The 71,597-nt window shown below is 46.9% G+C and overlaps 1 protein-coding gene across 2 annotated transcripts; it reads left to right on the top strand.

The window, feature by feature from the left end:
• The first annotated feature begins 47,602 nt into the window (after positions 1–47,602).
• On the top strand, positions 47,603–68,072 carry COMMD9 (COMM domain containing 9). Of its 2 annotated transcripts, XR_007189648.2 has the most exons (7): positions 47,603–47,683; positions 55,674–55,799; positions 57,522–57,661; positions 58,734–58,768; positions 59,159–59,262; positions 60,335–65,076; positions 65,188–68,072. XR_007189648.2 is itself a non-coding variant. In XM_026512103.4 (6 exons), exons 1-6 carry the CDS (start codon positions 47,633–47,635, stop codon positions 60,473–60,475), a joined length of 597 nt encoding a protein of 198 aa, XP_026367888.2. In that variant the 5' UTR covers positions 47,603–47,632; the 3' UTR covers positions 60,476–68,072. The 2 variants fall into 2 exon arrangements, 1 of the variants encoding a protein (XP_026367888.2); XM_026512103.4 differs by having other exon boundaries at positions 60,335–68,072.
• Positions 68,073–71,597: the final 3,525 nt, after the last annotated feature.

Raw genomic sequence — 71,597 nt, 5'->3', positions numbered from 1 at the left:
TGTAGATGCCTGAAAGGTAAAGATCTTCTCCCCCACCCCACCCCAGAAAAGCCTGTGTATTTTTTCTGTATGGATTCAGCATAAATTCAGAGCCCGCCCGGAATTCCTGAAGATGCTGTCCGTGGTGTATGACCCTTAGGCTAACCACCCCTGCCCCACGTACGTTGCAGCCACGTTCCTTATGAGGCGTACCCTCCCCTTGTCATCACTTTGACACAGCAAAGTTCTCCGTGATTCATTAACTCTTCCTTCCTTGCCTCACTGACCTTGTGCCTGCTGTTCCGAAGGCTGGCTGTCACGTGGCTCCTCCTTCCTCTGGCCGTCCTGTTGGGCAAGATAAACTCACTTCCCAGCCCTCAGGCACCTCCTGCCTGGCTCGAAATGCCCACTGACCAGCTCTACTGACAAGCACCATTCTTCCTGCTTCTCTCACCCTGACCTGCTTTCCTAGCCTCTGGTGCGAGCCTACGTTGTAGAGCCTTTTTTCCCTCCAGCCCTTTGCCATCTGGATCAGTCTTCCGGAACGTTCCTGAGAGCCGTAAATCTTTCAAGTAAACTAGATTTTCCTTTCTGGCTCTTGCCTGTAGATGTGGTGGGTTTGTTGTTCCTAATTTTAACAAAGGAAGTTTGTCAAAAAATACTACAAAAATGTCAAATTCAGTGGCCGTGGGGGCTCTCCACTGGTATTTGTTTGTGCTGCCCCCTACTGGTTAGAAAAGTAGCACCAAATAAACCTGCCGACTTGGTCCTTTTGTTCACCAGGTTATCTTGGTTTTTAAACGGAGTCTTAGAAAGTAATGCTTAGAAAGTAATGCTGATCTTCCTTATTTACAAAGGCGGAATGCCCTGTGGTCTATTTTAATGGCTCGTAATGTCCATGAACCATTTTTGCCCTTTGACCTAGAAATTTCCTTCCCAGGAATCTGCCTTAAAGACATAGTAAGGAGTGCAAGCAAGAGATTACCTCCAAAGAGGGCCATCTTGTTATTGGTGGTGTAAAGACTCAGAAGGAAGTTATATGTCTGGCAACAGGTGACATGACACAGGCATAGGATGGAATATTAGGTTTGCCCGAAAAATGATGTTAATGAATAATTGTCAATGATATGGAGAAATCTTTATGTTAAATAAGCAGGACACAAAACCATGAGCCCGTGTACAATCTCAACTAAATGTGCCCAAGTAGTGCAATTAGATTGCCTTACACACTCGTATGTTTCCCTGTGTTCCTGTGAGCATGTGATATTTGCAAAGTCAAGAAAAATACATAAATCTTATTTTTGCATGGTGGAAGGTACACAGAGAATCATTGAGTGCATTGAGAATCAAATGACCCCGATTTATAGCCTGACTCTGTGTTCTTGGATGAGTGACTCAACCTCTACAGACCTGTTTTCTCAGCAGTAAGTCGACGTCTTAATAGCGCCTGCACCACAGAACAGGGTAAGATTTGAATACGCATTGCGAACGTTCCCGAACAATCCTTGTCTTCCATTCGTTTCCCCCCATATATTTACCTTTGCACAATTTGCCGCCTCAAGAAGCTCAAGCCTTCCTCCCCTTGTCTTATTTTCCCACAGTTCATCCCCCACCTTTTTTTTTTTTTTTAAAGATTTTATTTATTTGTCAGAGAGGGAGAGAGAGAGAAAGAGCACAAGCAGGGGGAGGGACAGAGGGAGAAGCAGGCTCCCTGTCGAGCAAGGAGCCCAAAGCGGGATTCCATCCCAGGATGCTGGGATCATCACCTGAGCCAAAGGCAGATGCTTAACCGACTGAGCCACCCAGGTGCCCCTAGATCATCACCCTTTTTAAAAATGGTGTATAAACTCCCAGGCTTAACCACTTTGGGGGGGTTTCACTTCTTTTCTTTGAGCACCCCCCCAGTATAAAATAAACCTTTTTTTTCCTGTTCACCTGTCTTTTGTCAGTTTAATTCACAGTCCCCAGACACTAAACCTAATAAGGTAGAAGAAAATGTTTTCCTCCCCTACACTACCCACATTTGCTAAACTCTTAGTAGGGAGGAATAATGTAGCTCCTCCAACCTGGACTGTATGCTCAGATGAAGTCCCTTCTTGCTGTCTTTTTTGGCTGTTCAGACCAACCATCTTGCATGTGTTAAAAGATAAAGTGAACGTTAAGTTTATTTGAGCAAAATCAAGTCAAATCAGGCAGCATCTAATCTAGCAGAAAGATAAGGGTTCCAAGGAACTCTACGAAATGACAACTTTTATAGGCAGAAGGAAGCAGGAATAAGGAAATTATACTAGGGAATAAAAACGTGGATTGGCTATTGCAAGGTTATTTTCCTTGAGGGGATGGCAGGCGCCTGCCAGGCAGAGCACCAGTGCCGACCAGGAGATTTCTGATTGGCTTGTTTAGGATTCCATTTCTGGGAGAGCTGAAACTGTAATTAAGTCAAGTCTTGGTTTGGGGAAGGGGGTAGCATAAGGAACTCCATTTTGGGAAAGGGGCTTCAGGATTTCAGACGCAGGATTATAGTCAATCTCAGGCAACCAAGAAATTTCGAAATAGATAGAGGGCCATTAAGGGGTCAAGACTTGAATTCTTACATACTTTTCGCACGAAGCTTGGGGGTGTCAGTAATAAAATATTCTAGCCGATCTACAGACCTTGAGTAAACACGCCCTGATAATAACTGAGACCCCCTTTCTGACCTCCATTATTCCCAGCAACGTATTGCTAATTTCACCAAGGCAAATCCATTTCCGACACTTAGCTGGCTAATTGGCAAAACATTTGGTTTTTCTCAGAGGTATAGACAGCCGATGCACTTCAAGTGGTCCCTCCTGGAATTAGACTTTTCTTTTTTCTTTTTTTTTTTTTAAAGATTTTATTTATTTATTCAACAGAGATAGAGACAGCCAGCGAGAGAGGGAACACAAGCAGGGGGAGTGGGAGAGGAAGAAGCAGGCTCATAGCGGAAGAGCCTGATGTGGGGCTCTTCCCAGAACGCCGGGATCCCAGAACGCCGGGATCACGCCCTGAGCCGAAGGCAGACGCTTAACCGCTGTGCCACCCAGGCGCCCCATGGAATTAGACTTTTCTGACATAATGCCAGCTGACTGCTTGGGAGCATGGGCACCTGATCGGAGAGGTAGCTGCCCCAGATGTCACTTTAGATAATATTCATAAATAGCACGCGCTCTATGCTGACATGATGCGGAGTGAATTACAGCCATCGCACCTGTAAACAATATCGCTAGTCCCTGACACGTGTCCGCACACAACAGTGATTATTAAATCTGCTGCAAAAATTCTAGGTAACACCATCTTCTGAATTTTGCATTTCCTACATGAACTCCCTTACAGATTATGAACTAGGGATTCTTTTCTTCTTCCCTCCCTCCTTCTCTCCCACTTCCCACCCTCCCCCCTTTCTCTCTTTCACTCTTCCTTCTTTTCCTCCTTTCTTTTAATGAATTCTTTTATCCCCATTTCTTTCTGAAGTGTGGCCACATTTAACGGGGAGGTAGGCTGTACGGGAAGGGTCCCCAGTCAGAATACTGAACAGGTCAATGCTGAATCCAAGGTTCCCAGGGCAGAAAGGCGATCCCCACTCCACCCCCACCTCTTCCAGGTCTCACTGCACCTCAGGAATCCCATAAAAAGGCCTCCTTTGGTATTCCGAGAGCTCTCCATTCAGGGTGGTTTTATCGGAGAAATTAAACCAGAAAGCATTCAGCTCAGATAACAGGATTAATTAACATTCTTCTCATTCTGCAGACAAACCCTCTGGGAGGAGTGCCACTCAGGTCTTACTGAGGTAGGACTGGGGCGGTCTTGGAGCTGCTCCCGGCTGGAGGGGGGATTTCCTGAGGTTCATTGGGCGGCACGGTAGGCTTTTCTAGGAAGGGTGTGCTGGAGCACAGCTCCCCTTTGTCCTCTTGGGGCAATTATGTCCTCCTGTCCAACCGCCTGGTTCTCGGCTTTGTATTTCCAGGTTGGTGTGGACAGATTGAACCTGGCCTTCCTAAGAGTAATCATGGTAAGAAGAGCAAGAGGTGACATTACGCTGGGGTCTACACCAGGCTGAGCACTTGGAATTTGCAAACTCCAAAGGAGAGGCCCTTCAGGAGCACGTGGTCTCCGCTCTCACCACCCACCCACCTTGAGTCTGTTGCATCCTCCCCAGAGGTCTGCCTCCTCAAGGGTTCTTGAGCAATGGCCCTTCCACTGAAGGCCTCACGTAAAGTTGGGCCCACAGGCTTGGAATTGCAGTGCACACCGCATGGCGGGAACCTAGACGGTTTTCCATTCGCTGTCTCCTCCCGCTCCCACACCCACATTTCTTTCCTCTTCCAACTGTCTCTTTATTTCTCCTCTTTCTTGTCCCCGCCCTCAGCCTCTATTAATTCCCTTGATTTTCCAGAGCCATTAAGCACAAGGGCTCACCTTGCAAAGCCCACTGGCATCTCAGCTTACAAAGCCACCTCAGTCCCCTGAGCCCAACAGCTTGGCCTCAAGCCCTTCCCTCATGGGGAGGGATCTCTCAGCACGTTCCAGCCACATTATCTGGTATAATCCTCACAACATTCTCGAGAGGTAAGAACTCAGGACAGTTATCATCCCCGTGTACACAGCAAGAAACAGGCTCGGAGATGAACTTGCCCGTATCAGTAGTCCAGAGCCGTGAGGACTCTTAAAGTCTCTGTTGGCAGTGACCACCTGTGCCAGGGAGCCCAGATCGGCCCCTGTAAGCCTGTGTGCTTCACTCTCCAGAGGGCTCTGGTCTGGGATCTTAGGATCACCCTAACTACAGCACAGGTGTCAGAGATGCTTGTCCACAGCTTCAGAGATGCTTGTCCCTGCTGGGTCTTGCGACAGCCGTCACCCACCCGAAGCAGCCATACTCCGCCTGCCTCTGCCTCAGAGCGCTGGAAGTGGGCTCAGTGTTCTGAGGCTGACAGGCAGGTGACCTAATCTAAGCCATCGCTCTCTGCACCGCGGGCTCCATTCATGCCCCTGTGGACCCACTGCCCAGCCCAGGGGGCTCAGGCAGGCTGGGGACCACGGAGGACGCTAGCATGAAGCCACGACACTTGCTCGAGCTGGCATCGCCTGCACCCACCTCCCTGGGAGCCCACAGGATTGAGATGGACTACACTTGTTTGCAGGGTAACGTTTCAAGTGACAGGTGGAGGGAGGCTTAATGGAATCAACACATTCTCTTTTCCAAGAGGGACGGAATCGGAGACGAGGGAAAGCCGTCCACCGCAGCTGGCTCTGAGATGGCCCCAAAGACGCTGCAGGGGCTCACCCGGCTTCCCTTTAGGGCCCTGATTTCCTCTGGGGCAGGTTCAACTCCATTCAGAGCCTTTCTCTGCTTGCCTGTTACTGGTATAGGACATCAGCTCTGTGGGGTTGTGTTTTTCATGTGGGGCAGGGGGACAGGTCCCCTCTTGCTTTGCTTTTCCTTCAGAGCAGGGCTCCACGGAGGGGTAACGTGCAGGGCTTAAAGGCAAAGACTGGAGCCGGGATGCCTGGGTGAGTCCCAGCCCACCCATGGCTATTAGTGTGGGCCTTCATTTCCTCATCTGTAAAGTGGGGACAGGAGCCGTACCTCTTCCAAAGCCGACTGAAGCCATGCAAAGTAGAGCACGTAACGCAGTGTCTGACGGCGAGTGTATCGTATATACACGCGCGCTTCATGCCATGAGTAGAATTCGCTGCAGACGGGTCAGGAACACGAAGGTGGCCGTAGGTGTCAGGCTAACAGGGAGGAGGCCAGTTCAGAAGGAACAGCTTCCATGGTTCCAGCTTCCCGGCCACCTGGGCCCGTGGGCAGACAGACCCACTGTTTCTGAAATCTTCCAGTTTTTCACAAGAAGCCAAAAATCCAGAGTTTTGCATGACATCTTCTAATTCATAAATACTGACAACAGATTTAAAAAGCATTATTAAACACTAGGCTGCACAAAAAGAAATGAGTCAGGGGGCCTGATCCTGTTGGAGGCAGACTAGATGGGAGCGAAGCTATGTGGGGACCACGAACTACAAAGGTGGTGAATTGTTTTCATTGCAGCCAAAGTGGGATTTGATCCTCAAAAGGGAGGAGAGGAGACATAGGCGGGGGCAGCTGAGGCTCAGAAGCGGACTGGGAGGTTACAGTGCCCTGTGTGGCGGGCACGCCTCAGGGAAAGGCCATCCCGGCTGAGGAAAGCTTCTGGTTGGGACAAGGTGACAGGAAAAGTCCCAGTTGTGGATGGGTATTTTCAATAAGGCCACTAAATCTTCAAATCATGAGATCACCCTTGCTTTCTAGCTACCATCTTGACATAGGGACTCAGAGCCTGGGCTCAGGAATCAAGCTGCCTGGATGAAATCTTAGCTCCACCCCTCACCACTGTGTGACTTTGAGTAAGTGACCTAACCTCTCTGTGCTTCTTCTTTTTTTTTTTAAAGATTTATTTATTTATTTATTCAACAGAGATAGAGAGAGCCAGCGAGAGAGGGAACACAAGCAGGGGGAGTGGGAGAGGAAGAAGCAGGCTCATAGCGGAGGAGCCTGATGTGGGGCTCGATCCCATAACGCCGGGATCACGCCCTGAGCCGAAGGCAGACGCTTAACCGCTGTGCCACCCAGGCGCCCCTCTGTGCTTCATTTTTATTTGTAAACATTAGTACTGTCTATCTCATAGCTGTTGTAATAAAGAAATGAAGTGAATGCATGTGAAAGGCCTAGCACATAGTAATTACTCGATAAATGCTATTTTGAGCATAAGTAATAGTCATTTAAATAACTGCCCACTCTTCGTGCTCAACAATGCAATGGAAATTTGTGAAGTACTTCGTGTGTGCAAATTTGTATTTTTTTTAAAGTTTCTTTTCTAATTTATTATTATTTTTTTTAGTAATCTCCACACCAGTGCGGAGCTTGAACTCATGACCCAGAGATCAAGAGTTGCATGCTCTTCCAACTGAGCTAGCCAGGGGCCCCTACATTTGCAAGTATCTTTTTTTTTTTTTTTTAAGTAGGCTCCATGCCCAACATGGAGCTTGAACTCAAGACCCTGAGATTAAGACCTGAGCTGAGATCAGGACCTCAGCTGAAATCAAGGGTCAGACGCTCAACCAACTGAGCCACCCTTGAGCCCCTACATTTGTAAGTTTTTAATAAGACTCCATGGGAAATTTAGGACTTGGAAGACAGGCCCCATGCCTTATTCGCTACTAAATCCCCCACACTGAGCACCATGCCGAATGTACGGTAGGGGGCCAATGATGTTCATTGAGCAACGAGGTGCTGTCCTCATGGAATCTAGAATGACGGATGGGGGCGGGAGACAAGACCTAAATGTATAAAAAATTAAAAATGAAAAATGTATGCTGTTCAAGTCATCAAAAGAAGAGCAGTCTGAAGTAAGCGTGTGGATATCTGAACAATTTAAATACATACTCATTGCTGGAAGAGCTCAGCTTCAAAAGAAATCATCCCAGATTCAAGCAGAAAGGGGGAGGCCTCATGGTGACAAAGGCGTGGCTTGGATATGAAACAAAAAGGCATTCCAAGAAGGCTGAGTAAACAGAGACAGGGTGATCAAGTACCAGGTGTGTTTCACAGACAGTAAGCAACGGAATCTGATGGGGACAGAATGTTCAGAAGAGCTAGTAGGTGAAGGAAATCTGGGAAATCAGGTTGAAAAAGATTTTTAATGCCAAGCAAAGGTAGAAATTACTAGATATTGCCCCTTCCTTTTTAAAAAAACATCCAATTTTTTTGCCCAGAATGCACTATACTCCTTAGCCTCACTGGTAGCACATAACCATGTGCCTAAGTTATGATTTGGTTAAGACCACATTCTTTTTCTTTTTTTTTTTTTTTGAGAGAGAGGGAACACAAGCATGGGGAGTGGGAGAGGAAGAAGCAGGCTTCCAGCAGAGGAGCCTGATGTGGGGCTCGATCCCATAACGCCGGGATCATGCCCTGAGCCGAAGGCAGACGCTTAATGACTGCACTACCCAGGCGCCCCTAAGACCACATTCTGATTTAGTTAAGACTTAAGGGAAAGTCCCACTTGCAAATTCTGGAATGTGGGCACAATGGCTGGAGCTTTAGCAGCCATCTTAGATCATGAGGCAGACTGCTAAGGTTGATGGAAGAGGAAGGAAGGAGCCAGGGTCCCTGATGACTCCACCAGTTTCAGAAATAATGGTCACACAAGAGAGAAATAAACTGTACTGTTTAAGCCACTGCTATTTGGTGCCTGGTGTCTATTTTAAAACACAGGCAAACCTAATGCTAACTGATGCACAAGCCAAAGACTTCATACTTTATCCTGGGATAGTAGGTGAACATTGGAAGTTTGAGAGCTGGCAAATAACAAGATGAATACATACATATGTATTATTCATATTTATTCATATATATAATATATTCATATATAAATATATGAATAATACATATATATATTATATATATATATATGAACCGGCTTGTGCAGTTATGGAGGTTGAGAAATCCCAATATCTGTAATCAACAAGGAGAGCCAATGGTACAGTTTTAGTGGGAGCCCAAAGTAAAAGAAGACTGAGCACCTGGGTGGCTCAGTCAGTTAAGCATTGCAGTCTTGATTTTGGCTCAGGTCATGGTTTCGGGGTGGTGAGATCAAGCCCTGCATGGGGTTCTGTGCTGGGTGTGGAGCCTGCTTAAGATTCTCTCACTCTCCTGCTGCCCCTCCCCCAGGCCCCCCCCTTTCTCTCTCTCACTCAAAAGAAAAAAAAAAGGAAGAAGAGACCAATTTCCTAGCTTGAAGACAGTCAGGTGGAGACAGTGAATTCTCTTACTCAGCCCTTTTTTCTTTTATGCAGGCCTTTGAGTGATCGGATGAGGCCTACTCACATTTGGGGGAGCAATTGGCTTTACTGAGCCTACCGATTCAAATCTTAATCTCATCCAAAAAAACGCCCTCACAGACGCACACAGAATAGCGTTTGAGCAACTGTCTGGGCACCCAGTGGCCCAGTCAAGTCGATGCATAAAGTCAACCATCACAAATGACTATGTGCTAAAAAGTGTTTAGAGGGGAAAATCACCCAAAGAATTGACATAAAAACGTTAAAAATACACATTCTTCTTGATTGGTCTAACTAAAATCGACAGGCTTGGGAGCTCAGCTGGACCAGAGAAAATCAAATAATCCAGTGTACTACTTAAAAAGAAGGGCTCCTGGGGCGCCTGGGTGGCACAGCGGTTGAGTGTCTGCCTTCGGCTCAGGGCGTGATCCCGGCGTTGCGGGATCGAGCCCCACATCAGGCTCCTCCGCTATGAGCCTGCTTCTTCCTCTCCCACTCCCCCTGCTTGTGTTCCCTCTCTCGCTGGCTGTCTCTATCTCTGTCGAATAAAAAAAAAAAAATCTTTAAAAATAAATTAAAAAAAAAAGAAGAAGAAGAAGAAGAAGAAGAAGAAGGGCTCCTGAGTTAACTGCCGGAGATCAGATCCTTGCTCCTTCAGTTAGCAGCTCTGTAACCTTGGGCGAGTTACTGAACAGCTCTGTGCCTTGGTTCTTCTTCATCTGTAGGACAGTGGGAACGACAGTTTATGTGCTAGCGGTGCTGTAAGAATCAAATCAGGTAAGCCGCTCGTTCGTTCACAGGTGTTTGTTTTATTATACATGTTATGTGCCTTATACCATGCTTGGCGCTGGGTACACGGAGGTGGACAAAACTGTTAAGGAGAAGGGGGTTGCCTAGCTCGTGAGTAAGACATTAAGCAAATGATGAAAGGAGATCACTTCTGCAGTGACAATTGCTTGGAAAAGTATGGTGCAAATATAAGAAATAGTGCAGAGGATCATGGGGGAAGGGAGGGAAAACTGAATGGGAAGAAATCAGAGAGGGAGACAAACCATGAGAGACTCTTGACTCTGGGAAACAAACTGAGGGTCATGGAAGGGGAGGTGGGCGGGGGGATTGGGTAACTGGGTGTTGGGTGTTAAAGAGGCACGTGATGTGATGAGCACTGGGGGTTATATGCAGCTGATGAATCATTGAGCACTACATGAAAAACTGGAGATGTACTAAATGTTGGCTAATTGAATTTAAATTAAAAAAAAAGAAAAAGAAAAAAAAGAAGACTATGGTGCATAGTATACACTGCTAGTAACATGCAAGAAGGTTTTACATGGGAAGCAAATGAACAGTTTTAGTTGTTTGTAATAGCCAAATACCGATAACATAGAGAAGTACTTGTCTCGCTATTGATGATGACATTTATTCATTCAACAAACACTCTTTGAGAACCTACTGGGCACTATATTTGCCAATGAGGGGATACGGTGGAGAGCAAGACAGAAAAGTCCCTGACCTGCCCGAGCTGACATTATACATTCGTTTACAATTAATTTAGTTGTCCTTTCTAAGTCCCTTTAAGTTTAGAAAATAGAATTCATCTTATTAAGTAAATAATGCCTTGTGGGTAGGCAAATAAGGCAAAAATGGTGACAGTGGTACAGAATGAACCAGGCCTGGGACACGCTGAGCCCAACATAGCTCAGTTAGCACCTGCTGGAAGGAGTTTCCAGACTGGTGCTCGTTCCAAGAAGCGCATGGCCACACCCCCAACCCCCAGCTTCCTGCTCATCCTCTCTTTATATCTCAAGTCTTCTGTTTATTCCTTTGACTACGTTCTGGGGTGTATGCAAGTCTAAATCAGTGTATTTCCACTTCGAAATTATAACAAAACCCACTAATTGGATTAACGGTGACAAAACTTTGGAAATCAAGGAAACTTTGAATAAGAAAATGTTTATAAAGAAAGGGGTTTTTCCCTTTTGCTTATTATATAGTTGGCTAACCGTGAGTTGCACCGTAAAGAACCTGTTTCTCCGACTCTATTAATATCCTGTAATTATCCTGTCAAAGCTCCCGCTTAAGCAGACCATACTGTATCTGCATTCCAAATAAATACCAGGTACTTGAGAATAATCTGTGCCTCAAGTAGAGGAACGGAGCCTCACTCCCCGGTGAAATGAACAACATAAATATGTTGCCGCCCTCCCCTGAGCCCTCAGCACCCCACTCCTGTTCCCACACTCAATAATTCCAATCCCCCCCCAGGGAGATGGGAGGTAATGAACTGTATAGTAACTTTTATTTCCACAAACTTTACTCATTTCACACACACCCCCACACATACACCCTGCCCCCCAAGCAGACAATATTTATAGAAAGATCGCCCCTCAAAACATAGGTGGTGGCTGAAATGCCCGTTTAGGGTGGAGGTAACAGAGCAAGCGACCAACTAAAATACCAGTAAGTCTTTCAAAACTGGCATCTAACAAAGGTAAGCAGGGCTCAGGGGAACTACGGAACTTCTCCTTAGGCACCTCACTTGATGAAAAGTCCTGGATAAAGTGCATTCATTCATTCATTCATTCAGACACTGGTAAACCCAGGCGAACAGAAAGGAGCTTACAGTACGGTGTGTGAGAAAGATAGTGATCTTATTGTCACACAAATATAAGATTACAAACTGTGAGAAGCACCATATAGGAAAGGTATGTGTAAAACAAACAAGGAGTTTGCCCTAAGCAGAGGAGTCAGGATGAACCGAGAGCTGAAAGATAGGGTGTTTAGGCAAAGAGTGAGGGGCAGGTGTTCCAAACGGAAGGAAGCAGTAAATGAAGCCCTGGTGATGGGCTAGAGTGGCCAAAGGCAGTAAATACTGGCGGGAGCTCCTCAACCCAAAAGAGTAAGTTACAAAGGTAGGCAGGGACCAGATTCGGCATGTTTGGGGAGCCCTGCATGCAAGGAGTTTGGCCTTGATTCTGAGACCAGTGGAAAGCCACTTGACGAGCTTTAAGCAGAGAGGGTACTATGATCACATGCACATTTTGAAGACAAGATACAAGCAGCCAAGTAAAAAACTAAATCTGCTACACGTGACCATCTGAGATAAAGACTACATTTCCCAGCCCCCTTTGCAACCAGGTATGTGCATGTGACTAAATTATGCCCAATGGCATGTTAGCAAAATGCCAGGAGGGAGGGGCTTCCAAGACCCTCTTTTAAGAGGCAAACTACATGTGTTCTTTGCCCTCCTCTTTGTCCCTTTCTCCATCTTGCAGCTTGAACACCAGATGCTGCCATCTTGGACAATGAGGAAGAAGCCACTAGGGAGAAGAAATGAGAAAAAAGATGCCGGGTTCCTGACACTGTGGAAAGCTTACCAACCTCAGACTGTTCCTTCAGCTTTTTAATTTCTTGAGGTATAACTTATATACAGTTTTTATATACAAAAAACTCCTGCATCCATCTGAAGCATGTAATTTGATATATCTGAGTGTTGTATACATCCGTGTAATGACCAAGATGGAGAATATTTCTATCATTCCCTAAAAGATTTTTTTTTTAAGTAATCTCTACACCCAACGTGGGGCTCAAACTCAAAACCCTGAGATCAAGAGTCACATGATTTACCAACTGAACCAGCTAGGCACCCCTCCCAAATTGTTCCATGCCCCTTTGCAATTCACCCATCCCTCTATTTCCAGCATGAGACAACCACTAATCTGCTTTCTGCCACTATAGACTAGTTTTCATTTTCTAGAACTTTATATAATGAAATCATATAGCATATACTCTTTTTTGTCTGACGTCTTTCATTCAGCATAATTATTTTGAGATTCATCCATGTTGTATCAATAATCCCTTCCTTTATACTGCTGAGTAGTCTTCTATCGTATAGAGGTAACAGTTTGTTTAATCCATTCATCAATTGATAGACATTTGGGTTGTTTAGTGTTTGGGGCTATTGTGAACAAAGCTGCTATGAACATCTATGTATAAATCTTTGTGTAGACATAGGATTCATTTCTCTGGGTAAATACCTAGCAGTGAAATGGCTGCATCATATGGTGGATGTCTGTTTAACAATAGAAGAAACAGCCAGTTTTTCAAAGTGGGTATAGCAGTTTACATTCTCATGAGCAGTTAATGAGAAGCCTGGTTGCTCCATGTCCTTGCCAATACTTGGTATTGTCTGTCTTTAAAATTTTAGATATTCTAATGGGTGTGTGGTGGGCTATCTAGATTTTTACATGAGAAAAGAAAACTACCATCTTAGTTGTGTTTAAGCCATGTTAGTTTGGATTTTCTGTTACTCTCAGCCAAAGTACTGTTATGGATTGCAGAAAGCAAGACTGGAAGGAGGAAAACCAGTTAGGAGACTCCCGGGGTTCAGACAAGACATGGTGGTGGATCCAAGTAGGGGAGGGCAGTGAGGATGGAGAGAAATGGATGGATTGACGAGGCAATTAGGAAATAATGGATTTAGGATCAGAAAATTAGGTATGGGTTCGGTATGGAGGGTTAAGAAAATCACTTGGGTTACACAGCAGAGGAGCTGGGTCTTAGATCCAGGCTCATTTCATGCCAGAGGATGTTCCCAACCACCGCTCTCTTTGCCTGCTAGATGTCGAAGTCATGTGGAGGAGAAACCAGCAACTGCTCCAGCTTCCACTGTGGCCAGTCTCTGGTTTTTGCTGGTTGAGTTGTTTGTATCTTTGTTCTGGTGTGGGGGACAATGTTTTGGACAGGAAGGAGGAGGATGTAAAAATGCTGATGTTGGCATTCATAAAGACTTTTGGTACTATTATTACTATTTTTGTTAATACTGATAAAATTATTAATATTGATTTCTGTGTGTATCTCCTCTTTCAACTCCAATTCCATGGTGGCAAGAAATTAAAGGAGTTAAATACGTATAATCCCACCGGAAGCCAAAAACTAAACTAAGAGCTCTGGGTGGATAATTTTTACTTCATTCTTGTAATAATCCTGTGCTTTTCTGCATTTTACAGATAAGGGAAACTAAGACTCAGAGAGATTAAGTACCTTGCCCAAGGTCACACAGCTTGTAAGAAATGATCCTTCCTGTGTTTTGGAACATCACTCCCAAAGCAGAAGGATTATAAAGAAGAGTCTGTTGGGATTCAGATGGGTGGAGAAGAGCACAAGAGATTAAACAAGAACAGCCAAATGATGATTAGTGAAGCTGGGCAATAGGACATGGGGGTTCACAGGACTCTCCTGATTTTACATATTCGAGATTTCAAAAATAAGCAAAAGTAAAATAAGACAGCATACATCATTGCTGCTAGTGTAATTTAATACAAGTTTTTTGGAAAGCAATTTGGAATTCACATCAAAAGTACTAAAGATGTTTACGTCTTAAAAGAAAGCCTTAGCATTTTTGCAGACTTTAATAATGGACTCATGGGCACACATCCTAAGGAAATAATCCGATATGTGTAAAGGTCACTGAGAGGATGTATATTCCAGTGGGGGTTATTATGTCAGAACAAGGAAAACAATCCTAATGACTGTCAATAAAAAACGAGTTAAAAAAATAAAAAATAATGAAAATTTTAAAATGAGTTAAAGAATTCATGGCGAAGGACTGTGTTGGTATATTATGCCTTCTTGAAAATGGTGCTGTTGGAGAATACTTACCAACATAAAAAATGTTCACAATAGGTTTAAAAAAAGTAACAAAACAATTGGTACCCTATGATCAGATTTTTCCTTGACTTCAAAGAGAATGGAGAGATACATCTCAAAAGTCATCAATGATATTTTGTAAGGAGTGGGTATGTGAATGACTTATTTTCTGCTTCTCTATTTTCCAAAATATGTATTTGCTTTCAGTGTAATTAAGAAATTAAGAAAAGAATAGGCTAAATAGACTTTTAATGTTAAAATAACCATATTTTATAGACTCAGCATCAGTATATTTTCCCTAGAAATTCTGGTGTGATAACACACCCTGAAGTAAAGCACATTAATTTCAAGTGCCCAACTTGATGACTCTCCTTACATATGTCCACACCTGGTAACCATTACCCAGATCAAGACATAGAACATTTCTGGCACCTCATAAGGTTCCCTCATGTGCCCTTCTCTTCTGTTGTCCCCTTCCCCTTAGAAGTAACCTTTTTTTGACTTCTATAAACACTGACAAGTTTATACTGTTCTTTTTTAATTTGGAACTTATTTTATTTAAATTCAGTTCGTTAACATATAGTGTATCATTAGTTTCAGATGTAGAGTTGAGTGATTCATCCGTTGCATAGAACACCCAGTGCTCATTCCATCACGTGCCCGTCTTAATGCCCATCCCCCAGTGATGTGCTGTTTCTATCATCGTGCAGATGGAATTATGCAGTAGATAGTCTTTTGTGTCTGGTTTCTATAACACAACACAATATATGCTATTCATCTATATTCTTATGTGCTCCAGGGGTCCAGTCTTTTCTACTGACTCAACAGAACTTTGTTATATAAATATACCATAATTTATATATTTAGTATTTGGGCATTTGGGCTGTTATTGACCACTAGGAATAATTTATTTATGGACTTTATTGTTTGAGTCTTTTTGTAGGCATCTACAATCATTTCTCTTGGGTATATACCTAAGAGTGAAATAACTGGCTAGCTTTTCTTAACTTGTAAGTTATTTAACTGGTTAACCAGTGAGATAACTGCCGAACCGTTTTCCAAAGACGTTGGACCACTTTATATCCCCACCTGCAATGGTACAAGACTTTCTGATGCTCTGTATCCTTACCACCCTGTGGTATTTTCAGCCCATTACATTTTAACCCAGTTCGTTTTAGGTAGGCATTCTCCAAGTGCTAAGCAGATTTATAGCTGATGATGCTGGACTAACCAGGACCATTTTAAGTGCACGTGATAGAAAGCCAGGGCAAACTGTGTCCACAAAAACAGTCACTTACTGGCTCATGTCCCTGGAAAGGCTATGGAGTAGGTTAATGCTTCCCAACATTTTCCTGTCATGGTATAGAGAGAAAATGACAATATGTATAGAGCGCATGGGGGTGATACTAACTTGAGTTGACTCTGGTGGCAGTTGGAGGCAGCCTGCTCATCTCATCCCAAGCAGGCCACCCGAGAGGCTGACGAGACCCATTTCTCAGGACACCTAGAACCCTGCTGCCTTTGGTACCCGAGTTGGGAAGCTCTGAGGTAGGTCTCATGTAGCACAATAAAGAATGGCTATGGGAACAGGGCCAAGAGATTGAACTCACTCCCTACTGGTCCATCTCTCATCTCTGTTTATCTCTTTCCTTTGGCCTTACTCTTTCTCCACAGGCTGGGGGTGGTAGCCACCCAGAGCCCTCAGCTTCAGCTGGCTCTTCAGAGAATGGGAGGTGTATTGTTTTCCTAAGGCTGCTGGGACAAAGTACTACAAACTAGATTGCTTCAAAGAACAGAAACTCCATTTTTCACAATTCTGCAGGCTAGAAGTCTAAAGTCAAGGTGCCACAAGGACGCGCTCTCTCTGAAGGCTCAGGGGAGAAACTGTCCCACGTGTTTCCCTTAGCTTTTGGTGCTGCTACCCATCCGTGGTGTTTCTTGGCTTGTAGACACCACTTGGCTGTAATATCGCCTCCAATCTTTGCCTCCATCCTCACATGGTGTTCTCCTCATGTGTCTCTGTGTCTCTTCTGCCCTTCTTGAGGGACAACAGTCCTACTGGATGAGGGCCCACCCTAGCTGAGTAGAACTTCATCTCAATGTGATTATATCCGCAAAGACGCTGTTTCCAAATAAGGTCCCATTCACAGGTACTCAGGATGAAGACTTCAACCTATCTTTTGAGGGGCACACAATTCAACCCACGACAGGATGGCTATTCTCCTCTCATTCCTAACATTCAGATAAATCCTGACTTAGGCCATGTTTTCAGTCCTTCAACTAATCACCATGTCCCAAGGATACAACCCTATGTTTAACCCTGTGATGAGGCCAGAGTAGTGGTAGTGGGCAATGATTTGATGGTTTAACACCTAAAGGTCACTTGGAGTAGAGAAGGAATTCTCCCAAAGAACCCAAAAGAAATGGTATGACCAAAGTGTGCTAGGCAGATGAAAATAATAGCCACCACAGTTCACTCTAAACCATGAGGTTAAATCATTCCATTTTCTAGGGTTATATGTATTACCAATTCATTTTGAGAGGTTCACCAAGTATTTATGTTGAGTATATCAGTGTGGGCATTTTACTGAGATACTTTTTAAAACGAGGTACTTGAATGACTGGTCACACCTGCCTTAAAACTTTCCTAAGATGAAACAGTTGGGTAGGTCAAAGATTTCCTGACTTTGAGAGAACTTCATGGATAAAATGGTTGCCTTAATTTCTGAGGCAATGTCAGTGTAGGTTCATTTCAAAGAACGTTTTTGGAACAATTATAAAGTATAGATATATACCAAACCATGAAGAACATTATTCTGAGGAGTAGTCTTGGAGGTGGTGAATTGTTATGGGCTGAATGGTGTCCCCCAACGCTCATATGCTGAGGTCCTAACCCCCAAGTACCTCAGAACGTGACTAAATTTGGAGACAGAGCCTCCAAAAGGTTATTAAGGTAAATGAGGTTTCTAGGGTGGGCCCTAATCCAATATGACTGGTGTCCTTCTAAGAAGAGGAGATTAGGACCAAACACACCCAGAGGGAAGAGCAGGTGAGGACGCAGCAAGAAGGCAGCCATCTGCAAGCCAAGGAGGCCTCAGAAGAAACCAACCCTGCCAACACCTTGCTCTTGGATTTTTAGCTTCTAGAACAGTGAGGAAATACATTTCTGGTGTTTAAGCCACACCCAGTCTGTGGCATTTTGTTATGACAGTCCTAGAAGATGAGTGTGGGGACTGACAAACCACACAGAGGATTAAAACAGGCGGAGGAGTGGAGTGGATGCTCTGCGCTTACCACGCGGTCACGGTCACGGTCACGGTCACGGTCACGGTCACGGTGGAGGTTCCCCCAGGCACGCCCCTCCTGCACTCTCCGGGGTGCTGCGCGGCCAGTCAGGCAGCTCCTCAGGTGCGTCTGGACTAGGTTAAGCACATTAGTGATGCCCAACCTCGATGGGCACAATTCTTTCAAGAATGAGTTCATGACCTCACCCGGGCAAATGAGGTGTGAAAGGACTTTTGTTAGAGGCTTATGGGAAAGAAACTTTCTTGCTCTTCTGAGAGCCACTTGGAGAGACCTTTCCTCTTTCTCTAGGATGTGGAAGAGGAGGCAGGGAACCCCTGGATCTATTGATACCCATCTGCGGCCATGGATTGAAACTGTTTTACCATTTCCATGATCCCCAAAGAAGGCGGAATGTAGAGAGGGGAAGAAAATAGTATTTGAGGACATTTTTAAAAAAGATTTTATTTATTTATTTGACAGAGAGACAGCCAGTGAGAGAGGGAACACAAGCAGGGGGAGTGGGAGAGTAAGAGGCAGGCTCCCAGCGGAGGAACCTGATGTGGGGCTCGATCCCAGAATGCCAGGATCACGCCCTGAGCCGAAGGCAGACACTTAACGACTGAGCCACCCAGGCGCCCCTATTTGAGGACATTTTTGAGCACTGTATTAAGCCGTAGAGGACTTTGCAATGACATGGGACAATAAATGCCCTTTCTTATATAAATCTGTTACTTTAACTGCAAGCACCCTACTCTAATGGTTAGAAAATCAAACATTTTTTTTAAATAGGCATGTTTTACCTTTACAGTTTTAGAGAAGTAACTAAAAACAACCGACAGCACTGAAATTCAAAGGATTACTTTTGAAAAATTGTATAATAAGAACAGTAAAAAAAAAAAACAACAACAAAACCAGGAGGAACTCGCTAGCAGGAACCTATTTCTAAAAACCAAATAACACCATTACAAGCAATTATAATAAACAATTATCCTTTCCAGATTATCTACTACGTACTAAGCATACTGTAAGCAGTATCTCACTGAATCTACGGGACAATCCCATGAAGAGGGTCCTATTAGTATCCCCATTTTACAGATGACAAAACAAAGTTTCCAAAAGTTTAAATAATCTGCTCAATGTTATAGCAAGAAATAGGCTAAACAAGGATTGAGTCCTACTAATCCATAATTCCGAAGCCCCGACTCTGAACCAGTACACACACGCTCCGTCTCTAAGCATGTGGCACACAGTCCTAACCCTCACACCCCTTCCTGGGTAGAGCCAGTAACAGATGAGGAAAATGCATACTCCCAGAATTCAGTAACACGAGGGAGCTCCCACAGCTAGTGATTATGCAGGCAGGTGAGCCACAGGGCAGGGAGTATTAAATCTTAGAGACCAACAGGCAAATAATTGATATATGGAAGGAACCACCAAAACCTGACACTCAAAGGGGCCTTAAAGATCCTCATTTCATTACCTTCTTTTTGTATCTGCAGAATTAAGGCCCAGAGAAGTTTCGTATCTTGCCCGAGGCAACACAGCATGTTAGTGGCAGAAGGGCAATTAGGACCTGGGTCTTCTGTCGAGGAGAGCTTTTTTCTGGCACACAGAACTGTGTTCGATGAGCTCCATGTACAGGGTGCTTGCTGAATATGCTTGATTTTGGAAACTTCTCCTGTCTTTTTTTTTTTTTTAAGATTTTTATTTATTTGAGAAAGAGAGAGAGCAGGGGGAGGGGCAGAGGGAAAACGAGAGGCAGACTCCCCGTTCGTTCAGTGGGGAGCCCAATGCGGGGCTCGATCCCAGGACCCGGAGATCATGACCTGAGTCGAAGGCAGATGCTTAACAGACTGAGCCACCCAGGAGCCCTTTTCCTGTCTTAATAGAGTAGGGTCAACCCCCAGTGCTGGCTCTTCTGAGGATAGCCCCCATATTCTCCCTACAGAAACACCCACTTCCCTGTTGCATGTGGCCTTGGAAGGACGGATAAAGGGCCTTCCTGTGATCATGTGACCTGAACTGGACAATGGGAATCTCTCTCCTGGGAATTTGAATTTTGGCTACCCTTTTTTGATAATAAATCTGTTTTTCCTTAAGGAGTTCAGAGTCAGTTTCTAGGGCCCACAACCCAAGAACCTGGATCAGTTGGGGTTTTTTCAGTTACAAGTGTTAGAAATACCAAGCCAAAAATGCTTAAGCAAAAAAAGGGGATTTAGTGCCTTAGATGAGGGATCTGCAAACTATTGTTCTTGGGCCACATTCTGCCCACCACCTGCCTTTGTAATAGTTTAATTGGGACACAGCTATGCCCATTGATCTGTTATTGCCTATGGCTTTTATGCTGCAATACCAGTGATGAATAGCTGTGACGGAAACAAAGCCCCAAAACTTTGCTGATCCCCAACTTCAAAGCAAATCAGATGCAGCTTGATGCAGGGGCTCAATGACATTTTTGAAACCCAGATCTTCCATCTCAACTTCCGGCTGCTTTCCCCACGTGTGAGTGGGATTCTCAGACTGACTCTCCCCTTGTGGTTACAGCTCACGCAGGGACAACAGCTTTATCCCTTCCACAGGCAAATAAAAGTCTTTGGTCAGACACTCATCAGCCCATATCAGCCTTTCTCTGTGTTCAGAGAGACGTGATTGGTGTAAGTCAATCAGGATTCATCCCCTGGAGCTGAAAGTGGGGTAAACCAGGATTCTGGGGGAGAATGCCCTGATCTGCTACACTTGCTGAATTCCCTGGTGTAAATACTCCCTCCTACTGAGGGTGACTTCAGGCCATCACATGTCACTGAATGCAACCCTGGGAGGAGACACACAGTAGCACATTGTTATGTGTATTTCCACCATAGATAAAATAGACAAATGGTCTCAAGGGCATAGATAATAACAAAATGTAGCAAAATAATCAGGAAGTGATAAGCTTTGAGCATTTATTACTTTTGCTCTCCCTATGCTATTTAACTGCACATTTATATAATTTAATTTTTATTAATGGCCATGTTTGACAACTGGCTTATTCTTAACAGTCAACTCTTCTTCTCCAGCTCTGACACAGCATTGGGTTAAGCTCACCCAAACCATTATGAGAACTTCTTTTACCAGAACAAAAAATAAATAGATAATAGATGGTAAACAAAACAAATGAACAAAATCCCACACAAGTGTTCACTATGGAACACTAACTGATAAACCAGGTAAGATGGGAAATAGCATGTGGTTTTAAGGAAACAAAATATTTATACCAGCAGGTGGACCCAATGGTGGTGCTAAGCAGAAGAGGCTAGAGATTTGCGTGTTTATGCAAGCTGCCCATTATCCCTCCAGGACCTCCATAAAGCATCGGTTTATGCTGACTTCAGGTGTAGGTAAAGTAGGTAAAGTAACACATTATATCTTACTGATGGCTGATTCAGAGAGCTCCATAGAAAGAAATCAGACCACTTAGGAGGGCCAGATTCTAAGGAAATTTCAAAGCACAATACCATGGAAAAATGGATAAGTATTAAATGCCGTTCCCATGGAACCCAATTCATTGATAGCACAAGTGGTCTCTGGAAGCATTATTAATAAATAATAAATGTCTTAAGTATAGTGCTTGACGCTTTCAAAGGACAGTCCTATGCACTGCCTGCTTTTGGCCCCATGCTCACTCCCTTGAGTAGACACCATCTCTACTTTATAAATGAGAAAATAAGAAATGTCAAGTGGTAATTGCTGGAAACTAATTCTAGTCTTTTAATTCCAAGCTCTTTCTATTCTACAAGCTGTAATCTCACAGATAACATACTTTTGCCTCGGGATGTGTCCACACACCCACAGGTCAAAGGTTAAGAACAAAGTCACCACAAGAAAAAATACCCAAATAGTAAATGCTTCTATTTAAGTTATACTTTCACAGGCTAATGAGTCTATTAAGGTATTTTGTATCATCTAGCTATGTTAGTGCACAGAACGGTGTTGGTAAATTCGCCTCCACTAAGTGGTAGATTTCAACACCCTTAGCTATGGAAAATATAGTGGTTCAGAATTCAGATTCCAGGAGCACGGACCTGAATCTCAGCTCTACCAGCTAGCTGGGAATGTTGGGCAAGTTGCTTCATCTCTCTGCAGCTTATTTTCCTCATCTATAAAGTGGATATAATAATGGTGCTAACTCATAAGGTCATTTGAAGATTAAATGAAACAATATATGAAACATGCTTAGGGGCCTCCGGGTGGCTCAGCCGGTTACGCGTCTGCCTTGGGCTCTGATCATGATCCCTGGGTCCTCAGATTGAACCCTGCATGGGGCTCCCTGCTCCCGGGAGAGCCTATTTCTCCCTCTCCCTCTGCTGCTCCCCCTGCTTGTGTGCTCTTTCTCCCTCTCTCTCTGCCTCTGTCAAATAAATAAATAAAATCCTAAAAAAGAAAAATGCTTGAACGGTGCCTGGCACACAGTAAGCCCTTGATAGATGCTGGTGGTTAGTACTTTTATCATAATAAAATAATCCACACAATGATCCCGAAGCTGCACTTTGCTTTTTGGCTCCTACATCGCATGGCTGTTCTTTGTTTACAAAGCTTCCCCGCTGCTCCAAGTCCCTTGCTACGTACAATGGTCCTTGTTTGATGCCTCCCCGGCATCAGCTTTCTTCCTGTTATTGGAGAATTCACTTTTCACCGCTGCTCAATCCTGCAGTTCCTGCGGGGACCGGTCCACACACAACTACAGGTTGGATCCCGTCTGATAAAGACAGCCAACCTTTTCTCTTGCCCACGTGATTGGATGAGGCGAGGGCACGTGACCCGTTGTGGGCCAATGAGAGGTTTGAATCCCCGGTCTTAGAGGAGACATAAGAGATTCCTCGTCTTTCTGTGCTCAGTATAGGGTGAGGGCTCCAACTGCTTTAGCTATTTTGCTCTTAAGAGGAGGGAATGAGAAGGTACCCAGGGGTGGGAATGACCATGCATAGAAGTGAAGGATGACGTCAGCAGTAATGAACACAGAGCGAAGTTATGGAAAAAATCCCAATCCTTGGTGATGTCATTTGAGTAAAGCCTCACCCGAGGCCCAGCACCGACTCTAGACTTTTCCGATATGAGTGTCAACATTTTCCTTTTATCGTTGAAGCCTTCAAGTTGGGTTTTCAGTCACTAAGTTGCAAACAAGAGTTCTTTCTGAAAGACTGGGCCTCCCAATACCATCTACACAGAACCCTCAAAGAAAAGGAAGGATTTATTTTGGCTGGAATATATATTCTTCACAGTGCTGGCTTCCACTTCTAAATTTCCTTTATAACTTTTATATAGCACCTGTTCAAAAGTTAATAACCCATTTTATTTCCCATCAGGAAAGAAAAAAAAAGTGGTGGGTATGAAGTGCCTCCAGTATAAAGAAAGAGAGAAAGAGAGAGAGAAAAAAAAAGAAAGAAAGAAAAGAGAAAAAAAGAAAGTCATTACTATGCGATTTGTACTTTTAGGACCTCCTAGTAAAAAAAAAAATTGGGAAAATTTAAGAAAATCACCTCCGATGAACACCTTCTTTTGTTCTATTTGGGTCTCTGACATTTGCTACCAAATTTCCGTCTTTTCCTTTCATCTCTCTTCCCTCCCATCTATCCTGTGACCCACCCCATCTCAATTCTTTTTCAGTTTTCCTGATAACCAGGACATTCCCCTGGCTACACTCCATGGATGCCCAAACTTCCATTTCACTGTATCGCTTCACCTCGCCCCTGAAATCCTGCCCTAGTGCACACTTCCCATCCCCCTTGTACATAATGATCCGCAGCTGACGGTAGCTCCACGCACCTGTATCTACCCTCTTCAGGTGTGTTGAAAATGAACCCAGATGAATACCAACTGGCTGGGTTTCAGGGATTCATCAAGTCTCAGGATTAAAAAGAAATTAGCTAATCCAATGGTTCTAACTGGTGTGTATCGATCAGCTGTGTGCAGTAATAAGCAAGGACCTACAAATAGAGCCCAGTAATTTACTTAAGTCATTGAATTTAAGTCAGCAAAACAAAGGTTGATAAATAGCACTAGATTAAGATCGGAGATTTCTGTTTGTCAGAAACCATCTGCAACAGCTGACGTTCTCCGATCCAGACTATGGAAAGAGCTGCTGCAGATCAATAAGAAAACTTGGCACTCACACAGGCACTTCCCAGAACAGGATATTCAAATGACTATATGTCAAGTGCACAAACACATTCCTTACTTGGAAGACACCAGCGAAAACTACCAGAAACCAGAATGATAAGCAATTGGAGCTCTTATAACAAGGCTCATGGGAATATAAATAGATATAGCCATTTTGGAAAATTCCTTCATGTCAGCTAAGCAGTTTGATATCTCCTAAAGCTGACGTGTACAACCTGTGATCCGACAATCCCACTCCTGGGTGTATCACGGAACGCATAAAATAACTCTGAACATAGACCCAACTCAGGGGGAGTTGTATTCTAAAGTTTGTATGAAAGGTGAGAAAAAAAATCCCCAAAAGGCAAAATTACTCTTGAAGTTTCCTTAAATTGCCCGTAAAAGACAGTATTCAGACACTCTATGTCTGCCATTTAGTGTGTGCTAACCACTTTACAAAACACGGTTTGTTTAATCCTCATAACTCCATGAGACAAGTTCTAACACCCCAATTTTACAGATGGGCTCAGAGGGGTAAAATAAGTTGCCCGAGGTCACACAGCTAAATGAGGACAGCGCTAGGGTTTAAACCAAATCCCAGTCCGTCTCCACCCTCCGACCCACTCTGCACCACCTTTCTAGGTGCTCGCCTTCACTAGGGTAGGCAGGCCCTATAAAGGAGGGGAAGAGAAAATGAGTTTTGAAGTTTCCCTGCCCCAACTACCCACACACCTATCTCATCCATCAACCCGGATGCTAGCCTGCCTCAGGAAAGTGTTGTTTTGGATTCTCTTCTCCAGTTTCCCATTGAGAGCCTTAACCTAGACCAGGAGTCCATGAACTACAGCCTATGGGCTAAATCCAACCCTTCCTCCCTCCCTCCCTTCCTCCCTTCCTTCCTTCCTTTCAAATTTTTATTTATTTATTTTACAGAGAGAGCACGAGAAGGGAGAGGAGCAGAGGGGGCAGGACAAGCAGACTCCATGCTGAATGCAGAGCCCCATGCAGGGCTCGATCTCATGACCCTGAGATCATGACCTGAGACAAAACCAAGAGTGGAGGCTTAACCGACTGAACCACCCAGGCTCCCCACCTGTTTCTTTAAAGTTTTATTGAAACATAGCCAGATCCATGAGTCTATGTGTAGACTATGGCTGTTTGGGGCCTACAATGGCAAGAGTTGAGTTGTGACAACACAGACCATACGGCCTTCAGTGCCTACAGTATTTATTATCCAGCTCTTTACAGAAAAAGTTCGCTGACCCTGGCCTAGCCTAATCAACTTTCCTTGCAGCCAAATCCCTCTAAGGACCAGAATGAGGTTGTTTTCATCATCTCTTAGTTCCAAACAACAAGCTTGCTGGTCACCCAGGGGTCCCAAAGAAGAGACATCTGGATGCTCTGAGTTCCGAAGAATTCTGAGGGCCCTTAAAGTTGATTTCTGCTCCAAAATCCCCCACCCCTCTTCCTCTGGTAGCTAATGCTGGAAGGACTTGTCTGGGAGCAAGGTAACTGCAGTCCTCCGTGTGGATCGCATTTGTGTCTAATCACCCCACAGCACGATATTGATTCTGCATACCCTTTACGGCATCACATTAAGTTTGTGGCAAGCCGTATTTGATCCCAACACTAAACTCCGCTCATGCATATTCCATCTTCATAACTAGTTGTTCGTGGAATATGGCCAATTGCTCAGTTTACACAAAATCAAAGGGAACCTGGTCACAAGTGCTGAGCTATTAGCGTGTACCCCAAATTAATTCTTAATGGGTAGCTGATGAAAGGAAACTACTACAAAGCTAACAGCCCAAAAAGAATTTAAGTTTTCCGAAATGAAATATCAAGAGAGAGCCATTAGTGAGTTTACGAATTGCGTAGTGATTTAAAATTTCTAAAGCCGAAGCTATCAGCTTAAATTAATCAATTTCTGTCTTGACTAAAGTAGTCAGTTAAATAGCATTGGGATTTCCTAAATGCATCTGAACTTTGCAAATGTGAATTTTATACCCGGAAAAGAGGCAAATACACTTCCCTATCCTAGCAGTTCAATTCAAGGCATAAGCTTTTAATAATAATAGCTACAGTTTTCTAAACTTTTACATTGGACCAGACTCTGTTTTTACATGCATTATCTCATTTAATCCTCCCCACACCCATATAAATAGGTACTATTATTATCCCCATTTTACAATGGAGAAAGCTCGTGTACGGAGTGATTAAGTAACCTGCAAAATTTCCCAGCACGATCTAGATAGACCTAAGTGTTCATTCTTTTATGTCCCATAGTGCCTTATATACATCTCATAAAAAGTTATGGATGCCCATTTTCTGCTGGGAGAAATCCCATTTATGTTTTGCGAGCGATGGGGCTATTATTTATTCAAAAAGCATAGATTATGCTGCTATGAAACACCAGGCAGTGTTCTGTGTTTTGCAGGCACGATTTCACTTTGGGTTCACAACAGCGCCTCCAGGCCTAGAATTACCGTCATTTTTCAGATGAGTAACCCAGGGGCTTGCCCACCATCACGGAGTTAGTAAATAACAGAGCAGTAGGGACTCAACATGGGTCTGGGCATTCGGACGTCTGCAACGTGCTTTGATGCACCATCTTGATACATCAACTGAGTCAAGTTGGAGATGTTGGGCCATCGTGCATTTGATAGGGTAAGTGTGTGCTGGAGTGGGGGCAGGGCCAATGAGCCCTGCTTTCTACAAAGAGTAAGGAATTTAAAGTTCCCAAGAGGCAAAAAAGGGAGAACAACATTGGGGGCTGGTGTGGGAATAGGGCACCAAGGGAAACCACCCAAGTGCCGCCAGTCGGGGACTTTAGAGGGAAGAAATCCTAAAGGAGGTGTGACTGTTGTCTGCGGTGGTGCGCGCACACATGTGAGTGCATGGGCATGCACTGCGATACCCCTCCCCTCGGCCCCTCCTCACACCTGGCCAGGATACTGTCAGGAAAGTCCACCTTGCTCACCAATGTGTACCTTCTAGGGTAACTCAGTGAGGCACCAAGATCTGATTTTTGCGAGGCCAAGACAGAGACCGCTCCTGTGGACACAAGCACCCAAGTCCAAGGGACCCACTGACTCCATCCATAAGTCGTTGACGGGGACCTTGTTTTGGTTCCTTCTGGCCTACCACATGATTCCACTGAATTAAGTACCCTGCAGCGCCAGGTACTAAACAGGAGGTGGGGGGAGGAACTCATCCCAGGGTATTTGAGATCCAACTTCTGTATCACTTACTATGAAACAGCCACTTGACCTATATTAACTCATTTGCCCTCATGAAGTGCCCCAGCCCTACGAAGGGGGCACTATTATGATTGCCATTTTCCAGAAGAGAAATTGAGGCACAGAGAAGTTAAGTGACTGGGTCAAAACCACTCAGCTGCTGTAGGCAGCACAGCTGGGACTTGAACTCAGGCAGACCAACTTCAGAGCTCAGGGTCTGGACCCCTACACTAAACTGCCCAGTGCATGCAGCCTGGAGTATGGTGCACTGAGGAGAATGGCCGCCATTGTGGGGCACTAACCTCCGACGTCTGGTTGCTGAGTTGACATGTCCGTACTCTCTCTACTATTCTTCCTCAATGCACAGTTAATGGGTATTGTACGTAAAGTCAATGGCCCTTGGCTGCTGCCGGACCCCTATGTGGACGTGTTTGGCTTTGTCATGCAGGAAAGACCCTGGGGCTGAGGTGGGACTGACACGCCAGATGTCTGGTCCCCAAGCCCCGTCCTGCCCTAAGCACCTCCCACTCTGCCTGATTACATCTGAGGGCAGGCTTGTCTGTCATCGGCTCACCTGCTCCTTCAACCAGAGACAGTACTTAGCAACACAACAAAGCAAAGCTTATCTCTGACCAGACCATGGGGACCAGGACAAAACTATCTTTGATGTATTAGACGGTTTTAAAACCTGAAACACACTTAACTCTTCGAACCTTGGACATTGCTGTGACTTAAAACTTCTTTCACAAGGCGGAGTAAAAACGTAACAGACTTAATGGAGGGAACTCTCTAATTACAAATGCTTTACTTTTTCTTCGGCGCAACTAAGATCAAATCATCACCAACAGAGCTCCAAGTAAATTTCTCACCCAGGGTGTCGTCAGGCCCACGGCTCCTTTCCATGAGACAAGAAAAAGGCTGAGAATTAAGGACCGGCTGCTGTTGGGATGTGGGAGGAGGGAGGAGGGCTCTCCTATTAGAAGAACCATTAACTTTTAGAGTCGTTTCCACAATAACATTAAGCCATTTACTTTGCAATTACGCAGGGAATAAACACTGATAGGGCGTTCTGCGAGCACAGCTGCATGCCAGCATCTGGCACTACCTCTGGAATCCTAGAGGACACATCTGCCAGCAGAGTAGCACCGGACCAGGCCCTTCGATGCCAGAAGGCACACGTGGATGCTGCATCAGCCAGCAACGCCGGCAAGGGCCAGGTTGCCCTGCCCAGGCAAGAAGCCGTGCACTCTGTTCTGCCTTCTGTGAAGAGTCGGGATCTGTGCTACTGAGCACGCCAATAAACGACGAAGCTAGCAAAACTAAGCACCAGACGCTCTTGAGCATCTGTGACGGGCCAGGTGGTGTCCCCTGCACTCTGTGTGTGACTCTTCATGACACGGAGCTGGGTGCTGGTATTTTTCTTGTTTTACATGTGGGGAGGGGATGAATTCAACACTCACACCCATGCATCTTGCTAGTGCCAGAGCCAGGAGCATAGTTTTATTTTGATGCTGGATCCCGTGCTCTTCACCATCACCCTATGCTGCTTCCCGAGTGGGTGGCAGCAAAGAGTTGTGCCAACTGGTCGTTCAGAGCCGTGGTGAGCTCAGACCTAGCAGTCGTGTTTCCGGGCACCTACTCAGTGCGAGGCACGCCCAGTGAACGGAGATGTGGGGAGCAGACCCACGGCATAGCCGACATGTGCAGACGGCGTTTCTCTGCCTTCCAAGTGTCCCGCCCGCCCAGTTCTTCACTTGCACCTTCTCATATTTCCCCACCCACCACTCTTTCTTTCTCCCTCTCCCAAAGTCATGACAAGAGATAACCAGGTGACTTATGAGAAGGGGCAACAATTGTTTTATTCTATACCATCTATGTCTCCCCCCCCCCCACCGCTAAGTCATTTTCTAGGTCTCTACCTATATACAGGTAATGATTTACATGTTTCCGCAAAATCGTATTCCGCGAAAAGTCTCCCTCCCACCCAGGCCCCTACCTACCCTGTGCCCACCCCAAAGCTCTACCTATCAGTATTTTCTTGTGATTCCCTCCAAACCTTATGTACACCTAGGACGCTATACACTTAGGTTACCCTCCCTCATTCCTTCCCATTCTTTTTAGAGCTCTTTCCATGTGAGTACCCAGAGTATCTTCATTCCCTTTTTAGCTGCATAGTATTCCATTTTATGGTTATACTATATTTGTTTACCCTTCCACCGACTAATGAACATTCAGATTGTCTCTAATACTTTGCTATTTATAAGTTGGTGCCCAAGCGCCTTGGGTCTATATCTCCATTGGTTAGAATTCAGTGAAGAAGGAGGGCAGATATTGCATGGAGCACTGACTGTAACATGCAAACAATGAATCACGGAACGCTACATCAAAAACTAACGATGTACTGTATGGTGACTAACATAACATAATAAAAAATTAAAAAAAAGAATTCAGTGAGGAGGGAGGTTGCTGGGCATCTCCAAATTCCAACACTATCTATCACTACAATCTATCAGAGCAAAGAAGCAAAACACACTCAACGAAAGCCCCACTGTAAGAAGATCTTTCTATGCCAGGAGAGACTGCCATGTCTATCTATTCCCAAATATTCCATTTCTCTTCAGCCCAGAGAAAAAGTGACATTTTGAACTAGGCAATCTATACAGAGAGCATTTTTTTAAACTATAATTTGAAGGAGTTCATGAAGATAATATACAATTCAACCCAGCCTCACCTACCAACTCAAGAGAAGGCCAAGTTGAGGACCTTTGCCTCCCTGACTGGGCCAGGAGGGGCTAAGTAATAGTCCTCTCCACTAAGACCTTTGCTTCCCCAGCCCTCCCCCATCTGAGCCAGAGATGCGTGCCTGTACTTGCGACAATGTTGTGTCAGTGCTGGTTTTGTCCCCAAGGGATGCCATGTGTTACTTCTTCTATTCCTTTAAAGTTTTTCGCCAAAAACAGCTGTGCCAAGCAGCCCCTCCTTAGAATGGGACTAGCCCGAGAAAATGACAATTAGGACAATCTGGATGCTCTTTGATTTGTCCCAACATCTTTGCCTTCCCTAAACTCAGTCACTGTGTTCTCAAACCATCTCCCCTGCCTCCCCCAGCCTGTAGTTAATGGTGTTGGTGTCCCACCCACATCCCCTTAGGTGGTAACATTTCAGGGCATGCTGGTCCGATTTTCCATGACCAGCATCTGCATCTTTTGTCTAAGGGCTCTCTCCGGCTACCAGAGTCTGTTTTATACATGCACGAGGCAGGCTGGAAGGGCTCATTAGCTAATACCAACATCACTGCCCACTGGGCAGCCTTCAACCCCTGACTTACCCAAGCTGGTATAAATAACCCAGCTCCTTTCCCATTCAGGGGGGAAAAGTTTAAGGATTGCATTCTATATTGTTTTCCAGTATCCCCCCCAGCAAGATTAAGCTCATTGTGGTAACTTGCTTGAAAATGGGCCATTCACTGGCCTTCCCTTGCCAGCCTCACTTCCTCCCTCCCTGCTGGTGCTTGCTTCATTTTCCAAATGAACAATTGGCTCTGGAATCCTTGTCTTTAGGTCTTCTTGGTACCAGAAGTCCTCTTAAGAAGCAGTGTCTCAGGATGGGACTCTGGAAGTTGGATCACAGATGGTCTGGGTGGCCTTGGTGTAGAAGCCACTTCAAGCCACAGAAGTGCTGTTAGGGGTGAGGGGGATTAAACTAGGGTTGAAGGGCAGGAGTGCGGATCTCAGTTCCCTTAGCATGGGAATTTGTTCCACAAGTTTTCTGTTTTCAGTCTTTTACTTTACTTTAAGGAAAGTTATGACTGGTCATCATCTTGAAGACTCAGTGACGGAACAGAAAGAACTTAAAAGAGGACAAGGGGAGACCTGAATGGTACAAGGGGTGGACTGTAGGGGTACTCTCAGTGTTCAAGCCTTACCATCTAGATTCATCTCTTTACCTAAGGACGTTCTCTGGCCACCAGGATTCACTCTGCTCATGCACATGTCTAGAAGAGTCAGGAAATGAGTGCACTGGGAGCAATTCTTACCCCGTGGCTAAGGCAGTTGGTGTGTGAATACCCCTGCTCCCTCTCCCGTTGGGTGGGATAATTGTAAGATGTGTGTTCCATGCTAGTTCCCAGGTTTCTTAGGATTTCTCTTCTGTCACCCACACAGTAGTTTGATTGACAACACACGCATTGTTGGTTACTCTCCCTTGCATACCTCACTTTCCTACTGTTATAATAGTGCTTCCCTTATCTTCCAAGTAAACTACTTGCATGTGAATCCTTGTCTCAGGGTCGGCTTCTGGGGGAACCCAAACTAAGACACTCCACCCCATCCTTGTCTAATGCTCCTGAGATAGATTCTGAGGAACTATTTCTTACTAAAGTGTGAATGACTGATAGGGTCCAGAGAAGTGAGTTTAAAAGAAGAATTATCCTTAAGGCAGTGATGCTGAAGCAGTAGGCTGGACACACAGGAGCCCTCTACAAGAGTGCTGACAAATTATGATCTAGGGGTAAAGTCTATTTTTGTAACAACTGATTGCATTTAGTATTACACTGTCAGACAGACTTGTAAGCTGAGAAGTCCTTGGGGACAGAGTAACATGGGGTACAATTTGCAGCACATAAGAGTAAAGAAGCCCAGTGTTATAAGGAGCCACAGAATGATCATGTGTTCCTTTGAGAGGATGCAACAGATTTCCAGGTCAGGGTGGTAAATTACTTTGCTCAAATAGTGACATAGGGTTGAAGAACAACCATGTGACTAGAAAGATAAGCACAGATGATTGCACATACACTGGATCACTGTAGCAGTGACTTTGTTGTATGGTTGACTTGTTGAATGTGGTTGAGTCTCTTCATCTCTTCAAGCTTCAAAGTGTGTCAAAACACACATACACACACATAAATCTTTACTTTTGGTTTTCAGATTCTAGTCAGTGGGAGAAATCTAGGGGGAAGAGAAGGCAGGGAAACCTTCTGGGAGGCTGGACTCATACACCACCACCGCCACGACCAGTACCACCAGCACTGTCACCAGTACCATCACCACCATCACCAGTACCTTCATCATGGACATTTGTAGGGTGGTTTTACTACCTAAGTTGCTTTCAAACTGGGTTTTAGGGAACCCTAAGGTCCCCACGAACCTGGCAGGTTCTGCCAACAGTGAAAGACTCAGTGCCAAATAAATATTTAAGCTGACTGTGGTATCCAGTTATTAGTTTTATATATTGATTTTGTTAGGAAGGAAAAAAAACCTCACCCACTAGAAGTACAGTTTGGAAACCATAAATACGCAAGATCATTTTATTCTTGTAACCACCCCCAGCTTGCACAGGAGACAAATGAGGTTCATAGGGATTAAATGACTTACCCAACGTTATGGACGAGACATGAGCTGAACTGTGGTGCAAAACCACACCACGTCCAGCGCTCTTTCCTCTACATTCTGCTACATTTGAACACTGATGATGAAACACGTGGTTTAGCAATTTCTTGACCAGTAAGTCTGTTTTGTTGAGAAGGGGTCAGAGAACAGTTTATAAAAAGTTCTTAGAATTTGGGTCGTTCCAAGGAACTTAGCAAAACATCTCCAGTTCATTCCCTCCCTGAGCTATATTCTACACGTTCTATTCCAGGGGCTGCTTTGATGGGACATGTTCTCACAGCTGGTCCTATGTGTCAGCTACACCATCCAGACCCCTTGGGCCGCACTCAGAAATAAGCCTGGTAGCAGTCAGCTTTGCTGCAACACTGCAGCAGAAGACTTGTGACGTATGAAAACAGGCATTGATTTTTCTTGCATACGGGTCTGCAGGTTGGCGAGGGCGACTCCGGTTCAGTTGGAGTTTGGGTCTGCTCCATGTGGCTAATCCTTGGAGGCCAGAGAGAAGGAGCAGTGGCTACCCAAGGTGTGCTCTTCTCATGGTGGTTGCGAGAACACAAGGGTAGCCAAACAGTGCACACATTGCTTAAAGTCTCTGCTAGAGTCATATCCATTCATAGTCCATTGGCTAAAGCATGTCCATGGCCAAGCCCAAAGTCAGCGGGGTGAGAAATATACTACGTCCTAAGCTGCAAGGGAGGTGAATGAAAATTTGATGACTGATACTCCAATCTATCACGTTAGCTAAAAAAGTGATTCCAAAGAAGGGAGGCCAAGTACCTCTTTCCAAAACCGTCTAAATCCACAGACTGATATTGTCCTATTAATAAAGTCAGTCCTGTAAGCTGCCAAGAGGAGACCATCCCAAAGGGGCCTTTCCTGAGAGACCCCAGGGGAGTGTGACATGGCAGTTTCCCAGGCTAGCAATCCCCAAGATAGAAATTACCTAGTTACCACTGGAATATTTTTAAAACTCACTACTTCATTTCCAGTGATCTGCCCTAAATCAAACTTCCAAGCTTCCTTTCATAGAGGATGGGACCTGCAGACAGAAAGAAGGGGCATATGTGGGTGATTTCTAAGCTTCACCTTAAAAACTCAATTTCTAGCAAAGGAAGTCTTGGCCACAATGCAGGACAGTGCAGTGACTAGAAATAGACACTCCCGACTCTGACAACACGAGTCTTTCCTTACGTTGGATAATATTAGTTCATCCATCCAATTCCTCAACATCCGTTTCCTCTTCTCCCTTTCAAATACACCCCGGATTCTGCTCGAGGAACTCCCTTCCTCAAGGGACAGGGACCCATCTCCAACACAAACGCAGGGCACCGGCCAAATTGGTGAAGAGGTGAATCCATTCCCTTTGCCCGTGATTGGCTCAAGAATAGAAAAGTGACCTAGAATCAGCCTATCAGACAAATTGTGCCTGTCGGAAAAGTGTGCTGGAAGCAGAGGGGCGGCAGGTCTTCTAGAAAAAGTTACTTATTCTAAGGAGAAAGCAGCAGAAAGACACTGATGCTTTCTCTTTCTCTGAACCCTGCTCTGTCTAGATAATCCTGCTAGAGCCCTACTTCTTCCTGAAGACGGAAACAACAGGAAGATGGCAGAGCAAAGAGTTGGAAAGGACAGGTGTCCTGAGGGTATCACTGAACCGCTAAATCAGCCTCTCCCTTGAAGCTTGCCCTAACTACGTCTGTCCTTTTTTTTTTTTTTAATATTTCTTTTTTTTAAGATTTTATTTATTTATTTGTCAGAGAGAGAGAGCGCAATCAGGGGGAGCAGCAGGCAGAAGGAGAAGCAGGATCTCCACTGAGCAAGGAGCCTGATGCGGGACTCGATCCCAGGACCCTGGGATCATGACCTGAGCCAAAGGCAGATGCTTAACCAACTGAGCCACCCAGGCATCCCTATATCCTTATTTTTTAATGAGATAATAAAAGATCCTGGTGTGTGACTCCTGACTCACAGCTAAAGGCATCTTCAGCCATGTCTCAGCCGTCTACTAGCAGTGCGTTTGGGCAATTGCTTGATTTCTCCAGCTGCTGCTTTGCCCCAGCACCGATGTCATAGAATCCTTGTGGAGGTTAAATGATGACACACCTGTGGGGTATGGTGTCCGGTAAGGGTGCAAATGACGCGCAGGTATGACTTTTGGTACCATTGAGTGAGCAAGTGCAGGCCTGGGCTCATAACTGCAATTTCTGTGCTTCCCTATATTCTCATCCTCTGGCTGTGGCAATAAAACCTTCACAGTGGGAAGGATCTGTGTGTTTTTAGGGTGGACTGAGAAGTATAAGGTCTCCCATCCTGACCACTAAAGCCTGCAGAGGGTAAAAGTCCCATGGGAAAAAGTAGATGGGGGGGGGATACATTTACTTATAAATATCATATAAGTATTATACGTTCTGGGTTTTTTAAATTAAAAACATTTTTATTCAAGTATAATTAGAATACAGTGTTATAGTAGTTTCAGGTGTATAATAAAATGATTAAACAATTCTATACATTTCTTAGTGTTCCTCACGATAAGCATACTCTTAATCCCCTTTATCTATTTCACCCAACCCCCTATCCACCTCCCCTGTGGCAAGCATTCGTCTGCTGTATTTAAGAGTCTGTGGAGTTGTTCTTGTTGGTTTTTTTTTTGCCTCCTTTTAAAATGTGTTTGTTCACTTGTTTTGTTTCTTAAATTCCACATATGAGTGAAACCATATGGTATTTGTCTTTTCCCGAATAATTTATTTCACTTAGCATTGCATACCCTTTAGGTCCACCCATGAAAAGATCACTCATCATCAGGTAAATGCAAATTAAAACCACAATGAGATATCACTTAACACCTGTCAAAATAGCTAAAATAAAACCCACAGGAAATAACAGGGTTGGCAAAGATGTGGAGAAAAAGGAACCCCCGTGCACTGTTGGTGGGAATGCAAAGTGGTGCAGCCACTGTGGAAGACGGTGTGGAAGTTCCTCAAAAAATTAAAAACAGAATTAACATGTGATCCAGTAATTCCACTACTGAGTATTTACCCAAAGAAAACGAAAACCCTAATTTGAAAAGATATGTGCACCCCTGTGTTTATTGCAGCATTATTTACAACAGATAAGATGTCCATCTGCAGACTAATGCATAAAGAAGACGTGATAAATATGGAGATATCTTCCACTGATAGAGAGCTGTATCAATGGACTATTACTCAGCCATGAAGAAGAATGAGATCATGCCATTTGCAACTGCATATTCTGTTCTTAAAAATATGAAAAAATTCAGATAAGCACTATGAGAAAAGAAAAGAAAGTCCACACTCAATCCCATCACAATATTATTCTTAAAGAACAGCTCTGTTGAGACACAAGGCACATGCCATACAATTTACCCAAAGTGTACAGTTCAATACTTTTTTAGTATATTCGCACGGTTGTGCAAGCGTCATCACAATTTTATGACATTTTCATCACCCCCCAAAGAAGCCCTGTACCTCTGAGGACTCATTCCCCATTACCTCGACCTCTCTACCCCCTGGTATATACACATTTTGTGTGTCCGTTCATCAGTTGGTGGACATTTGGGTTGTTTCTAGCTTAGGGCCAATATGAAGAACGCTGCTATGAATACTTGTGCACAAGTTTCTGCGTGGCCCTGTGTTTTTGTTATTGTGGGTATCTACGTCAAAGTAGAATTGTTGGGCCGTATGGTGTAATTCTCTGCTTTACCTTTTCAGGAGCTGCCCAACATTTTCCCAAAGTGGCTGCACCACTTTCTATTCCCACCAGCTACACAAGGGTTCCAATTCAGTCAGATCCTCGCCAGCCAACACTTGTTAGTACCCGTCTTTTTGATTAGAGACCCCCGAGGGGAGGGAAGCGGCATCTCACTGTGGCTTGTTTGCGTTTCCTTGATGAATAGAGGGAGGTACCATTATTACCTTCCGTGCATCAAGCAACGGAGGCGCAGAGAGGTTCATTCACTTACCTGTGGTCACTCGGTACGGGTGCAGACTCCCGTGTCTACAGCGGTATATGCAGAAGGAAGTTTGCTGCAGCGCTGTTGGCGGCAAACAGTAGAAGAACCTGTATGTCTACCTGCAAGGGTTTGTCCTGCAGAAGACCGTGACGCAGCTATCACCGATGAGCCAGGTCCATGTAGGCTGATGTGGAGTGGGTTCTAAGACACACTGGTAGTGAAGAAGCCACTCACAGAATCGCATGTACAACACGCACCTATAGACCCAGGCCTAGAGATAGGTGTGATGCACGCATAGATGGGGGCTACACTCAAAGCTCCTCACAACGGCCCCTGGAACTTAAGCTCCCAGGAGAGCAGGGGTATTTCCATTGGTGCCCTGCTGTATGGCCAGCACCTAGAACCGGAGGTAGTAAGTAGTAGCAGCTAAATAAATACTTGCTGTTAGATGAACGATTCCCTCGGAGAGAGAGAGAGAGGGCAGTATATTTGGAAGCGCGCATGCTGTGCTCTGCAGACCCTCGTTCTCTGCGTACAAATTCATGCAGTACTTGAATCATTTTTGACACACACATATAAAATAACCTGGAATTCTTGGGGCCTTTTGCAACAAAAAAAACACCACAACAAAACAAGGCCCCAGAGATTGACGTAGAACTGAGAAGTGGCCCCAGTGGCTTCCCAGTGCCCCTAGCTTGAAGTGAGTACTGACACCCCCCCTCCAGCCCTGCCACGCTCCATCTATGGACCGGACGACCCAGACAGGAGACAGTCCCATCCCCGCCCTGCCAGGCATCCCACCCTGATCGATGAGCCACTCTTCCAGCTAACAGGAATCCAATGTCAAGATGACGGCAGTGAATCTTGTTTTCATGCCTGAGAAGATCTTAAAAATCAATAAGCATTAGAAGGACACAGCCAAGTGTTTTTCTTTTTATCGTTTTTTCAATATTTGTTTAATTTGTCATCCCGGCTGAGCCCAGTGAAGGGGGCCCGAGGATCAAGGGCTCCTGGCGGAACAGCACAGGTGTCCTCCTAGTGGCTTTTGGAGCTAACGGTGTGCTGGGTAGGCTGGGAGACGATTAGGAAAGCAATTGGCGGCTGTGGCCTCCCTGTGCCAGGAAACGTAGGGTACGGGAATGACAACAGTTGCAGGTGACGAAATTCTCACTGTGAAGATAGCAGGTGGCACCAAAAATGATGCTTAGCGGAGGCCAGGACAGGAGAAATGTGAGTCAAGGCCCAGTAGGCTGCTCCTCCCAGGTGGACGTGACATTAGGGACCCACTCATACCCTCTCCATGTGTTAGGAAGAGGATTGCTCCAGGGCCCCTTTCTCATGCCAGAGTGGGGCAGTTTCTCGGTGGGGTGTGGACTGGGCGCCGTCTTTGACTCCCCCTGCACACCACCATTTGACCACCAAGTCCTGCCAATTTCGCTGTGAAATAACTCGGTCCTGTCCGTTTTCCCCATCTCCGAGGTTACTACGTGAGTTCGAGTCACCTTCCCTACTCTCCTGGGCTCGTGCAACTGCTCCCTAAGTGCTCTTCCTGCCTCGAGGCCTGTTTGCCCCCAGATCTTTGTCCACAGAGAGCATCCTGGCCCTGAGAGGTGGGGTGGCGTCGTGGGTTAAAAGCATGACTCTGGAGCCAGGCTGCCTGGATTCCAATCCTGCCTCGTCCAGATTGGTGGCCTCGAGCTGCTACTTCAACGTTCTGGGCCTCAGTTTGCCTAATCCGTGAAATAGTGGTGCTCACTTCTAGATGCCCGAAGCCAGTGAGGATTAAGTGTGCTAATACAGACGGCTGCTTACAGCAGTGGCTGCCAGACCCCAGCTCGATACACACCACCTTCCCTTCTCACCTCTTGGTAACTCCTTGATTCACATTCGACACTCTGGTTAAATGTCTTTTTTTGTGGTTCCTCTAACAAAACAGACTACCAAGCACTCACACAACACATGCTGCCTATTACATTCTCCCCAGGGTGCTTCTCCCGTCCCCTGTCCATCGGCCCGTCATCTCTCCACTCTTAGATGCTATTTTCTTTGGAAAGCTTCTCTCACCCATCACATTCCAATCAGGCGCCCTCTTTTGTGTTCCCATGGCACCCTTACTTCCCATCGATGCGCCTGCTACTTTGTATTTTTAAATTTTTATTATGCAAGTTTTCACACAGAAAAACCAAAAGCCAAAAGAATAGTAGAACAGTACAATGAACTCTCATATACTCCCAACAACTGGTAACATTTTACCATATTTGCTCTCCTTTTGTGTGTGTATTCATTTTGTTTCCAAGTAAATTACTGACATCATGCTCTTTCACCCCTAAATATTTCAACTTGTATCTCCAAAAAAGGAAGAAAGCTGAGGAGTGTTCTCCCACCTAAAATACGATGCCATAATCACACTTTCAGAAATGAATCATTCTCTAATGTCGCTGAATACTTGGCCTGTATCCAGATTTCCCCAGCCCTTCCCCAGTTCCCTTTTACAGTCTTTCTGCTACATTTCATTTGAATTGCTCCTTCACTTGGGCTGTAAGCTCTGAGAGGAATGGAATGTGTCCCCTTTACTTCCCTCTCCCCAGCACTCAGCTTATGGCAAGCCCTCAGTACCTATTTGTTAAAAGAAAGAACAACCTCGATGCCCCACTTCCTCCTGCTGAAAAGGGTCTTCAGCCTGCTCCAATCCCAGCCCAGCTGCCCCCTCCACGCACACACACACACACACACATGCTCACCCGTTGGTAATGACATAGCATCAATTCAGTGGGCCAAATCAGAAGCCAGAGGGGCATTCTAGATGCCTCCATCAGTTGACCCACACAGCTCCCCCACTGTCTCCTGCCGAACCCATTCCCCTCTCCATTCTGGAGGCCAGGGCTGTGGTTCGATCCTTCATGCTCCCTTGCCCAGCTCCCTGTCTTGTTGCCTCTGATGTTCCAGTGTACCCCTGTCTTGCCTCAGAGCTCACTTTTCCCAGGGCCCATTCAACGACCCATCCCTTCCTGGCAGAGTACCCACGAAGGCCCTGAGCGTAATTCTGCTGAGTGGATAGAGAGAAATACAATCCTCTCCTTCCCTGGTCAAGTTCACGGCAGCCCTGGCGCGTTCCTGCCCTGTGCCCTGGGTGCCAGACTCCAGCCAGCCCAGCCCAGTGCCGCCTCCAGATGGATCCCCAGCAGCCTCGGCACACAGCTTCCAAACGGCTGCCAGACCCATTTGTCATTCTCCCTGCCCTAGGAACCTGTGGGAGGATGGGCAACAGCAGGCCCGGACTTTTTATAGTTAAAGAAAATAATGAAAAATCTAAACAGAAAAAGTCAGCTTAAAAATCAAGATCTTTCTATTTTGAAGTCTGCTTTAGGTAACGTACCTCCTATGAGATACAGGGTGAGATGATCCAGCCCCTTCTTGCCTCAAAATAAGATTTTCAGAACGCAATTTTGCTTTGTGTGCTTCTACAAAGAAAGCTAGTCCACTGCCCTGTCATTACTCCTGATGGAGTATGCTGGGGGAGGGACAGAGCGTTCCAGCAGAGACCCCTTGGGTACACGGAGCCCCTCGAACGCTGGACCCATCACCCCTGGCACCGGCCCCTGCAATTTCAACTGCAGCACTCAAACCAGGCAGGGACTTTACCTTTTCACCCTGGTAACATTCTGCTAAGAAGGAACTTCTTCCCAGCGCAGAACAAAGGCCAGCCGTCAAAAGCTCTCAGAAGCCTGGTGGTGATCAAAGCGGATCTGAAGTGGATCAAAGCGGATCTCTGCTCCCCGCTGGCCACTGGCTCTACCATCTGTCCTGGGGGAGCTCCTGAACTGGTCTAAGCTCCAGCTTCTCCCCCTTCAGCTAGACGAGGACACTCTCATCCTTCTCATAGGGGTCTTCATGAAAATTAAATGAGGCATTGTAGGTGTAGCAAGTGGGAAGACTATTCGAATCTCAGTGTGTGCCGAAGACAAGCCATCAGGGGACACATTCCAAGGGAGCTGCGATGCCATCATGCAGGACTTACAAAAGAAACCAGTTTCCCCCTTATTGGACCACCCTCAGCCTGCAAAGGAGGGCTGGAGGAGGAAACAGTGGGAGCGAAGAGGAGGAATCTTGGAGCGAATGGTAGGTGTGCTCCCAGTCCCAGCCGCCCACTCTGCACCTGCCGGGAGTGATCTGTATGCCACGGCCTGAGCGCCACTAAAGACCCATGTCTGCATCACACCTTCAAAGCCCAAAGCGAAGAGACATGGAGCGGCCAGCGGGAGTGAGGGGGCCTAGAGGCTTTGGATTTACCGGGGTAAAGAGGAGTTGAGTATTTCTGATAGGCCAGAGGGGTGCCACCGGTGACCTTGGGAGTGGTATAGATCCTCTGGAAGAAGGCCACCAGGAGGAGCGCAGACCCTCCCCCAGACAGGCTGCAGCACCTGGTCTGGCTGAATTGTGTGCCCCCCCCCCCCCGCCCCAAACTCGAATGTTCCGGCCTGGACTCCCAGTACCTCAGAACGGAACTGTATTTGCACATAGGGCTTTAAACGAGGCGATTGAGCTAAAATGAATCCTTTAGAGCAGACGCTCATCCAATCTGACTGGTGTCTCCATCAAATTGAGCTGCCCTATGACCCAGCCATTGCACTACTGGGTGTTTACCCCGAAGGTCCAGACGTAGTGAAGAGAAGGGCCATATGCACCCCAATGTTCATAGCAGCAATGTCCACAATAGCTAAATCATGGAAGGATCCGAGACGCCCTTCAACAGATGACTGGATTAAGAAGTTGTGGTCCATATATACAATGGAATATTACTCAGCTATCAGAAAGAACGAGTTCTCAACATTTGCTGCAACATGGACAGGACTGGAGGAGATTATGCTGAGTGAAATAAGTCAAGCAGAGAAAGACAATTACCATATGATTTCTCTCATCTATGGAACATAAGAACTAGGAAGATCGGTAGGAGAAGAAAGGGATAAAGAAAGGGGGGGTAAAGAGAAGGGGGAATGAACCATGAGAGACTATGGATTCTGGGAAACAAACGGAGGGCTTCAGAGGGGAGAGGGGTGGCGAATCAGGATAGGCAGGTGATGGGTAGTAAGGAGGGCACGTATTGCATGGTGCACTGGGTGTTACACGCAAGTAATGAATCATGGAACTTTACATCAAAAACTAGGGATGTTCTGTAGGTGACTAACATAACATAATAAAAAAATATTATAAAAAAAAGAAGACGAGATTTGGACACACAGAGAGGTATCAAGGATGCACGCACGCAAAGGGGAGAACATGCGAAGAGCAGGGAGAAGACGGCCAGCCACAAGCCAGCGAGAGAGGCCTCAGAAGAAACCAAGCCTGCCAACGCCTGAGGCTTCCAGCCTCCAGAGCGGTACGAAAATTAGTTTCTGTTGTTTAGGACGCTCAGTCTGTGGTATTTGCTTTGGTGGCCCCACCAAACTAGCAAGCACTGCTCAGACACTAGGGGCCGGAAGACGGGGTCTTAGGCAGCCAGCTCTAAGGGACCAGCAGTTTAGAAACCTCCAAAATGAGGAAGGAGGGTGTTCCCTGTAGTATCGATAAAATTGTGCCAAGAGATAAAGAATCAGGTGTAAACACCCACCAGGCCCAGCCAGCTAACCGCAGTATTAACCAGGTAAGGACTCCCTGCTCCTCTGCGTCCTCCTCTCCCCGTCTCCTGTCCCTGTGCTGGGGGGGGGGGGGGTCAGAATCCCCAGTGAGCCAGAGGGACGCATAGGTGGGAAGCAGGAAATGGACCGCAGACTCCCTTCCCTGCCCCAGGCCCCTGCTGGAGGAGGAAGAGAGTTTCCATGGGAACAATGTTTGAAGGTCCGGGTTATTCCACACACCTGAACATAGCCATTACGGGACTGAGACAGTGCTGGAACTAGAAAGGGAGCCAGAAGAGCCATGGGTCTGCCCTAATTTTCATCCTGGGGCAAGGAAAGAAGGGGACACCACCGGAAAAACCTGAGGGGCGGTAACAGACAAAAGTAAAGTTGGCCTCCTGAATGTACCCCCATGTGTCCTGTTTATGTACCATATGTCCTCCTACACAGGGGGCAGCTCAGCCCAGACTCTGGCCAAGTGGGAGACGGCATTTGTGCGGCAATTACCATCATTCCAAATTCATTCCCTGCCACCATTGCGCAGTTTCATCGCCATCAAGCAAGGCACGAGCTAACAACAGACAAACCATTTCAGACCTTCTGCATTCCCCAAGCCAGTCGCGTAAGTGTAAATGGTCTAGAAAGCCAGGGACAGAATACCACCCTTTATACCTCATGACCCAGAGGAGGACACTTAACTCCAAACCAGCCACAGGGCGGGGCAGGCTTTCGAATCACACAACACTCCGGTGAGAACTGAGCTCAAAACCCGCCTCTGCCATGTGACAGCTGTGTGACCCTGGGAGAGTTACTTAGCTTCCCTGCACTTCAGTTGCCTCCTCAATAAAAGGGAGACCATAAAAGTATCCATCCGATTGAGTTATTATGCAGCACGAATGAGGACAGAGATGCTAAGCCCTTGGAACATTGCCTGGCCCAGGGCAAAGGGCTCAGTACACATAGTTGTCATTATACATCTCCGCCTCTCAAGGTGAAACCTTGGAATGACCTTGATTTAGTGTACAGAACGCTATGTAACAAGCATATGATGAAAAGCACAGATTCTAGGACCAGGAATCTAGGGCTGGAATCAAGCAAGAATGGAAAACACATTGTATAAGTGTTTGCCGTAATTGCTATCAATGCGGTAAGATACATACAGCGATATGTACACAAATACGGTAAGAACAGGAGGAGCTTAATAAAGGCAGCAATGATTAAGGAAACAGTCATTTCCATGAATCCACATGGACCCTGAAGTTTCTCGTTACCCAAAGACATCAGAGGCACTGAGTAAGGGTCAGACAGGCAGAGTGTGTCCCGAATTGGGAGGCTGCTGAACTTGACCTCAGTTGCTTTTGCTTATCATTTGTCTGCCAGCAGACCGTGGCTCTCCAGCAAACAGGGAATCTGGAAAACAGAAACCCATCCTCCTCGGGCTGGACTCTGAGCCATTGCCTCCAGGCCCCGCTCCCTGCCAGCAACTCTCAGCCTGTCTCCCGTGTTACCTGGTCTGGTTCCTTCCTCCAGGGCAGGTCCCACCTTGCAGGGGAGAGGTGAGGGGCCACCGCCTTCCAGCCTCCTGAGAAGGTGACATTTTGATGGGCCCCGCTGTCTCTGGGCCCAGCTCGGTTCCCACCGACCCTGGGCCTGAAGACTGCCGGAGAAGCAGACAGAAAAGATGAAAAGCTGATACTTCCCGCAGGAAATAATTGTCTACCTGATTCCAGAACTGAAAAACATAAGTATAACATTGGAGAAAGGAGAGCAAAGGGCCATTCAAGGCCATTGTTACAGCCTCCTTTCTGTGTATCAGGGAAACAAAGAGGCCCTGTGTGTGAGGACAATGCCGTGTGTTACCAGCCACTTCTGTGTTACTCCTGGGGATGGGAGGGTGAGAAACGAGGCCACAGTGCCCTCCCAGCCTGATGCGCTCTGGACCTCACTAATTATAACCTCCAGGCTAGCCAGAGCCAGGAGAGGAAATGTGGACTCCCAACTCATGGAGTTCTGAAGTGGGGATACAAGAGACACCCCCTTGGGAGGGACCCGTTGGGTACCTGCTAGTCTTCCAGGCATCACAAATTGGCAAATGCCCTCTCCTCTCCCACCCCTCTTCTCTTGCTACCTTTCAGAGACTCACCACTAGTTGAGCTGGAAAGAACGGCAGACATCACCTCTCCAAACACATATGTCACCGACTCCAACCCCTGACTTTAGTGAGGACGAGGGTCTGGCTGCGTAGCATGCTAGCAGGGATTGCAAAGCCAGGTGAATCGTTACGTGGCAGCCTCCGCTGAGCCACCCCCCGCAGTGGACCAGGCGCTCTATTATGAGCAAGCTCACAAAATGACCTCATTTTCTCCTACCTTCAAATCCTTGATCTGCCACTAATTACCCCTGGATTATGAGTTCATTTTCTGACCCTTCGTTTTCCCACTTGTAAACTGGGCATATTCATGGGTCACTGTGAGGATGGCATGAGTTTAAACAAGCAAAGCTCTTAGAACCGTGCTTGGGTCATACAAATCACTCGCGAGGCACGAATGGGAAATCAGATGTCCTCCTGCAACTTGCTTAGGCTCACGGTGAGACGAGATGCAGATAAGTGGAAACCCAGGATCTCAAATACAAACTCAGCCTGGCCAGCGACTACAGCCTCACTTTACCCCCTTAGGCCACTGAGGGAAGCTGGTCACTAACAAATACTCTCCGGCCAGGATAAGGCAGGTGACATGTGGGGAGGGCCAACTGTGACGTAACAGGGAGCAGTGGGGACAGTGGGGGTTTGGAGAGCCTGTGCCTACCTTCAGGGAGGCAGGCAGGACTCAGCTCCAGCCAACTACCACACTGTGCAATGTGAGAGCAGCATGGCTAGGCCCGTCAACTTTTAGAGAACAGCCAGAAATCTGGATTTTTTAGGTCACATTTCCCAATTTTGAAATACATGGACGACCCTTGAAAACATCCGGCTAAGCGGGAGAAATTGATGAAAACACCCACATCTGATTCCATGTGTCTGCCATGTTCAGAACGGGTAAATCAAGAGGAGAGAAAGGAGATTCGTGGTAGCCTGGGGTTGGGGTGTGATGGAAACAGAAGAGGGGAAGATAGCTAAAGGGTGTGGTTTTCCTTTTTGGTGGTAAATATGTTCTTGCATTGTGATGATGGTTTCACAACTCTGTGAATATACTAAAATCCACTGAATTGTATACTTTAAATGGATACATTGTATATGTGAATCACCTTTTAATAAAGCTGTTAGCAACAACAACAAAAGAACTCTCAAATTAAGATTGCTGCCCCTAATCGCCTTCTATTTAAAAATTCTGCATCCATGCTGCTCTCTTCACATCAGCCCCACTGGAGAAGACCGGACAAGTGTTCTAAAAAATGATTTTCCTCAAAGGCTCAGGGCTCACAGGAGGGTGCCTTGCTAGCCTGGTTTGCCCAGGACTGTCCCAGTGTTAGCACTGCAAGTGTCGTGTCCCAGGAAATCCCTCATTCTTGGACAAACAGATGGTTGATCACCCTAGTGGCAACCCTTTCTATTAGCACAGGAGCACTCTGTCCTTTAGATCTGCCAATGGCTCAAATGGAGTCTTCAAATAAATAATCCTCCTCTCTTTGGGGTGTAAATCATCCTTGAGTTCCACATAATGGTCAAAAGGTATTTTAATTGTTGTTTCCATTTTACAGATGAGGAGACTGAGGTTCAGAGAGATGAAGTAACATGCCAGAGGCACACAGGAGCCAGGAATTGAACCGGAGTCTTTTTCCAAAGGTACCCCCTCTATTCATTATCTTGTCTCTCATCATACCACTGGGCTGATTATCCAGGAACACCCTCAGATTTTTCTTGCCCTGTTGGGAAGGTAATCAGACATTCAGACAGGAGAAGCACGAGTTTTCTGCTATGGGAAGACAAGGAGACATATACAGCTTGACAGTTAACTGCACAGACTCTGGAGCCCAGCTGCTCAAGTTTGAATCTGGGCTCTGCCACTACCTAGCTGTGTGACCTTGGGCAAGTTACTTAACTTCTCTGTGCCTTGATTTCCTCATATGTAAAATGGGAAAAATAATAGTAGTGTGTGTGTGTGTGTGTGTGTGTGTGTGTGTGTGTGTGTGTGTTTAACACACAGGATTGTTATAGGAAGTAAGTAAATCAGTAAGTGTGAGAAGCTTAGAAAGGAGCCTGGCTCATGACAAGTTTATTTAAATGAAAGCAAGCACAAATTCCTATACCCAGAATTGGAAAGAAAATAATCCTAACAAAAACCAGGTAGTGGGACCAGATTATGGAAATAAATTCCACCATTCTATTCTGTTCCTGTCTGTGAAAACATTTATGGTTTAGGAATTGCTCTAAGTTCTCCAGACCATAGATGAACCTTTAAATGCATCATGGTAGTGGCAGTCTGGGAAGCCCTACCAAAAAGGGATGACATCGTGCAGGGTCACAGGCCCTACCCATCACTGACTGGAGCCCAGGGGATCGCCATGTAGCATACCTGCCCACAGGGCCAGAGAGCTGGATATCCCCTCGGGGGCAGCACCTATCACTCAGCTCTGCTCTCTGCAGCAGGTGTGATCGACATCATTTTACAGGTGTGGAAACCGAGGCTCAGAGAAGTTCAAGAATTTGCTCAAGTTACAGTTAATAACATGTAGAGTTGGGATGCAAACTTAGGTGAAATTCTAAAGCCTCTATGCTGTATTGTCTTCATGTATTAGTTATTATTGCTGTGTAAAAAATTACCAAATTTAGTGGCTTAAAACAACATACATTTATAATCACACAGTTCTTGAAGACCAGAAATCCAGGAGTGGCTTAGCTGGATGGTTCTGGTCCTGAAAGTCTCATGATGTAGTCAAACTGTTGGCCATCGCTAAGCTCTGCCGAGTCTATTGAATCTGCTTCTAAACTCAGTAATGAGGTTGTTGGCAGGCTTTAGTTTCTTGCTGGCGATTGGCCAGAGGCTTCAGTTCTTTGCCACATGGACCTCTCCAGAGGGCTGCTCACAACATGACAGCTTACTTTCCCCAGAGCAAGAGATTGAAGAAAAAGGAGTAGGCAAAAGAGAATACCCCAAAAGCTGCAGTCTTTTACAAATAATTTTAGAAGTGACATACCATCACTTCTGCCACTTGATATTGGCCACACAGACCAATCCTGGTACAGTGTGGGGGGGACAACATAGGGTGTGAATACCACCTGCAGGTGCATTCCCCAAATCAGCCAGCCCAACCACACAGGTCAAGGAAAATCAATTTTCCCTGTCTTGGGGAGTAGACAAGCCCAGCCAAGCCAATTTCCACCCGGGGAAAACTATCCCACACCTGCGTCCTCCAAACTCCACTGTCCCAGAGTCCCCAGGCTGAGCCATCATCATCTAGCGATCTTGTCCTATGGGCCCCTTCCAATCCCGAAGCGGCCGTCACCATACCGAAGGACTACAACCCCCAGCATTCCCTGCGGCGGCTCCGGAGCCACGTGACGAACTTCACCGCGTGCAGCCATCAGGTGATTTGGGGAAGATGGCCGCGTTGACAGCGGAGAATTTCGCGGCGCTCCAGAGCCTGCTGAAGGTAAATTGGCGGGGTGGGGACAGCGTGAGGCGGGCCTTTGTCCCCAGGCCTTGGGACGGAGTGGGAATTGGGATCAAATGGACCCTGATTTAGAGCCATGACTCTGCCACTACCTCTCTGGGGGACTCCGTCGTTGCGCATTTCCGAGCTTTTAGAAAGCGGGCTCGAAATTAATACCGTCCTGACAGGATGGTGGAGGAACAAATAGGATCACGGACGTGCAGGTGCTGTACAAATGCCCCCTACTAAAAGTCTCTGGGGCTGGTGTCCAGGATTGGTGTAAGATCTAGATCTTACAGTAAGTGCTAGATCTACGTTGCCATTTCCCCATTTCATCCCGCAGCCCCTCTTCGCTCCGTGGTTGAGAAATCTCTTCCTCTGCGTCCTCGCGGCCCCCTGAGTGAAGTGGGCGTGTGTTCTCCTGAGTCCGGGTGTTCTGGGCTTTGACCTGTGTAAGGGCCCAAACGCTCTCCTGATAATCGTTTGAAAGATTGTGAGACTTCTTAAAACCAAATGAAACGATGGATTGAAATTACTTGTTTAACTTCTGATTTTCCTGATGGAAGAAGGGGCGGTTTTATTTTCCTTTGTAGACATTATGCGTCTGTTTGCCTGTTTTCTGCTTTTCTTGCAGAATGTAAGATCCAATTGGGACTTTTTTTTTTTTTTTTTTTTTTTTTTGGTTTTAACTCCAGATGAAAAGGGTTGAGTTCATAACACTAAGCAGTTCATGGCACAGCATCTTCATTGGTTGGTTCATTCAATGGTCCCTCCTTTGTTTTAACAGTCTCAGCAGTATTCACTTGTATTCTCCATTCCTAAAAGCATCTGCTCTCTGATATTCACAAATGTATCCCCAACAAGTGTATCCTCAACTTCTGGCACACAGCATGTGCTCAGTACATAGCCGAGCCGTTACATGAATTAATGGAAGAAGTAACAAAGCTGAAATTGGAAACCTATGGCTCTCAGCTCACAGCCCTGGGCCTTTCCACCCTCCTCTGTTCTGCCCACTCCCCACCCAATGCCTATTCATCGTATGGACTTTTTTTTTTTCTTTGTTAGTAAGCTTTTAAAAAGTATTATTAACGTGTAACACAGAAAAGCACACAAATCGTAAACGCACAGCTCAATGATTTATTACACACCCATGTAACCATCACTATGGTCAAAACCAAAATATTACCAGTACTGCAGAAGTCTCTCTCTTGTTCCTTTGTTACTTCCTTCACCTCCCCAGTAGTAACCACTATCTTTGTTTTTAAAATCAATTTAATATTGCCCATGTTTGAACTTCACATAAATGGAATAATACAGCACATACTTTTTTATTCCTGGCTTTTTTTGCTTGTCATTATGTAGCAACAGTTAATTCATTCTCATTCCTATTCTGCTATGTATTTTCTTTTTTAAAAAATTACTTAGGGGTGCTTACGTGGCTCAGTCGGTTGAGCGTCTGCCATCAGCTCAGGTTGTGATCTAGGGGTCTTGGGATCCAGCTCCACGTCAGGCTCCCTGCTCAGCGGGGAGTCTGCTTCTTCCTCTCCCCCACTCTTGCTGGCTCTCCTTCTTTCTCTCAGATAAATAAAGTCTTGGAAAAAATTTAAGTTTTTATTTTGAGGGAATTATAGTTTTACATACAGTTGTAAAAAGTAATACAGAAAGGTCCCATTTACCCTTTACCCAGTTTCCCCCTATAGAAACATCTTGCAAAACTATAGCATTATATCCCAACCAGGATATTGACTTTGAAATACTCAAGATATGGAACATTGTCATCACTACAGGATCCTTCCTGTTGCCCTTTTATAGTCGCATCCACTTCCCCTCTGCCCTCACCCTCTCCTTACCCTTGGAGGAGGGGAGGCTTGTGAGAAGAGGATAGGCAGAGGGAGAGAGAGAGAGAATCACAAGCAGGCTCCATGAGTGCAGAGCCCGGCATGGGGCTTGATCCCATGACCCCGAGATCACGGCCTGAGCTGAAATCAAGAGTCCAGTGCTCACCTGACTGGGCCACCCAGGAGCCCCTCTCCATTTCCCTTTTTAATAAGGACACTGGTCCTATTGGATTAGGGTCCACCCTATGACTTCATCTTAACTAATTAATCTGCAACAATTCTGTTTCTAAATGACATCGCATTTTGAGGTACTGGGAATTGGGACTTTAATACATGAATTTTAGGGGGACACCATTGAACCCATAACAGGAGCTTTTGCAGAGCAAAAGTTTTAATTTTGATGAAGTACAATTTACCAACAATTTTTCCTTTTATGAATTGTACTTTTGGTGTCATGTATAAGAACTCTTTGCCAAGCCATAGATCTCCAAATTTTCTCCTTTTTTCTAAAAGTTTTATAGTTTCATGTTTATATTACATTTTACATTTAAGTACATGATCAGTTTTGACTTAATTTGGTATATGTGTGAGACAGTTTGAGGTTTTTTTTTTTTTTTTTTTTTTTTTTTTTTGGCCTGTGAATGTCCAGTTGTTCCAGAACCATTTGTTGAAAATGCTGTCTTTCTCCATTGAATTGCTTTTGCAACTTTGTCAAGAATCAGTTGGGCAAATTCGTGTGGGTCTATTTCAGGGTTCTCTGTTTTGTTCTGTTGATCTATTTGTTTATTCCTCTGATAATACCTCACAGTCTTAATTACTATAGCTATGTAATAAGTCTTGAAATCAGATTGGCTGATTTCTCCTACTTCATTCTTTATCAGAATTATTTTAGCTATGCTAGTTTCTTTGCCTTCTTATATAAATTTTAGAATGATTTTGTCTATGTTTAAAAAAACCTGCTGAGATTTTCATAGGAGTTGTGTTAAATCTGTGTATCAGTTAGGGGAGAATTGACATCTTTAGTGTGTTGAATCTTCCAGTCCATGATATACCGCCCCATTTATTTAGATCTTTGATTTCTTTTATCTGTGTTGTGTAATTTTTTAGCATACAAGTCCTGTACATGTTTTGCAAGATTTATACCATAGTATTTTTCTTTTTTTGAGCAATGGCAAATGATATTAAGTTTTTATTTATTTTTTAAAAGTTTGCTTATTTTGTGGGCACCTGGGTGGCTCACCTGAGTGTCCTACTCTTGGTTTCGGCTTGGATCATGATCTTAGCATTGCCATATGGAGCCCCACATCGGGCGCCGCCCTCAGCAGGGCATCTGCTTGTCCCTCTCCTGCTCGTGATTTCCTGTGTGTGCTCTCTTTCTCATTCTATCTCTCTCAAATAAATAAACACAAAATCTTTAAGAAACGTTTATTTATTAATTTATTAGTAATCTCTACCCCAACATGGAGCTTGAATTCACAACCTTGAGATCAAGAGTCGCGTGCTCTTTAGACTGAGATAGATAGGCACTCCAGATAATGTATTTTTAATTCCAGTGTTTATATGTTCTTTGCTAGTATATAGAATACAGCTTAATTTTTGTATGTATCTCGTATCTACAAACATGCTGAACTCACTTATTCTAGTAGTTTTTTTGTACATTCCTTGAGACTTTGTGGACAATCATGTTATCTGCAAATAGGGACAGTTTTGTTTCTACCTTTCTGATCTGTATATATTTTATTCCTTTCTTTTAACTAATTTCAGTGGCTAGAATTTTCAGCACTATGTTGAATAAGAGTGGTAACAGCAGACATCCTTGCCTTGTTCTTAGCTTTAGATTTTCACCGTGAAGTGTAATGCTGTCTCTAGGGTTTTTGTAGATGCTGTATATCAAATTATGGAAGGTCCCTTCTATTCCTAATTCTACAAGAGTTTTCATCACGCATGGATGTTGAATTTTGTCAACTGCTTTTTCTGCATTGATTAATATCATGTGATTTTCTTCTTGAGCCTGTTTTTTTTCCCCAAAGATTTTATTTATTTATATGACAGAGAGAGACAGCCAGCGAGAGAGGGAACACAAGCAGGGGGAGTGGGAGAGGAAGAAGCAGGCTCCCAGCGGAGGAGCCTGATGTGGGGCTCGATCCCAGGACTCCGGGATCCCGCCTGAGCCGAAGGCAGACGCTTAAGGCCTGAGACACCCAGGCGCCCCTCTTCTCGAGCCTGTTAATATGGTAGATTACATAGGTTTTTAAATACTGAACCAGCCTTGCATCCCTGGACTAAATCCTCCCTGCGTATAGTGAATAATTCTTTTTATATATTGCTGAACTCTGTTTGCTAATATTTTTTTAAAGGTCTTTTACCTCTGTCTTTGTGAGGGATATTGGACTCCAGTTGTTTTTTATGCTTTTGTACAGTCTTTGTCTGCCTTTGATGTCAGGGTAGTACTAGTTTTATGAAATGAACTGGAGAGTGTTCCATCCTTTTTTGTTTCCTAAAAAAGATTGTGTAGAATTAGTTAATTCTTTTCTTAAACGTTTGTTAGAATTCTCCAGTGAAACCATCTGGGCCTGGAGATTTCTTCTTGGGGAGTTTTAAATTATGAATTCAATTTCCTTCATTGTTATAAGCCTATTCAAATTATCAGTTACATATTGGGGGAACTGTAGTAGTTTGTGTTTTTTGAGGAATTTATCCATTTTGTCCAAGCTGCCAAATTTGTGTGTATAGAGTTATTTTTGGTTATTCTTATTTTCCTTTTGAAGTCTTTAGTGACTGTTTCATTCCTGATATTGGTAATTTGTGTCTTCTCTCTGTTTAACTTTGCCAGTCTTCCTAAAAGTTTGTCAATTTTATTGATATTTTCAAAGAACTTGTTATTTGGTTCATTGATTTCTCTCTCTCTCTTTTTTTTTTTTCCCTGTTTTCAATTTCATTGGTTTCTGCTCTTCGTTGTTTCCTTCCTTCTTCCTTTGGGTTTATTATACTTTTCTTTTTCTATGTTCTTGAGGTGGGAACTTTGATTATTGATTTGAGAACTTTTCTCTTTTTTAATATATGTGTTTAATGCTGTAAATTTACCTGTCAACACTGTCATGGCTGTGCCCCCAAATTTTTGTGGGTTTTTTTTTTCATTGTTATGCATTAGTATAATTTTTATAGTATAATTTAAAAAATTTCCTTTGAGGCTCCTCTATGATCTGTGAATTATTTAGAAGGGTGTTTAGGTTTCCAAGTGTTTGGATATATTCTTGTCATCTTTCTGTTAGTGATTTCTAGTTTATTGCATTGTGGTCACCAAGAACACACTCAATATGATTTCAGTTCTTTCAAATTTGTTGAGGTTTGTTTTATGGCTCAGAATATGATCTATCTTGGTATATGTTCAGCGGGCACTTGAAAAGAATGTGTATTCTGTTGCTACTGGGTTGTGTTCCATAAGCATTGATTAGATCGATCAATGGTGGTGTTGAAATCTTCTGTGTTCTTGTTGAATATCTGTCTAGTTGTTCTATCAGTTGTTGAAAGATGGGTGTTGAAGTCTCCAGCTATATGTGTGGACTTGTCTGTCCCTCCTTTCCATTCTCTTTTTACTTCTTATGTTTTCTAGCTCTCTTGCTGGGTGCATACATATTTAGGATGTCTTCTTAGGAGATAGAACCTTTTATCATTATATAATGTCCCTTTCTGCCTCTGGTAATTTTCTTTGCTGTGAAATCTATTTTGTCTGATATTATTGTAGCCACTCTTGATTTTATTTCATTAATATTTGCATGACATATCTTTTTCCATCCTTTTAATCTGTCTCTATCATATTTGAAGAGCATTTCTTATAGACCACATTTAATTGAGTTCTATTTGCAGCTCATATTTAATTTCCCATTTACAGCTAATGTAATTGAATATTAGAGCTTAAGTCTGCCATTTAATTTTTTGTTTTTTATCTGCTCTTTTCTGTTTTTTGTTTCTCTTTACTTTTTCTAGACTTCCTGTGGGTTATTTGAACATATTTTTGGAATTCCCCTTTGATTTATCTGTAGCATCTTAAAATGCATTTCTTTTTATAACGTTTTTAGTGGCTGCTCTAGTTATTACATTTATATACAAAATATCAGATTCTATCAGTGTCATCATTTTACCAGTTAGAGCTGAGGTATAGAAACCTTCCCTTTATATCCCTTCCCTCATTTGTAATATAATTGTCTTAAATATTTCCTCTGCGTACATTTAGAGCCGCATTGGACAGTGGTATAATTTTTGCTTCATCCATTAAACAGAATTTAGAAATTCAAGAGAAGGAAAATCTATTGTATTTGCCCTTATTTTTGTTTGTTGTGTTCTCTCTTTCTTCCTGATGTTCCAAGGTTCCTTTTATTGTTTCCTTTCTGTTAAGAGAACGTCTTTTGTGACAGATTTTCATAGTTTTCTTTCATATGAGAATGTCTTGATTTCCTCTTCATTTTCTGAAGGATATTTTTTGCTGGGTGTAGGATTCTGGGTTGACAGTTCTTTTCTTCCAACACCTGAGAAATATTGTGCCACTTTCTTCTTGCTTCCATGAGTTCTGATTTAAAATCTGCTATTATTCTAATGATCCCTTACGGATAAGATATTGTTTCTCTCTCACTGCTTTCAAGATTTTTTCTTTGCCTTTAGTTTCCTGGAGTTTAATTATGGTGCGTCTTGGTATGGATTTCTTTGGATTTATCCTGTTGAGAATTTGCTTAGGTTCTTGAATGCATACAGTTACGTCTGTAGCTAAACTTGGAAAGTTTTCAGCCATTATTTTAAGTACTTTTTCAGCCTTGCACTCTTTAATCCTCCCCTTCTAGGACTCTAGTGACATGAATGTTAGATTTTTTTGGTATAGTCCCACAGATCCTGGAGGCTCTGTTCATTATTTTCAGTTTGTTTTCTATGTGCAAACTGGGTGATTTCTAGTGGCTCTGTCTTCCAGTTTACTGATTCTTTCCTCTGTCCCTTTCATTCTGGTGCTGAGCCCGTCTACCAAACTTTTAATTTTGGTTATTGTATTTTTCAGTGTTAAAATTTCCATTTTGTTCTTCTTTGTATCTTCTGTTCCTTTACTGGGACTTTCCGGTTGTTTTTATTTGTTTCAAACATGTTTGTACTTACTTGTTGAAGCATTTTTTGTCATGGCTGCTTTAAAATCTTTTTCAGATAATTTTAACATCTGTTATCTTGATGTTGGCATCTAATGATTGTCTTTTTTCATTCAGTGTGAGATCTTTCTGACTCTTGCTATGATGAATGATTTTAAGTTGAAACCTGGGCATTGTCATGTTATACTCTGAGATTCTGAAGAGTTTCTGCCTCATTATTACCAGATGGAGATGAAGGTTCAGATTCTGCCTTTGGCTCCTACTGACACCCAAAAGTGGGGGTTCTTTGTTACTGTTGGGCAGGGATGGAAGTTCTGGCCCCATGTGCTTACTATTAATACCAAGGGGTGGTGGGACTAGTTGCCAGTCGGTGGGGATGAAGGTCCCATCTCCCTATTTGGCCTTCTCTGACACCACCCTGGCGGGGGTGATGCGATACCTCATTGTAGCCTTAAAAGGGGGGAAGTCTGCATTCCCCACTCAGCCTTTGCTAACATAGGTGGGAGTGGGGCTACTGTTTTTTCTGTGGTGTTTGGCTCAGTAGAGCAGTTATCTCATAACAGTTTTCTGTCTTGCTAAGCTTTCTTAGTCCCTTGGCTAGAGAGAGCAGGTATTTGTTGGAGTTTTTTGTTTGTTTTGTTTTTGTGTGCCCATTGGCGTTCTGGGCTGCCCTGTCCTTCAGCTCAAAGTCTGGGATATATGAACAAGAAGAAAATCCAGGAAACTCAGTACCATGTCATTTCTTGGTCTGGAGGGGGAGGCCCACAGCAGGTCCGTCTTCTGTCTGCTCCCTCTTGGAGTGGTCTAACCTCTGTTTCCCACATAGTGCCCAGCACTTTCAGTTGTGCTGAGAAGGGAAAATAAGACAAACTACATCTGTTTCACCGCCCTGGAAATGGAGACGTCCTGTGCACCTTTAAACCTTGAGTCTCAAAGGTATACATCATGACTGAGACAATACTATGTTCTGAGACAAGTATTTTCAGAGTCTTTTTTTTTTCTCCCCATCTGTGAATTAATTCATAGGCCTCCTCAAAAGATGTTGTCAGACAGCTGTGCCAAGAGAGCTTTTCCAGTTCAGCCCTTGGCTCAGAAAAACTCTTGGATATTACATGTTCCAGCTTGTCTGTGACCCAGGAGGAAGCAGAGCAAGTAAGTATGGTCAGAAATGACCTTTGGCCACTGGCTTCTTAGCTCATTACTCTCTTTCTTAACTTCCCAATCATTGCCACATCCAAGGAAATTTTCCCCCTGAAATGTCTGTTGACATTATAACAAACTTAAAATAGATTTTCATTTTAATGCTAGTGAACTTAAAAGCTATTGTCTTTGAACCTTCACTTCCTTATGATAAATGAGGCACGGATGGGAGACTATACCCAGAATCAGAGGTCCTGGCCATTTCCTTTTCAGACTTGTTCCCTAGACTGTGTGGACAAAAGCCAACCTTTCTGCAATTTTCTTTCCCTATAACTTGTCTCTGCTGATAGATCGTCAGCCAGATAGTTTAAACAGACTTCTCTGGGGGCACTGGGCAGAAGCTCTGAGGCCTGAGTATGGTTCGGAGGACGTGCTGTTGGACCCTACCTGACCCCAGCTGGTGGCCAAGAGGAAGAGTGAAGTGACTCAGCTAATGCAGTCCTCACAGCCTTCTCTTTTTAGGGCAAATATGCCTCTAAAATAGAAGTTCATTCAAACAGGCCTGCATTATTACTATTACTATTTTTAAACCAGAGCTGTTTTCATTGAAGTCACAGTGAAAGGCAGCAGGCAGATTATGGAAGTGAGTTGTAGACTTAGTTTGGCTTCCCCAAAAGTAGACCCTGAGGCTAAGAGTTGGTTGCAAGTGATTACCTGGGGAAGGAGAGTCTAGAAAGCACAAAGGAGGGAGTGGGGACAATCTAACAGGGAGGAGGGCCAAAGCCAAGAAAGAATGTGTCGATGCCCAGGTACTGCTGTGGGCACTGGGGCTCAAACTTGGGCCCTGTAAGAAACCCTGGGGGACACACCGCAGAACTGTCTCCCTGGAGGGTGGGGAGGCTGGGGCAGTGATGCCCTGACCTCACCCCTCCTCGCCTCTCGCCTCTCGGGTTGTGCCTCTGCGGCTGGGCAGCCTCCCAGGGCCTCAGAGAAAGCCCTAGAGCAGCCCCCTCCAGAGCGTCCTCCGAGTTTCGAGTTTCGAGCGTTGCTGCATTCACAAGCGGCCCCAGGCCATCCTTGGCTACAGTCAGTTGGAAGGACCTAGGGCAGAACACAGCAAACCTGCAGGGTGGTGTCAGGCCCTCCTCTTCCACAGGGGAGTCAGCACAGCGCCCCCATCCATTTGTTTTCTTCGCCTGCTCAGTGACAGCCTAGGGGCAAGGGCGCCCTCGATTCAAAGCCCACACCCCGCCAGAGCCAGTACCTGTGATAGCAAGTCAGTGAGCGCAGCTTCGGGGTCTGCCCGCTCAGGGGAGCCCATGGCTCTGGGCCCCCAGGGGTTTGTGCAGACCTCCCAGCCCAGAAGCAGTGGCCAAGGCAGCGTTGCCTAGTAACACAGCCGACTTTTCACTTCTCTCTCTCACGTTACCAGGGAACAGGCTAGAAAGTGAACTGAAGTCAGATTCTGTGCACAAGGGAAGGGGACTTATTAACCCTTTGCTCCCAAGCAGAAGGTTCTGGCACGTTGACAGGTTCCTAAGTCGGGCAACTACCCCCGCCTTCTAAAGCAACAGGTGAACTTAGAGGTGGACAGAGGCACGTGGGCATCAGCATCTGGGAGCGAGGCCTCAGGACCCATGGGACTGTTCGGACGGCTGTGGCGGTGTGTGGCGGGCGGGGGGATGGAGCCGTGCCCCCTGCCCTGCTTCTCACCACCGCCGGCCTGTCCCGCAGCTGCTCCAGGCCCTGCACCGCCTCACCAGGCTGGCGGTGTTCCGCGACCTGTCCTCTGCCGAGGCGATCCTGGCTCTCTTTCCCGAGACTTTCCACCAAAACCTCAAAAACCTGCTGACAAAAATCATCCTAGAACACGTGTAAGTGCTCGTTTCTTGAGAGTTCCTTGTGATGCTTATATAATGATATCTTAGGTTGAGAAATACCTTCGGTGTCCTTTTTAATGGCTAAATATATTCTTTATGTGGAGAAATTATATAAAATTTAGTTAAGAAATTCCCTAGTGTTGCATGTTTAGGCTATTGGCAGTTTTCGCCTCCGTTTACCGTGGAAGCGTTGCTCTTGTGCTCACTTATCTCCTTACTGGTTAAAGGCCATAGTGAGGCGCTTTCTGTTCTCAAGTTGACCATGAGAAAGATTGCGCCAACTGGCTTTCTACCAGGAGGCGTGAGTGCGCCCCCTCCCTACACCTTCATCGGCACCGAGGGAATTTTTTTACATTTTTCCCTAGTTCACAAATGGCAGATGCGCCTCACTTGCATTTATATTATCTTGGATACTAGTGATGTCATATATCCTTTTCGTACGTTTAATTGGTCATTTTTGTTTCTTTTGTGCATTATCTAAATATTTCCTGGGAAAACCCTGTAGATCCGTACAACTGAAGCAGACCTGATTAGCTGCTGGTCAGTGGCAGGCTTGAACAGAATTCTTGGACAGTAATGAGAGATAATCCGTGCTTGCCGAGGGTTTTAGTGTTTATTTAGAAACTTTTCTCACACGTGATCACATTTATTCTGCCTCTGCTTCGCATCTCACTGTGATGCTCTTGGCTGTAGCATTGGACGGGTGTGTTTGGGTGTGTTTTGCATAAAACGCAATACTTTGGGGAGGAGATGCTCAAGAAAAGAGAATTGGTAGACTTTTCCTGCTTGTCTCTGAGAGCGGGAGCACACTAAGAATGCAATACAGGAAGGCTCTTCCTTCTTTTTGCCCCCTAAGCTACGAAAACTAACAGCACTTCTGGCCTTAACGTCACTGAGCTGTGTAGACCAAACAAGAAACTGTGTCTGCCATGCAGCAGACGTGTCTGAGGTCCTTCCCGGTCAGGGAGCGATGATAGGCTCCAAGATGCCAGGTCCACGGGCCTCCCTCATGATCAGTTCTCATCCCTTTTCCATTCTTTTGTCCTCATCTTCCCCTCTTAACCAGCTCTACTTGGCGGACGGAAGCCCAGGCAAATCAGAGTGAGTACCAAGAAGCCCGCCTCCCTCCCTGCCTTTCCTTCCCAGCCCCGGCTCAGCTCTGCCGGGCGGCCCGAGCACGTCGCCGAAACTCAGCGTGCATGAACCTCATCCCAAACTCGCCTCTCGTTTTGTGCCGACATCTGGAGGCTCGAATGTCAGGCAGAGGCGTGGCGGGGCGCCCGCCGTGAATCACTGCCAAGTGCAGGTGGCGCGGAGCCGCGGCGAGGAAGGCCCCGGCTTCCTGTGCGCTCTGGAGCCCCGTCTTCCCCTCCCTCAGAGACTAGCTCTGTGGCTCAGGAGCGTGACCCAGCCCTCGGGGCTACCTGTCCCAGAGTCAGGGCTCGGTGAAGCGAGCGGCGTGGGCTCTGAGCTGGCCCGTCGCCTTCACAGTCTCTCTGCCGCGCCTGGTCGACCTGGACTGGAGAGTGGACATCAAGACCTCCTCTGACAGCATCAGCCGCATGGCCGTCCCCACCTGCCTGCTGCGGATGAAGGTGCGTCCGCTGCGCCGCTCGTGGGAGGGAGACGAGGGGCCGCAGGGGCTCGGCACCCCGCGCCCGCACGAACACCAATCTCCGAGCTCTGCGACCTCTGACCCCTGGAAACATATGCAGCACCCCCAGATGCGCTCTGTATTTGTCGAGGACACGGTCACTACTGTACTAACATGTTATGGACGTAATTAAACGTACACTGGAAGTAGAAATTTTTAAAGGAGAAGACACACACAAAACACAAGTTTTAAGAAGGGTTAGCTGCTCCTGAAGTTTACCTTCTACGCTAACGGGAAAGTTTAGCTTTCAGGATGGGGGCATGCCGTCAGATTTCAGATTGCCTTCTTGATAATGTGGGTGTCCCTCAGGCAACCGCTTGTCCAGCTGATGGTGCCGCCGCCGTTTGTGACGTGGCCCAGCCAGCGCGCGCGCATGGTCGCGGCTGGGGAAGCGTCGGCCCTTCATTTTCTTGTTGGCACGCTCTGGCCTCCCCGTGTTACCTTCACTCTACAGATCTTTTCAGGAATCTTTTTAAACCCTGTATCTATGGTTAGGGTTTGTTTAGTGATGCGCTGTTTACTTAACCACACACCCGGAAACTCAGCACCTGTTCGAAAATGAAAAAGTAAGGGTGCCTCTAACAATGAAGTTTGTAAACAGTAGTAGAGTTGATTTTTGTTTTGGAAGAAACAAGTAAATATAACTAGGAGCTGTAATGTTTTTTCTGCGCCCAGTGGATTCTCACCACCCCTAGAGCCCCCTGCGTAAAGGACCTGTATGGGCCCGTGCAATGTCTCCTCACTCCAGTGCTGAGAGGCAGGGGTCCGAGGGGTGAGTGAGCCTTGGCTTCTCCAGTACTCGCCCTGAGCGCTCCTCTCCCAAGCCTCTGGGAAGCTCCTCCTGTCTCCTCATTTGCTGAATGACACCAGGGCTAGGACTCTGTGTGGCTCTGAGCAAAGAGCCTGACTTCAGAGGTTCACCGGAACAGGGGAGGGCTCTCGGGTCCAGGGCTCACCTCCAGGGCGGTGGGAAGAGGGGCGGCTCTGACGTTGGGGCCCTGTTCTCTTTTCAGATCCAGGAAGATCCTAGTCTGTGTGGAGACAAGCCCTCCGTCTCAGCGGTCACTGTGGAGCTGAGTAAGGAAACGCTGGACACTATGCTAGACGGCCTGGGCCGCATCCGCGACCAGCTCTCCGCCGTGGCCAACAAATGACCCCAGCCAGCTGTCGGCCCCACGGCCGGGCCCCAGCTGCTGGCCAGCGGTGTGCGCCTCCCAGCTCCCGGAGTAGCAGCTGCAGCCGTCGGCGGGCCAGGTGGTGGGGACCGGGAGGGGGCTGCCCTCCGGGAGGCACGGCTGGACCGGGAGGAAGTGGCTGTGGCCCCACGCCGTTGTCCTCACTCGTCGTCTTCTCGTCTTTCTGGTGTGGGTGAGCAGAAGCGTCCGTCTCTGGAAGACTCCCATCACCGCTGTGGCGGTGTGAGGGCCGTCCGCACCGACAGCTGTCCCTGTGTGGCTGGCTGGAAAACTCAGGTCCACACTGGGGAGCTCATCTAAGAAGTTCCTTTCCAGCATGAGGTCTGGTTGGTCCGTTTCCAGCACGGGAACACAGGGGGCATCACGTGGGTGAGGCCAGCAGTTCCCGCTTCTCCGGAAGCCGGACAGAGCCCGTAGAGCAGGGCCACTGCGGTGGGGCCCACGCCCGGCCTCAGTGCAGACCTTCCCGAGCCCCCTTAACCCCGCGGGCCCTCTTCCAGCATAGGCAGTCTGGGATGGGTGCGCATTTCCTCCTTCGTGAAGCCAGAGGGCCCTTCCTTGATACAGTACAGCCATTCCAGGGGAAAGAAGTGGGAATGACTGGAAATAAATAATCATTCGAAAAACTTCATGACTCTAGTCACGTCTTTCGAAGCTTCTGTCCTTAACCTGTTGTTGCCTGATGCCTGTGCTGCCTCTCATTTGTAGAGATGATCCCAGCTTCGCATTGCCAGCTAAGCTCGTGAGCATGGTGTGACCTGAAACCAGGCTCGTGACCCTCAGCGCCTTCCAGGTGTCCATCTGTCACGTGGAGCCGAAGAAAGCAAGGCTGACGGTGTGTGCGCGTTACCGGGGCTGCGGTGGAAGCGCTGCACGGATCTGGACCTCGGCGGGGCTCGTGGGGAAGGCTGGCCCCTCATCGGCTCTGTCACCCCGTGGCGACCGCACGCGGCCTGCTCTCAGTGCTTTGTTCTGGCGGCTCCAGCGGTGTGTGAGGACGCAGGGAGGGTGGGTGGAGGAGGCAGAGCCCTGGGGCCAGAGGGTGGGCTCCAGTTGGACTGCCGGGGTCGGGGGTCGGAAGCCAGCTCTGCCTCTCAGTGGCGACAGGCTTGCCCCTGCGTCTCAATTCTCCCCCTCCCACATCTAAGAATTCAATGGGGATAATAACGGTACCTCTTCTGTAGGGCTTCTGTGAAGATGAAATGATACCGCGTCCCTAAAAGCACTTAGCACCGTGAGGGTGTATAAGAAAGGCTGGATCGTGTTCGCATTGATTCTTAAAGGAAAAGAAGGTGGAAAGCTCTCTGCAGTCACTGTTCCATTTACTGTCGCAGGATTGGTGCGACAGTGAATGTCATTATCTTCTCTTTATCGATGAGGAAATCAGCTCATTGAGGTTAAGTCGCCTGCTGGCAAATGGCCTCATTAGGACCTGGGCCCAGATTTCTCTCCCTTTCTCTCTACCACACAGGACTCTGCAAGGGACGTGGAGTTCTGTGACTTTAGCTCCATTCGGAAAATACTGGAACTGAAGTAGAGATGAGAAAACTTACTCCTAAGACACTAGGAGTGTCGAGAAGGAAGTCCCGAGCTCCTCTTTGCTGTTTCTTGGAAGCCGAGCAACTTTCTGTTAACGCAGTTCTCAACATTTGGGGGCTGTATCCATTGATAATCTCGGAAAGCTGTGGGTCCTTTCTGTAGGAAATGAACATTCTAGTTTTTATATTCAGTGACAAGAGTTCGTGGACCCTGAAAGCCAGCCCACTGTTTCCAGATTGAGAGCCCCTGGTCTTACTGTCAGGTTGAGGACAGCCTTGTGAATTCAACCCCTCGCTTTTCCTTCTAGTCCCTGTGACCCACAGTCCGATCTCCAAGTCCCTGTTCCCTGGGCCTCCCAGGGGCATCCATAAGAAAGTAGCTGGAAGCAGCATAAGTGTCTGGGCAGTTGAACGTCATTGGTTCAGCCAGATCAACCTGGACAGAACCATCTGGGTGCATGACCTATAGAGGGCATTCAGTAAATAACTGGAAAGCTCAGTGAATGTTTGCTACCCTTCACCCCGCATGCTCACTTAAGGCGTTTGTTTTCTGCTGTTAGGGAGGTTGGGTTGTGGATACTATATTTCTAGTTGGCCTGATCCTATCTCAGAAAAGCATCCTACTTTCTATCTATTGATAAAGCCAGTTCCCTCATTCAGTGCTTATCTGGATTTCCAGTAATATTTTGTGTAATGAGCAGCCATCTGCCAACCGTCCTTTCCTTAGGACATGGCAAAGTGTGGATGTCCAGACTCCAGCCGCAAAAGGGCAATGACAGATCCGGTCATTGGTGCCCGTGCTCCTGGCTGCTCAGCACTTTCCACCCACCAGGCCACAGTGGAGAGCATATGGCTCAATGCTAATCAACGCACATGTCCCATAGATCGTCTCATGATTGTACATGACCCAGATTGGGCTGGTCTGAGTCCTTCCCTATGACTTTTTCTGCCAGAATCTGCCGGGAAAACCATCTCGTGCCTCTGGGCTCTGGCAATGAAGCCAGGATGCTTGGGTTCTTCCTGCCATGTGGAGAAAGCCCATCTGCAGGGGGAGAGGCTAGCTTAGAGCAAGGCAGAACCCAGAGGCTGGCAAGAGGGTGAGAAAACCCGGTGTGCCTGATGCCAATCCCAGCCTTCCTCCTAGTCTTTCCTAGCATAAAAACGTACCTGGGATTTGTTTTTATTGGGAATGGTAAGATACGCACGAGGTCAGGAAGGAAGAAGTTTATACACACAGATCCCTAGAATCAGGCATGGCACATCACACAGGGCCATGTGGGGAAAGACCAGGGATGGTCAGGAGGCAGGGAGGGCAAGCGGATAGCGTGGAAGGAATGGGCAAGGCAAAAGAGGTACATTGAGTAAGCTCAGGATTGGCCGGTTGGAATGATTTGGGCAGGCTCTGGACTACACGAGGAGTCCCTAGTTGTGCAGTACCTGGCCCTGGGGTGACTTAGGGCAGGGGGACTACTGTTTGGTGTGTGAGAGTTTGATAAAAGACATTTGGGGTGTGGCTGTAGATTGATTTCTGTATTAAAGCCACGTTCTCAGGGGAGTTAGGGATCAGCCCCATGAAGGAGAGTCTCTAGGATTAAGGTCCCAAATGCCAGAGCATCAAGAATACAGAAAATAAAGTGTGGTCAGTGTGAGGTTATGCAGAAATCACACACAATCCCAAGGTTGCAGTGGCTTTTCGCTTCACAGACGTTTACATTTCCTCCCGACCAAAAGAGAGTGGGGACAGGGAGTAAGTGTTCTCCTCACCGTCGTCACTCAGAACAATGGAAACTTTGTCCCGGCACATGCCTCCAGGATCACTGCGGTGGGCTGAGGGAACGTGGCAGGTGGCATGCTCGCTCTTAAAGCTTCTGCCCAGAAGAGACAAGCAAGTCACACGGTCACACCTAGCTGAAGAGGGCAGAGAGCTTCAATCCTACGGCACACCGGGAAGGAAGGGAAGGGGACCTTTGTGATCAGCTCTGATGACTACTGCCCACCACCACCTGAACCAGAAGATGTCTCTTCCGCTGCGGCTGATTCGCACTTGCAAACGACGCAACGGCGAGCAAGAGCACCCACGTGCGCCATGTCCGTGTCTTTTCTCACAATGATCCTCATCGCCTGTGCGGCACTGGAAACATCCCCCCAAATGTCTTCTCGCCTCCACCTTAACCTCCGGGGGTCGGGGGAGCATCTCCGCGTCAGGTAGTCCATTGTGCATTCGACTCCGAAGTCACCTTGCGGGGCCCAGGGTTGAGTTAGAACTTGGATCTGGGTCTTTGAACCTCAAGGTCGGTAGTGTCTCTATCCCTGCCTCCACTTTGGGAAAAGAACACTTGGATTCTTCGCAGACGGCTGAACCTCCCCATAGTCGGGCGACTTTCCGCTCTCTGCTGCTCCCGTTCTGCCTTACGACTTCAAGCCCTTTGCCTCCCCTTCTGCTGATTTTCAGGTCCAAAGACACTGACGTGAGGACCAGACGTTTGGGTCTTTCCCACACGAGCCCGTTCTCTAAACACGCGGAGGGGGCACCGTGTCCAGCGGTGATTCGTCACGCTCTGTGGTCTGGTAGTTAGGAATTTCGAGGAAGCGGGTCCAGTGTGGGGTAGAGGGCTCTTCATTATTTCGCTCAGTGAGCTCAGATGCTATCAGCGGTGAAAGAGAGTTTTTAGTCCTTTAAAACAATTTCATCTAGAAACCACTGGCTACCTGGCATTTTGAAGGCTTTCCAGTGGTTGAACATTTACAAGAACGATTTTGAACCGGTAACCGCCGACTTCCAAATGCTAATCATTACTTAATATCCTCTGACCTGCGTGACGTGGCCTTTTGTCCAACTTCCTGTTTCTTTAGTGCTCACAGTTCAGTGGCTTAATTGTCCTTTTCACAACTACTCTGAGAAAGGGAAAAAAAAAAACAACAAGATTTCTTAATAGTATTCCCTGGTTTGTGCCAAAGGACCCTAATCTCCGAGGAGAGAGAAGCAGTCTTAGCTTGAGGAAGTGTCAAGAGCTCTTACAGGTAAGTCTGAGCATCTGAGTTTCTATTAACCCCGGGCTCGTGGCAAAGACGCTGCTGGGCTTTCACGCGCCGGTAAGTGGAGATAAGCTCCTTAGGTGAGGCGTCTCACAGATTTGCAGTAAACTATGAAGCGGACGCGTTGACTGAAGAACGGGACTTTCTTGGCTGTTGGTATCACCGTTGCACTAGCCATCCGACCTTAGACACACGCCACACAACGAAATACGACACTGTCCCAGCAAGTGGAATGATCAACGAATTGAGAGATGCTCGGGGATATCAGAAGGCACTGGGGCCAGTGTTAGAAACACGCTGGATCAGAAGATGGCCTCTGCTGGGGGTTTGGGGGCCTCTGAGAAGGTTCCTCCTCAAGGCCTTCCTTTGGTTTATTTAGCTTCTGGGAGTGAGCGTCACTGTATCCGGATGGGCATTTGAGGTTGCTTCAGCAAAAGCTCAGTTTCCGCGGATGAAAGAACTGAGTTTCTCTCTTGCATGTGAAAGTCGGGCTGGTAGAGGTTCGAGGAGGTAGGATAGTTTTACTCCAGAGATGCGGGTCCCCCCCACCCCGCCGTCTTGTTGCTTCGCCCATCACCAGGTGTTGGCCCTCATCCCGTGTGCAAAGCCTGCTTGCCGCTACACCCCATGCTTGCCTCCCAGTCCCCAGGAACAGGGCAAGAGGAAGAGGACGGCGTACCTAACTGTTACCACATATTTCCACTCCCGTGTCACTGGTCACAATCACGTGGCCTCATGCAGCTGCCAGGTAGGCTGGGAAGCGCAGCCTCTGGCTGGACCGTTGCGTGTCTGTCCAGAGCTGGGGGTGGGGGTGGCGGAAGTGGTGGGCGGGGCTCATTACTAAAGCAAGAAGGAGAGAAAGGACAGTGAGAGACAAGCGCAGGCACGGTTCTAAACAGCCGCTCAGTTGCTCAGTGTGGCTCTGTGTATCAGTTGCTTTCCGGGAGCAGGTTTAGTGGAGGATGAGATGAGAACAGAAGAGCTCTGTGGGTGTGCAGGGGGGCTGCTGGTGGAGGCGAAGGGTGCGTCCTGAGGACGAACCGTGTCTCCTTGCCTTGGACCCATCGTAGCTCGCACAGTGCCCAGCACACAGACTTCCGATCAGTGCTCATTCATGTCCCACCATCCTCCACAAACCCACAGGATTTGACCTGTATTAATAAATGATGGTTGAATTCTACCCAATTGACTCGAATGGCAGGCGGATGGAATTCATGCCAACTCCAGTTGCTGTTCCTCCATCTATCTCGGCAGTGCTCCCTTTTACTTCAGATCAGTTCCTTTACCTGCAGAAGGACCTGTGGTGGCCGGGCCCTAATTCACCAACTAGGATCATTCTCCCATCTTCCGCCATGCTTTCCAGCCCTGGTTGACTTAGGGTCTGGCCGTGCAGAGGCCTGCTCAGGGCAGTCTCCCAAGCACCCTCATTTGGGGGAAGGGATAGCCCTGGGATGAGGGTAGGGGAAATCTGCTGGCAAGGAGCAGCCATCGGCCCTCTGAGCTCCTGCCACTGTTTTCGGGGACCAGCATCTCGAAGGGGCCCGCAGAGCAAGGGTGCTGAGTTCTGTCCAACTGCTGCAGGGACAGGAAAGGAGCAGCAAGCCCTGGGCCTGAGCACGGACAGCAGCGGACTCCCAGGTCTTATTCTGTCCTCTCTCTGGAATGTCTTCCCTTAACCCCCGTTTAACTCCTCTTTGTCCTGGATAGCAGCACCTAACAGGGGCCTAGGGAGTCAACTCAACTGGTCTGTCTTCTCTTGCCTGTATTTTCCCCCATCATTCCTCTTACCAGATTGTAATTGTCTTTGTATTTCCCCCACCACACACTCTGTTCACCATTGCGTCCCCATCCCCTGAGTGCACAGATAATGGCCCTGAGAGCTTCCTGCCACCAGCTGAAATGGGATTCCGTCCCCAGGGTTACTTCTATAGAAGAGGTCCCTTGTCCCTTGTCACTCCCACTTCGGGGACCCAAGACTCCTCTTACCCCAAAGGCCCCAGCGGATGGGAAGCTTCCTCCTCCCGCTCACCTGGGCGTGGCTGGCACTTCCCAGGACGGCCAGCAGATGGCGCGGTTGCCCTCCTTATCCTCTCTCCCTGGCCTCACCTCGCAAACAAAGACCTGGAAAGAGTGGGGAAGGTGGGCTAGTGGGCAGGCCTCTCCCAGGACCCTGGAAAGAGGAGAAACTTCCCGCAAAGGAAGCGTCCAGGTCCAGGCCCCCTCCCCTAGAGAACTGTCCCTCTCAGGAGCCACAAAAGAGAGAAGGAACACAGGGCTGTGTGGAGCCACTCAGGAAGCCCGTTCCCACCGCTCCCAGGCCCAGTTTCAGAAGCACCCACTGTCTCTTCCTTGCTTCTATGCTGGCGGGTGGATGCCAGAAATCCCACCATGGGGGCCTGTTAGATACGACTCTCAGGTCTTGCTAGCGGCAACCGCACAGGTGCAGCACCTGGCCCGGGGGCCTTGCGTCCTGGAACTTTCTAGCTGCACACCTTGGGCCCGCGGCGGAGTGAAGACTCAAATTCAGGGCGGCTTGAAGCCAAGTCTCAGTTTCTTCATCTCTAAGAAAGAGAGATGAAGTTTAATCTTTCCTGACAACACAGCTTGGAGGGGATTAATTATCCATGAAGGCGTCTGAGAAGTGGAAGGTGCCCGATCCATGTTGGTTAAACTTCAAAGGCGCGGATGCCTCTGCGGGGAGACGCAGGGCGAGGAGACTCATCCGCTCTTCTCCGCCAGTGCGCTGGGTGGGAGGCGCAGGGCAGGGCTGGCCAGGAGCCCTTGTCCTCTCTCATCCGGATTATTCCGAAGGCTCCTTCGCTGCTCTCCCTGCCTCCAGCCCTGCCACCCTCTCTTCTTCCCTCCCGTCCTGCCTCCTCCCTGCAGGTGTTTTCTGTATAGAAATCGAATGCCATCCCTTTGCCTAAAATACTTACATGGCTTTTCAAACACTCTCAGAATAAAAGCCAAACTCAGAAAAATGTCATTCAGCGTTATCTTTTTTTAAAGATTTTATTTATTTATTTGAGACAGAGAGAGAGAGCGCGCACGAGCAGGGGGGAGGGGCAGAGGGAGAGGGAGAAGGCTCCCCGCTGAGCAAGGAGCCCGAGGCAGAACTCGATCCCAGGACCCTGAGATCATGATCTGAGCCAAAAGCAGACATTTCACCAATCCATCCTTCCAGGCACAGCTCAGCGTTCTTTACAACCGATTTCTGCCCCCTGTGTTAGTCTCAGGAAACAAGATTAAAGGAAGGGGCTTAACCCCGATGGACAGCGTGAGTTCCAAGGGCTGGAGGGAGCAGGCCCTGTGTGAGGGCTGGACAGGTCTGAGCACCGAGAATGGAAGTGGGGACAGGCCGCGGAAGGAAGGAAGGGGTTGGCAGCCGGCAGGGCCCGTCCTCCACCTGCCTCTTCTGGAGGACAGAGCGGGGCTCGTGCTCACCGTCTTGTCCCCAGTACCAGGGCGCCGGCTGCCCCTGCAGGTGTTGAGCCCGCATCTGTTGGAGGGATGCAGGCACGAATGAAGGAGTGAGAATCCTGATGGGGTCCGAGGTCGACTAGCCACATTCAGGGTCCGCTAGCCACGGCCTTTCGCCTGCAAGAGGATACCCCTCCTTCCCCCCACCGCTGCCAGGCCAGCCCCCGTGCCTAACCGTCTGCTAACGTCCGAGGCTGGAAGGGGCAGTGCTACAGGACAGCGAGACCAAGAAGAGCGCTTGTCCAGGGGGACGAAATGGTGGCATGGAAGGTGGAAACCCCAGAGCCTGGTCCGCCCGCGGCCTCTCTGAATTCTCTGTCTGAAACCTCGCGGGGAGGTCACCCTGGCAGGAAAGGGTCGCCCTGCATCTGCCCCCGTGGTCAGCCAGGTTCCTGAGCATGGCTGCCTGCCCTCCTGTTTCCCAGGGCGGCCTTCTCCCTGGCGCGGATGGTGCGTGGCTGGTGCCCTGTTCCCCCATGACCCCATTCTCTGCATCCCCTGCCTCTGCTCTTGCCCATAGGGTGGCTTCACTTCAGTGTTCTCCAGGAAGAACTCCTCCGTCTGGTTGGCTTGCTCAGCTGCCTCACGGACAGAATCCACAGCATTTGAACAAGCAGAAAGCTCTTTGCTTGTTTAGCAGGGATGTGGGATGGCCCACCGTCCCCACAGTCCTGGTCATGCATGGCCCTCCTCATCATCTGTCACCTGGAACACTGGATGGGCTCCCTTGCCCTGTGCCTGTCTTCCCCTAATCCAGCCTCCACAGTGCTTTCTAGAAAGTACATTTGACCTTGTTTCATCCTTTGAACCCAATCCCCCTTTACCCAGGCTTCTCCATCTCAGTAAATAACAGTTCCGACCAGAAATGTGGGAGACGTCACTGCCTCCTCCTTCCCCTAATGCTACCCACAGGCATTCTCATCCCCTTCCCTCCACTGGCAAGCCCTTGATTCTATCTCCAAATATATTCACGCTGATCCATTTCTCTTCATCTCTGCACCAACTTAGGTCATGGCATGGTCACTTGGCAGAAGTCCTTGCCCATGAGGACGTCTGTCAGCCTCTGCTCTTGATCTTGCCACTTCCTTCATTGCACTAACCTCCCATCGGTTCCAGGAGTCTTCTAAACTCTTGCTGCTGTAGGGTCTTTGCACTTGCTGCTTCCCCAACGCCTCTTGGAACACTCCTTCTCCTGGTTTTCATGAGACCAGCTCCTTCTCATCTTTCGGGGCTCGACTAGAAGGTCACTTCCCCAGACTTTCCTGGGCTATTCTCTCTGAAGAGGATTCGTCCTTTTCATCTCCATCCCAGAATCCTGTTTCTTTCCTTCCTGATCCCCAATATAAAGTCTTATTAACTTAACACATTTATGTATATACTTATTTAGCCTGTCATTGTCTGTCTCCCCACTAGAATGTACCATCAGGTACACGAGAGGCTCATCTGTCTTGTTCAACGCGATATCCCCAGGGCCCACCACAGGCCTGCGCGGGGTGCGTGCTCAGTTAATATTTGTTAACTGAACGTAATAAACAAATGGCAGATTCACCATGTCACGGCCCTGCTTTAGTCTGTCGTCACTTCCCCAAACTCCCCAGGGCCCCGTTGCAGCTTCTTCACCACCTGCTTGACTTACCTTTTCTGGCTTCCCTGCCAGCCGATGGGGACTCAATCAAGTCGGAAGGGTTAAGTCAGAACAGGGGCCATGATGCAAACACGAGCACGGGGCAGGGAGGTTTAAAAGAAAAAGTGGGGGAGGGGACATGGGACCTTCATGATGATGGGCAGATGACCTTCACGATCCTGGGTAGGGCTTCACTTCTGTGATGTCTTTTTTTTTTTTTAAACCATAACAAGGATTAAACTCTGGACCAAGAAGCCAAGGTAGCAGGTGGAAATCAGAGGGGGCACCTCTCCCCACGGTGGGTGGCGGGGGGCTGGGATTCCCCACTGCCCACTCAGGCCGGGCTGCAACCGAATTCTTAAAAGAGCAAGTCCTCTCAACGAGCGGATCTGAGAGCAGGAACCGAGCCCGATCTAGCCCCTGCCCCTGCCCCAGAGCTTAGCCCTGTACTTGGCCCATCGTGTGTCCTCAGAGAAGAGCAAAAGCATGTGTCCTGGGGGCCAGAAAGCCCAACCCACTCAGGTCACGACTGAGGAGCAGCAAGACCACAGGAAGCCCTCAGAGGCGGGGTCGTTCCAAACGAGAAGCCTCTCTAGGTAGATGGCAGGGGAGGGGGCTCTCTGCCCATACCATCCCCGAGTCCCCAGATGAAGCTGTCCCAGTGCCCAGCTTCTGTTCCGCTCTGCAGGCGGAGACAGTCATCTGGCAGCTCAAACTCGTCTTGGCCGGCTCCTCGCAGAGTGGCTCTGTGCTGGGGTTTCTCCTCTGCTGCGCCCAGCCCGGCACCAGGCGGTGGCCGGGGGTGCAGGAGGCGTTCCTGAGTCTGGGGGCCAGCCCCTCTAGGAAGCCTGCCTACAGGCCCTGGCGTGCGGCTCTGGGGACGGCCCTGGGCACAGCTTTAAATCCAGCCTCCACGGGGTGGGGGGCGGGGGTGTGTGTGTGTGGGGGGGGGTGGGGTGTAGAGGGAGTGAAGTTTCCAGAAGGAGCTGAGGGTATCTCATGTGCCTTTCCACCAACCACAGTCCTTCCGAGCAGCAGGAGCTTCTTCACAGCGAGGCCAGAAACTGATTTGTGTTTCTGATCAACCCCCTGAGATCCATCTACCAAGAGGGCGGAGTGTCCCCACTCTCCCCCCTGGGCATCAGCCGTTGTCGCAGACCGCCTCTGGCAGGCCTGTGCCCTGGCTCTTCCCCAGATCTGGAGCTGGACGCTCCGAGAGGGCCATTATCTGCCGGAGGTCACGGAGCTAAGTGCCTTCTGGTCCCAAGGCAAGTGGTGTCCTGTTTTTGGAAAACATGGGGCTCACCGGAAGTTAGTGTGGAGAAGCATCATCCCCAGCAGAAGAGCAGTCACCAACCAGAAGAGGACACCCCCGGGAGTGCGGGGGATCGGAAGCTGTGAG

Source organism: Ursus arctos, unplaced genomic scaffold (genome assembly GCF_023065955.2).
Source record: "Ursus arctos isolate Adak ecotype North America unplaced genomic scaffold, UrsArc2.0 scaffold_23, whole genome shotgun sequence".
NCBI classification, from domain to species: Eukaryota; Metazoa; Chordata; class Mammalia; order Carnivora; family Ursidae; genus Ursus; species Ursus arctos.
The sequence above is the reverse complement of the archived record's forward strand: the minus strand, read 5'-3'. Positions and strand labels throughout refer to the sequence as shown.

Excerpts from the sequence above, each read along its gene's own strand:
- COMMD9 (XM_026512103.4), top strand. The coding sequence starts at position 47,633 with ATGGCCGCGTTGACAGCGGAGAATTTCGCGGCGCTCCAGAGCCTGCTG. Across the intron at positions 47,684-55,673 it reads CGCTCCAGAGCCTGCTGAAG|GCCTCCTCAAAAGATGTTGT; the intron begins GTAAATTGGCGG and ends ATTAATTCATAG. Across the intron at positions 57,662-58,733 it reads AAAATCATCCTAGAACACGT|CTCTACTTGGCGGACGGAAG; the intron begins GTAAGTGCTCGT and ends CCTCTTAACCAG.